Source organism: Magnolia sinica, chromosome 1 (genome assembly GCF_029962835.1).
Source record: "Magnolia sinica isolate HGM2019 chromosome 1, MsV1, whole genome shotgun sequence".
NCBI lineage: Eukaryota > Viridiplantae > Streptophyta > Magnoliopsida > Magnoliales > Magnoliaceae > Magnolia > Magnolia sinica.
Genome location: NC_080573.1, coordinates 54986996 through 55059084, shown reverse-complemented (window position 1 = coordinate 55059084; position 72089 = coordinate 54986996).

Sequence of the window (72089 nt, the reverse complement as noted above, 5' to 3'; positions counted from 1 at the left end):
TAGCTCAGTGAACCGGTTCTCATACTCCGTCACCGACAGCCCTCCCTGGCGGAGGCGAAGGAACTCACTCTCCTTCTCATGTCGGTACGTAACTGAAAAATACTTCTCGTGGAAGCGTGCCTCAAACGCCTGCCACGACCACTCAAATCCTTCCTCGACAGTGCGAAGAACACTGTCCCACCATAGACTGGCCTTCTTCTCAAACATGAAGGAGGCAAGCTTGACCCGCTCAACCTCTGAACAATGCAGCGGTCTCAGCATCTTAGAGATGCGATCAATCCAATACTCAGCCTCATCGGGTCTATGAGAACCCATAAATGTGGGAGGTCGTAAGCGCTGGAATGGCTCAAAAGTGTCGCTCGCACTGGCACTCCCAGATGGGAGCATAGGTGAAGCAGGAGGAGTCGCCCCCACTGACTGAGTAAAGATGCTAGCCATGGAAGATAGAAATGCTGCTGCTGCTGCTGCTGCTGAATCTACTGCTGTTGCATCAACAGCATCATCTGCTCAAACCTATCAGACGGTGGAGTAGATGAAGATGCACGGCTCGGCTCAGGAACCGAAGGCGTGACTGGAGGAGCCATAGGTGTCGGCCCAACACCGGCATGAGACGGGCCCGTCTGTGGATCCGTCTGGCTATTGCTTAGGGGAGGAACCCCAGCAAGCGACTCGACCAAGGAGAGACAGGCCGAAGTCTTCGAACCCTTAGGAGTTATACCCTACATTCAACAGAGGATGCAACCTCTAAGATTCTACGTCCACATAATCCATCCACACAGCAATCACAGTACAACTTCAAAGATAATCAACATGCATTCCATTAAATAAAATTATCACAATACAAGTAGTGCAGCATTACATGAATCACGACAGGAAAAACATGTGAACTACAACATCTAAAACTTCAAACAATAACAAACAACTTCAAACAACTCCAACTACAAAAGCCAACAACGGCTACACACAAGAGCAAACAACCAAACAAAGCAAAGGACGACTACAACGAAAACTACTCGTCGGAATCAGGAGATGGAGGCGTGACACCCTTATCCTTCGAGCAACACAGGATAGGCTTTAGAGTTCGAGTCACCTTCTTAAACTTATGCTTCACAAGACCTCGAAGATCCATGATATCCTGGCGTAGAACAGCCTGCCCTTCCTCAAGCCGAGCAATACGGGCATCCCTGGCAGCCTGATCTGTGCTCTGCTCTGGTGCTACAGGAGGAGGGCTCTCGCTCGTATCCTTTGCCTCAACCTCTTCCTCATCCTGCTCTGTTTCTTCTTCAATCTCAGCACCACCTTCAGCATAACTCTCATCCTCATCACTCTCTGACTCATCCTCACTCTTTGAGGCCTGTCGACGAGGACCAATCTCCATCTGCTTAAGGGTCGTCAGATTAATATGACGAATAGGAACCGGCTTCTCTGCTCCAAGCCTATAGCCAAACTCATGTGCAAGCTTATAAATGAGTCGGCCAAAAGGAAGCGATTCGGTCCTCCTAGTTGAACGAGCGATAAGGATAATCTGACGCAAGATGTACGTCGGCACACATAACTTCACTTCTTGCCCCACCTGATACAGAAAATCTACCATCAGGCGCATACACTCGCTGCGACTGCTCCACCTTGGATATACATTGAACGTACACATGTGGTGAAGCAAGCGGAAGTCGTCTGTCATGTAGGTAGCCAAAAGACTTCTATTCGGCTGCCATTCGACCAGACGACCACACAAGAATCAGGTGCAATGATCCCTCTTGCGCATACTATTCAAATTCTTCTCACTGGCATGCACCTCACCAAGTGGCACATTCAGGAGTCGGGATATCAAAGCGACGTTGACCATGGCCTCCCGACCGCTACCACAAGGAATCTTGAACTACAGAGGCTCCAGCAAAGTATCACTAATGTTGGCATAAAAGGCTCGAACAGTACTTGTATTCGCGCGATACTCGCCCTCAAACAAGAGACACCAACCAGCCCCTTCTAGGCGCTCCAACAACAGAAACTCACCAAATAGTTGCGGATCAACATGAGCCTCAAAAAGGACCCTACGACCTTCATAGACTCCATGCGATAGCTCCGCTAACAAGGTTCTACCAATGGGAGCTCGAGGATCAAGGTCCCTCTTGGTTGGAATTCACGGGCGGCGGTCGTGCTCACGGCGACACCTCTCGGCCTCCGTGCATGGGTTGGGTGGCTAGGCCAGACTTTATCCACGGGCGCTCTCTTCTTCCCCACCAAAGAAAGAAGGGTGGAGGTGGAAAAGATGGCCGTGATAAACTCAAAGAGGGCCATGAGAAATGAGAGAAAGAGAGAAATAGGAAGGATGGTGAAGCTTCCACACACTTGAGATCCTAAAGATGGATTTGGGAACCCAAATGAGAAGAAAAGGAAGTGTAGACAGCAATGGGGGTGAGGATTTTGAGATGGGTTGGTAGGGTGTGCACGAAAATGGAAGAAGAAGAAGATTTCGGGAGGATTTGGAGGAGTTTGGAGAAGAACTTAAAGGAAAAGAGAGCTTGGGAGGGAGGATTATGAAGGAAGTAGGGTTTAGAAGAGGTTTAAATCAGCAAACTGTGAAAGGGTGGGCCACACTAGGCCATAAACTCATCAGCCCAAGCCGGCCCGCCCGACCTGGCCCGCTGATCGGCGTTCGGTGAGGACATTGCCGGTCTTTGGACCGTCCGGTGATGGCTCGCCATTCAGGCGAGGTCCTCCTGGTCTCTTAGCTCTAAAATGATGTGGGTCCCCCCTGGGCCCCACTAGAAATGCCCCGATCGGCCCCTTTGCATGATTCGACGCCTATCGGGCCATTCGGGCAGAAATCTGATACAAACAGAGATTTCTTGAAGATTAAAGGGTTGAAATGGGATGATAAACCACCTAAACTCATTAATAGATGGTCTAGGAGAGATTTCGAGTCACTGTGTGTAATCAGGAGAGAGCATAGACTCGATCTCGGTGATCGTTTTTAGTAAACTTTCACCGATAGAAGCAACGGAACACAAACACACAATCTACAATAAACTCGCACCCAAATACACTAAAGTGGCGACAGCGTGCGGTGTGTGACCATAACCCAGGTCCAGTTTAATCCAATTCATGCTCTGATACCAACTTGTAACGCCCTAAAATTTGGGGGTCGAGCATAACTCAGTTCCCGAGTTTCAAAACATCACTTATGCAACATATTTAATGATGGATATATGTTGTCTATATTAGTGCATAAAACATGGAATAGATTAAGCCAAATAGCAAATATAATTCAGGGATAAGTGAAGAACGCAAGCGGAAGACTTAAAGAAATATATGTGTACATGTGCAAATCCCTGAACTACATATACATACTAGGTCGTATTTCAAGTGTTACTATCAAAATTACAAGTATCAAATTACATCATTTAATTCCCAAAAGAAATCCCAGCATCCCGCGCATCAGAACAAGGCTCACTAGAACCCGTCTGAAAACTGCATAAAAGAGAAAGCAGCCTCATCATCCTCAATCTCCGGCTCTGCCTCAAAGGTTGCATCGACATCTGCAACATCAGCAACTAAGACAGAGTCTGGTGGGTGTTTAACACTGCCCCAGAACGTGGGAATGAGTGATTAACTCAGTGGAACAATAAAGCAAAGGTTAACATGTTATCAGTTTAATCAAGCAGTAATGATAAAGCAGAACAATCAAACATGTCCTAAGTACTCTTGTTAATGCAAGGATGTATGCAGAATGATGCGTGCCCTCGCGCGTACACCCTCAGCGTCTTCATCTTATGTTACGCATGACATCACCTCAAAGGGCGCCACATCTACAAAGCACATGCAAATGCGGTGCATGAACATGATTACCAAGTTGTTATTAGTCCTTTTCATACAGTAGGATTGGGAAGCTAAGGTACCTTCCTCATATCACCATCCAAACAGTAATCCATTCTAGGGTCGTCAGTCCTAAATTATCTCATACGATCATATGGTTTTAGGTCGTTGCAAAGGGCTCGTCACCAATCAATGCACGCCTATCATACCTTCATTACCACAATAAGGCTCGTCACCTCAATGCGGTATCCAGGCATTCTCGAGGTCACTACAAAGGGCTCGTCACCAATCAATGTAAGCCGACAGCATGAATATAGTGTCCCATACCACCATAATCGGCTCACGAGTTTAGTTGCTCACTGGTCACTACGGGGAGGCTTGTTACCCCAGCGTAGGCCGACAGCTCGACCACGGTGTCCCATACCACCATGTCCGGCTCATGAGTCTTAGCGGATTAAGGTACTATGGTTAATAGGATTTCATTGGTAATCTTGGTACCCTAGATTCAAATAATAGTGTCCATACATGGTGAACATACATCGGACAATTGGCATGTGAAATCTCATCCATAGCAAGAATAAACCATTCACTGGCATTGAAAGCCTTGAAAACCATAACCTATACGGTTAAAGTCCGCACCTTAGACCAGAAATAGAACACCGAACTGATTCAAACGATGTCTTTGTCAACGGCGACAGGATAACCTAAGGCAAGAATAGAAATGAGCTACAACGCATAAAAACTATTTTAAGCTCTAAAACAGATTAGGGTTAGGTTAACTTACCCAAAGATGAACTCAGAATCGCCAAAATAACGATTCTAAAGTGAAGGTTTAAGGATGAAGAAGAACAGGAAAGAATCTAAGATGATTAACCAACTTCTCTCTCACTTTCTCTCTCTTTTCCTTTCTCTTTCTTAGCTAGGGTTGGGAAATTCGTATGGAAAAGAGAGTTAGGGTTTTAAGGTCTATATATAGGCCTAACATTGATGAAAATAACCCCAGGGCCAAGGTATACTTAGGGTATAACCAAAACAAGCCTCTCTCGATCCAACGGAGCACTTCCGGTGGGCCTATTACCACAAAAGGTCAGACTTAATCTCACTGACCATGGATCTAGGTCAAGTTGAGTTTTCGTACCGATCGGATCTTCAGATCAGCCTGGCGGACCACACTCAATACAATGGTCACCGAATCTCGATCAGGTCCACAAGCACAAGGACATGCCTGGGCCACCTTCCCTGATCAGAGGGTGAAATTGGGTCAGAATCCAATGGTCAGATTGCTTAAAATTGTCACGCAAGCGACACGACTCAGATTTCATAAAATCTCATTAATTTCTCACCGTTCTCACACTCTTCACTCCAGACTCAATTAAATTGACCCAGAACATCATCTGGACTTGATTTTTGAGGTAATGGCCAAGTCCAACATGGTGACCGCAACAGCCTAAGATCATCGCTATCGGACTTTCGACGCTGGGCCCAGGTCCAATCCAGAACTTCTAAAAATTCCCAAGAGCAACTGGCTTTAGCGATGAATCCCAGATTTCAGAGTAACCTAGTTCCAACTATTCTACAGATTTTGAGTCATGCAGATCTAATTTAAAGTGATTGATGTAAATTTCACAAGCAATCGAGTTAAGCGCTAATTACCCCAAAAAGCTTCTAAGGAAAATAGAGGTAGTACTCGGGTCTTGGCACAAAATTTTAAGGGTCATTACAGAGTTTCATCTTGCATATGTCATGCAGCCATTTAGGCCTAGCATCGCATAGCCTTGGTACAGCTGATAACATTCATGGACTTACCAGCATCTTTCTGCATTACTCTGATATTGCATACTTGGCACTTACCTTATACACACACTTACATCACCCTTTAAGCTTTCTATAAGCTTATGCACGATTGTTGCATGCTGGTGATGCTAGGATACCGCAGTAGGACTGAGCCAGGAGCGTGCCGCTGAGTTTCTCAAGCCTTTGATATCGTCATTGTATTTCTCTTTATGCATTGTACTCAAAGTATTTTATTATAGCGGATATGTGGTAATGTTGTTAGTTGTTGTTTGTGGGTGATGCTTCTTATGAAACAAATTTATGCTGAAAATCCTCTTTGTAGGATCCCAGGATCAGAACCTGGTATATGGGCACCAGGAACCGAGAATGGGGTACTAAGGAGGCTGTCGGCGCCGGATTCAACGATTAGAAATTTTGTGAGTTCGGTTTCCGAGTCCAGGGCATGACATGTTATATTCTGTATATCCATTATAGCCTTTATGATTGGAACCGCTAACTAGCTTGAAAGCCATTAGAGTTATTTCGCTTAACTTGGTTTAAATTGAATGATTATTTAAGTTAGGCAATCAGGACTTTAAATAGGTAAAAATAATTTAAAAGTCCTATTCACCCCCACTCTAGGACCATTGCCTCATATTCATTCTTCAGTATCAGTGGTATAAACCACAATTTCACAAGGGAATTGACCCTTTGATTTGTACTCACCGCATCCATCTTGAGGATAATGCAAAAACCTCCCGATAACTACAGCGTCGACTCAATCCAAATATGAAAGAAGTGGTTAAGGCCGAGGTAATTAAGTTGTTGGATATGGGTATTATGTACCCTATAATCGACAGTCAATGGGTGAGTCCAACTCAGGTAGTTCCTAATAAGTCCAGAATCACTATCATAACCATTGTCGACAATTAACACGTGCCAACTAGAGTTACTACTGGTTGAAGAATGTGTATTAACAATAGGAAGTTGAATACTATCACAAGGAAGGACCACTTTCCTGCCCTTCATTGTTCAAAATTTAGCAAGGCTAGCCGGTGTAACGCCCCAAATTTTCAGGACCCGAGTACACGACCCATTTCCCAAAAACCCGAGTGTTAACCTTAAAGGATGGTCAAATTCGAGTATATATATTTTTTTCTTTCATCAGAGTAAACAAATGAGCGTAATGTGGACAAATAGACATAAAGGAAAATTTCATTATCATTTAAATATGCCCATAATGACTTATACAAACCAATGTCTCCAAAATTTACAAATACAAGAATTACATGATCTAATACATGAGAAATAATAGAAAGCATATAAATATAAGCCGCAAGATCACATAACTCCTCCAAGCATACAGTCATGCATTCCTAGTGATCGTACCTTGCTCCTTATCAAGTCTGAATATGCAAATCACTTAAGCCACCTATACTACCTGTACGGTTTTATATTAATGGATGAGTGGCCAACTCAGTGTGAATCCCCTCAAGATTACACACCGTTGCATTGGGTAAGAAATAGTATAAAACATACAGACAACTAAAATAGAGTAAATGCAGTCTTGTTAGATGCATGGATGTATGAATGTAATGATCGACCCGGGTAAAACATCCAGATGGTCTGTGCCCTGGGTAAAACATCCGGACGGGCAATGTCTCGGGAAAAACATCCGAACGGACATTGGGGTCATCATCCAGGGATAAGATTGGTCATTACCGCAACATTCAGTGTAATCACAGGGCATGATAATCTGAGTCAATATCATCATCGAATGACTGGTCATAAGCGTAACATTCAGCGTAATCGCAGGGCAGAGTGATCTAAGTCATCGAAATATGCCATGTATGCATGATTAGCCAAGTCATTATTAGTCCATTTACAACCAGCCAATTTAGGTATGCTCAAAGGTCACTACGGGGAGCATATGGCCCAGCGTAGGCCGATAGCTCGGGCATAGTGTCTCATTACCACTATCCCCAGCTCATGAGGCTACCATCTTAAAATGTTTAATGGAATCCGTCGACTAGTGGCCAATCATATTACAGTATATGGGGCTTACCATCGCATGGTTGCACAAAATAAAACATCGAACTCATATAGGAAAAATACTAGAACAAAGCCACATAAGGCAATATCAAAGTAGGCCACATAAGGCGAGTATTAGAACCATGCGATAAAAGACCATCCTTGAAAGCCATTGGACACAACAACCCTGGATGGTAGGCCCACATCAATGATCCATCTAGACCATCACTCAATAACCACTAAGTCGAAGGTCTATTATGATCACAACTAGTCAAGTTACATCCCAAGTATGGGTGTACATTCATATGTAGAAATTTTTTCACTAATGTACCAGTTTAAGTTCCATAAGCAATCCACAAAAAGAAATCCACAAGCATGAACAATTATACAGGATAATCATAAAGCATATAATACAATAATTCAATTTCCACCAGCTAACACATGTGATTATGAAAGGGAGATATCATTTATGAATTTAAATAACAACTATAACTTAAGCTAATGAGAAGATGGAAAGCTCAAGGGGAAGAATCATCACCTTATGCGTTGAATCGCCTCCTAGTGTCACTAAGAGCTTGCGCCTTTAGAATTGTATCCTACCACAAATCATGAACTTGTACAATGAGGTCTCTGTTCTAATTACTACCTAGGATTGAAGATCATAGCCTAGGGTCATCTTTTAGGATTTTAATGTGGAATTAGGGTTTTATCATAGATTTTAGTTCTAGGAGTTGGACTAGGACATGTGTGTAGCTCAAACACCATGTCATGATATGGTTGGTTATAATTTTTAGTTATGTAACCAATATTTGTGACCATGGTAATCTTAAGCATTATAATGTAATAGTGTAATCTATTTTGTTGTTATGATAATATCTTTAGGTGATGGATACTACACTAATATCGTTAACAATAATTTGTTTATAATAGCTAATGTTAGCGCACAATGCATTTGATGTAGATCTAGGTTTTCACCCTAGTGTTCAGTCCTAGACTTGGATCATAGGATTGGGCACTAATTATTGTATGGTTAACCGCGATGTTAGTAATATAGAGAATTGAAAAACCACTATCAATGTTAGGTATGATAATAATGACCGTTATGATGATAGTAAATATTTTAACCTACCATTAATGATAATATTTTAATAGCGATAATTAGAACACTATTATACGATAGTTGAAATCTTGTTTATACTAACTAGTTCTAACATGAATATCCTACTAACTGGCTAATATTATTAATTTTAATAATCCTAATAGTAACAATGACAATAATACATTAAAATGGGTCAAGTGAAGGATCTCATGAGCAAGATTATTTGGGCCCACATTAGAGTGACCAGGCCAACCAAATTTTTGGTCCAACAGGTGGCCCGATTTAAGTTAGGAATCCACCTATAGACAAGGCCCTAACTGGGCCTGGTTTGGCCCATCCTGAGTTGTGTTATCAAGGCCCAAAAACTGCTAGACTAGGCCCAGTTCGGCCTAGCTGCTGCCATCCAATGGTGGCCCAAAGGCTGGGCCCGAGTTTGCTCCTCAACAAGGCCCGAACTGGGGCTAGATCGGACCTGATTTCGGCCCACCCAATGCGGCCCAACTGAAAGCCCATTTTCAGCTCAGTTCACAGGCCAGCTGAAGGCCTGATTGAGTTCATATCTCAGTCCAATAGCATGGCCTGATCTTGACCTAGCTGCGGGGTTTCATAAGGTTTAGGCCCACAACATTTGGCGTGAGTGATGGTATGGCCCACTGAGTTGGGAGATGTATCAAGGAGGTCTGGACGGGTCTTGGCCCAACATTACAAGTGGAATCTAGCTCGAATCTGGTTCCGATTCTTGCTGTCAATAGCTCCAACAGCTGTGTGCTGTTGGATGGAAAGAAATGAAGGGAGGGAATGGAGTGTTACTTAGCCAGCAACTCGCACATGAGTCACTGTGTCCATGACTCGAACCGCAGCCCACTCGCTGTAGGGTGCAGCCCACCTACTTGTATGGTGTGATAACGGTAGCAACAATAGCAGCAACGTCACCACCACCACCATTTTCCTTCTCCTCTCTCTCTATCTAGTTCTCTCTGTCTTTCTTCTTTCCTTCTAACATTTCATATGGTTTGGAGCTGACCGAACTCAGCTCGGCTTCAAACGAGGAAGATGACCCATCCTTTCATGGCGGATTCTCCCCCGCAGCTCCTTCCTCCAATCTGAGAGCGTGAGAGGGTTCGTATGGATGTCATAGAGCTTGTAGAGGAGAGATTTCGAAGCTCCATGGGCATTTGGGTGGTGGTTCAGAGATAGAAGGAAACGGCTACTCTCTCTCTCTCTCTCTCTCTGTCTTTCCTCCTACTGCGTGAGATGGAAGGAGTAGGCGTTTCCTCTCCATTTTTTTTATAGCACTCAGACTCCCTCGTGACCCTTGGATGGAAGATGAGCGGCTAGGATCTGGTCCAGTTAAAACTGCCACTCAAAACGGTGGGTAGGGTGAGACCGGTTGTTTTCTATTCTCTGGTATAGAGGGAAACCTAAACCACGTAGCTAGGGGTGAACAGTTGAGATTTTCCCACAGCTGGACGGCTAAGATCAAAGGAAGCATGCGCATACAGACTCCAGCTGGGTAGCAGTAGAGATATTTCTCCTTTTGGAAACATGGTCTTACACAACCCGCTTGCACCCATGAATGTGCATCTTTACGTGTGATACCACAAGTGAAACTCCCTTGGTTTTCGTCAGGCCCATGTTGCTCGCATGATGGACGGTTTGGATCACCTAGAAGGACAATGGAGGTGGGCCACATCTCAACTGATGGACGGTAGCTGGCTCGTTCAAACGCGCTGGGCGCGGGAGTGAAAGGAAGGAGATTTTCCTTCATTGGAAATATCGGGTCAGCGGTTGCTAACCGAGTTGGAACGCCCGATGCATGGCGAGTACGGGTGCACCAGGTGCACTCTCACCTTGTGTGGGGCCCACCGTGCTGTTTGGGAGAAATCCACATCATCTATTCATCTTGAAAGGCCTTGTCATAGTCCTTTACCGGAGACGGGGTAGATCTAAGGTCCAAGCGGGGGCGACAACTTGATTTTCATCCTTTAGGTGCCGACCACCTCGATTCGATGGTCGGATCAATTCCAGTTCGAGCGCCGACAGTCCAAAGGTCCTAATGGATCATTTTTAAGACTCTCATAACGTATTACTAAATCACTTATTAATATTAATTTCATTATTACTTCTATTATTGTTTACTTCACTTTATCATCACTTTCACACTTATGTGCATTCTATCATGTTGTGGGTCCTAGCCTGAAGATTATTAAGATTATCCATCTCATGCTTTTATGTTATTTAAATATTAAATCATTATTACATATACATTGTTATTTATTTATTTATCTTTATTATTATTATTATTATTATATCTATGTGTAGGATTATTTATTTATTTATTCATTTAAGCACAAGGTTAGTTTAATCATGTTGAGGGGGTTAAGCGGATGGATCGATCTTAATCTTACGATTGTGTTGATCATAGTCCAAGATCAGATGATTAAGATGGATGGATTTACGACGCCCGTTCAAGTAAGCTAGGTTTGCATTCATACTATATTAGGTTAGACGGTGACACCCGAGTACTAAAAGTACGGGGTGTTACAGCCGGTCACCCTACTATTGCTTCATTGATGGATATTTGGGCTACAATCAGATAGTGATAGCCCTTGAAAATCAAGAGAAGACAACATTCACATGTCTTTTTGGAACCTTTGCTTATCGAAGGATGCCATTTAGACTATGTAATTCCCCCGCCACTTTTCAGCGATGTATGTTGAGCATTTTTTATGACATGGTGGGGTAATATTTAGAGATATTTGTAAATGCTATCTTATTTAGCTCCTAAGTTTGTCAAATTTTGTTATGCCAAAACTTCTTGAAATCTATATCTTGTTTAGTCATTATTGAAAGATCAACTTCATGTCATCTTTGCCAATCTTATCTTCAATTAATTACAAGATCAAGACATTCAAGTACAAGATCAAGTCATGCAAGTACAAGATCAAGAAGTTCAAGTACAACATCAAGAAGTTCACTTTCAAGAACAAGAAGTTCAAGTACAAGATCAAGAGGTTCAAGAACAAGAATTTCAAGTACTAGATTAAGTCTTTAAGCTTCAACTACTTTAAGAGAATGATATATGATGAATCAATCTCACTAGTAAGGTTTGTTTGACCTTAAAACGACCTTAGGATAGGTCATACAATATCATAAGTCATTTGATAATTTTATAGGTCATTTTTTTGACCAGTCCTAGTCATGGCTCGACTTGTTTAGACATTGGCTCAACTAGTCCAAGAATTTCCTTGACCAGTCCAAGGTTTGTTGTGAATTTTTGAGACTTTCCGTTGAAGCCTCGACCAGTCCTGGAGACTGCTCGACCAGTCGAGTAGGCTTGACTCAAAGTCCAGCAACATTTTTGGGTCCCACTCGACCAGTAGAGTGCAGGGCTCGACCAGTCGAGCAGGCCACTTGAACAGTCGAGTGGTGATCTCTTCTTATCATGCCAGAAATTTTGAAAAGTTGTTGGTCCTTCGACCAGTTGAGCAGACCTCTAGGCCAGTCGAGTGAACAGTATTTTTGCCTATAAATTGAAGATGATTTTCAGAGTTTTTCAATTTATTGTAAGCTATTCAAGTCACTACTCTGAGAAACTTGTCCCCACATTCTAGAAGCTAATTTGTTAGTATTTAAGATTCTTTTAAAGCTTTTTTGCATTTGATTTTGTGATCTCTATTCAATTTTATTTCTTTTGAAAAGGGAATATTGATTTTACCCTTTGTGAGATCAAAATCAAATCAAGTTAGACCAGGATTGTTTTAATTTAAAAATCATTTAGACTTAAGAACCCTTTCATTTATGAGATTGGACATTGAACATCTACATCGAATTGGTTCTACCGGGCTTCGTCAGAAGGAGAATCTTTAGATAAGTACATTTCAATTTTTTATATTTGGTTTGTAAGATTGTCAGAAAATCTTTCCTTTAAGTTTTGACTGAGATAGTAATAAAATCTCAGTGAGTAGGGTTTTAATTGTGCTAGCCCATTGAAAATACAATTGTGAAGGTTTTAGGTGAACCTTGGAAAACCTATTTCATAGTGAAAGCCGATATCCTATGGGTGAGGATATTGGGAGTGGAGTAGTTGTGTGGCTGTTTTCTAATAGTTGATGTACACACAAGCCAACCACTATAATTTTTGGAGTTGTGGTGAATGTTTATTTTTGTGCATTTGTAGTGAATGATTGTAATTTACTTTCTGCCCATGTGGTGAATGTTGTAATAGCAGTAGAAATTAATTTCTGTTTTATTCTTTATTCCTCTGTATTGGTTTGAGATTTTGATACATATATCATTCTAGGAATCAGGTTGTCCTACAATAAACCATTGGTTTTTGGTGTAAGGTTGTCCTTAGAACAACATTTGTATTAACCTCTCAATACTTGTGCATTTGAGGTTGCTATTTATTTCTGCCGTTTGAGATTGATTAGTGCTATCTTTTTCTAGTTATTTAAATAATTCCACTTCTAATTTTTAATTTGGCATAGTCCTATTCCCCCCCCCCCCCCCTAAGGACTTTTAGCTCGCCCTTTTTAAGTGGTATCAAAGCCTAATATAGCTCATTTATTTGGATTTATTTCCTGAGCTAACCGATCTGAGCTTATATCATGTCAAATTTTGATAGCCTTTCAATTACTAGGCCACCACCATTTGATGGCTCCAATTATGCCTATTGGAAAGCCAGAATAAGAATTTTCTTTACATCTATTGATGAAAATGTGTGGTAATCCACAGTAATCGAATGGAATCCACCTACCATTGAAGTTCTAGGCATTGATGGTATTGAAACTCTTAAGGTTGCACCTTATAATACTTAGACCACTCTTCATAAAAATGAGGGCAGTGCCAATGCTAAGGCTTTAAATGCAATTACTTGTGCACTATTACTAGATGAATTTAAAAGGATTATATCTTGTGATATTGCAAAACAAGCCTAGGTTATCTTAGAAATGACACACGAGGGTACGACCACTGTCAAGAAATCTAAACTGTAAATCCTCATAACTAGATTTGAGGAAATACGTATGAAAGAAAGTGAAACTTTCATAGACTTCTATACTAAGTTAAATGACATAGTCAACTCAATTTGGGGTCCTAGAGATAGCATCCTAGAAAGTAAAGTCTGTGTAAAAATACTGCACTCATTGCCTGAAAGGTTCAATTTAAAATTCACTGCCATTCAGGAACTTCTTGATACGGATAACATGCAGGTTGAAGAACTTGTTGGTTCTTTACAAACCCACGAGTTAAATTTTAAGGCTCCTAAAGGTAAATCCATAGTCCTAAAATCTTCTAAAAGTATTTCTCATGATTCTAATAATTCTGATTGCAAAAACTCAGAGGATGAATTGGTGCTTTTAGCAAAGAAGTTTTATAAAATTTTCAAAAGCAAAAAGAGAGTTAATTTTCAAAAACCCTCTAAGAAGAAAAAGGGTCGATCTAAAACCAGGAAATCACTTAAAGACAGTCAATGCTTCAACTGCCATGAATATGGGCATCTAGCAAACAAATGTCCTAAGAAGGACAAGTCTAAAAAGAAAGGTATGTTGGCTACATGGGATGAATCCTCTTGTTCTGAAGTCTCTTCTGAGTCAGAAGATTCTGAAACTGAGTTGGCTAATGATGTGAAGACCCTAATGACTTTAGCCAAGTTCACTTTCTCAGATAATGATGATTCAACCAGTGAAGAAAATCTGAGTAGTGACTATGAAGAAGATCTTCAAGATGCTTATGATGCCCTATACAGGAAAAGTTGTAAAATTGCTGTAAAGTTAAAACTTCAGAAAGAAAAGTTTTCTAAACTAAAAGAGAATTTTGATAATCTAGTCCCCTAGAAAAAATCACACTTTTCAGATTGCTTTGAAAAAAATAAGTGCGACTTAAATTTTAAAACATCCCAAGTTGAAAACTTAAAATCTAAAAATGAAAAGCTAAAACTAGAAGTCTCTTCACTTTTGAGTTTGAAGGAGACATGGAGGTATGCTCAAGGTGATCCTAAATTAGAAAAACTTTTATCTGGACCCAGAAAATGTGGCGATCGATCTGAATTGGGCTATGATAAAAGTACTCCTCCCAAACATAAGAATACTCCACCTAAATTTGTTAGAGGGAAGTCTTCAAACTTAAAAGAAAAAAGTCTGAATCAAAATAATTCTAAAAATGCAAAAACTTTTCAGAATGTTAAACCTAAAAGCAATCATATCAACTATAGAAATCAGAATCACAACCCTTTGGCTGAAAAAATTATGGATCTGCTTAAGGAGCTTTTAAAATTTAACTCAGTGGGTAGGACTTATAACAACTGGAAACATAAGAAGACCAACTATGCTCCTAAACCCAAAACTATAATGAAATGGGTCCCAAAGGTTACTTGTTTGGTTGCTCACACTGCTTTCAAGGCTTCAAGTCAATCAAAGTAGTACCTACACAGTGGATGCTCTAGACATATGACAGGTGATAAAGATTTTTTTCACCAATCTCAAAGACATGACTGATGGTTCAGTCACATTCGGTGACGGTAGCAACTATAAAATTGTTAGCCAAGGTACAATTCAACTCTTTAACCTCCCTCTATTTGAGAATGTTTTATATGTAAAAGGTTTAAAACATAATCTATTAAGCATCTCTCAAATATGCAATAATAATCATAGTGTAAAATTTACCAACCAAGGATGTGAAATTTTGAATAAAAATGGTTTGATAATATTAACTGGTCACAAAACTTTTGAAAAATACTACATAGTCAGTGATTCAAGCTCATCTAAGTTATCGTGTTACATGGTCCAAACTGATGAGATTGAATTATGACATAAGCGCCTAGGACATGTACACTACCGCAACTTATATAGATTGAGCAAAAATAAATTGGTAAGAGGTCTACCGAAAGTAAAGAAAGTGGATAAAATATAAGGCAAGTGCCAGCTTGGTAAACAAACCAGGAGTGCTCACAAAAAGGTGAACTCCAATGCCACATCTAAACCACTCGAACTTCTCCACATGGATCTCATTGGACCAACTAAAATGGATAGTCGAGGTGGCAAGAAGTATCTTCTGGTCATTGTAGATGACTTTACCAGGTATACTTGGGTAGTCTTCTTAAGAGAGAAATCAGAAACTTTTGATGAAGTAAAAAAGGTACTTAAACATTGAAATTACGGTAAAGACTGCTTTAGTTGAAGTAGGAATATGTCAATATGTCCTAGAGGAAGGGTGAATAGGACTTTTAAAGTTTTTATGATTTATTTAAAATCCTATTGCACTAATCCTAATAACAAGCTCATATTAGGATTACTCAAAAGTAACTCTACTAACTTTCAAGCTCGGTAGAGGATCCAATCATAAACTATTTAATAAGTGACCAATAGGCAAACTAGTTTATAATGGATATTACTGTGTATGTGTGTGAGGTGTGATCTCAGATATTCAGATATGAAAATATTAAAACAAATCACACAAACCAAATAATAGCAATCTTAAACACAATCATTTTTATAGTGGTTCGATTACTTGTCTACTCCACTCCTAGTAACCGCACTCAACCCTTGAGTGTACCAGATTTCACTAAGGAGGTTTCACAATGGTTCACCTTCTCAAACTTAAGGTTTTAAATCAGGTTCACCTTCAACCTTTACAACTTACATTGAGGCTGACTGTTTATGCTCTCACGAGCAAGGGTCAATACAACGCACCCACTTTTAGGCACATTGGCCAAGGATCTTCCATAAGACCCTAACTGAGGTTTCACACAATTCACCTCTAACCTAAGGTTTTAGATAGGTTCACCTTTAACCAGATGTTTATGCTCTCCACAGAGCAAGGGCCCACACAATGCACCCACCTTGTACACTCCCGTCGGAGGCCTCCTACGAGGGCTTGAAAGGGTGAGAAACACCTTAAACTCAATCATATAGAGGAATGATCAAAGGGTCCTCTGGACTCTAGTTACTTACAAATAAGTGGATGAGTCCCATTCAGCTCGTTGATGAAGATCTCCTCCTTTGTTGATAAAGAGTCTTATGCTTCCTTGATCTGCAACTTAAATGATGTATCAATATATGGCGATAGGTTGAGTCAAGGTTATGATGGAATCCTACTCTCTAAATGTTTTTCTATTAGGAAGATAGAGTGATTCCAATCATTTATGCATTCAAGGCATCTTAGCTTAATATTTTGCCATTAGGTAGTAGCTGGAGGATCCTTAAATGCGGAAGTTCATTCCCCAATCCACTCTATTGAATATCAATGATGAGGGTGGATTGGAGGATGAACTCCCTTGAAAGAAAGGGCTTTGGGTATATGATCTAAGGTAAAACACTCAAAAGCACTCTCTTCTTTCTTTACCAGCAACAATAAATAAGCTCTCTTTATATAGGCAAAAGGTTTCAACGGATATAAAATGGTCACATTTATGACAGAGTTCGATATCATCGAGCGAGGTCGATATCATCGAGCATATACTCTCGATTGCATCGACTAGTCGCTCGATGACACAAACTTAAATGTCATATGCTTTTGAAACCTTTTGTCAGCTGGTCAAGGGAATCGAAACACGTATCGATGTCATCAGATTCCAAACTCCGATATCATCGATGAGAGGATCGATTCATCGACACTTGAAAATGAGAGAGACTTGCTATGTAATATTTCAGGTTTTACAAGAATGATCGAGGGACCTTTGAGATCGTCGGAATTTGAATGTCAATGATATCGATAGAGTGTCGAGGCATCGATAAATTCAAAGGATTTTCATTTAAGCTTGCTGGACAGTTTCTATCCCTGTTCGATGCCATCGAAACCATACTGATATCATTGATGTTTGAATATTGATTCTATCGAGTGCCCCTCGATCGCAGATAAACAAACTTAAAATAATTGCTGGAGAACTTAGGCACCCATGACCGATAACATCAAGAGTCTTCCGATGTCATTGAGATTTGAACTTCGATGGTATTGAGAACGACTTCGATATATCGATGCACATGTGATTTTCTTAAGTAAAAATAGGTGCGCCGGAGATCTGTCTGTCGATATTATCGAGTCACCATTGATGGACTCGAGATTCAGATATCGATGATATCGATATGTATATCGATACATCAATAAATCTGTCCAGATGAGTATGTGGTTGCTGGACATATTTTGTCCTCATTTCGATGATATCGTTTAAGCATCGAGGACATCGACAGCACAAGTCGATTCGATCGAGAAATGTATCGATAAAATCGACAAAGCAAGAAAACGTAGAGAATTTTCTGATTTTGAAAAAGTTTTCTTAACTTTAAACCCTATGAGGGTTTATATACTTGGTGTTTTGGGACATGGGATGTGAGGCTTAGATTTACCTGAGGCGAGCTTGCACACATCCTGGTTGAGGCAGACGCTTGAATTGATCTTCCTATGAGGCTCTGCAGTTTGTCCGACTCAACACTCATGCTAATTGAGAAACCAGAGCACTTTCAAACATATCCAAACTGAAAAGAATCACAAGTCACTAAGATCCATAGTGATCATGGTTCTAAGTTTGAAAATAACGGTTTTGAGAAATTTTGCAGTGACCAGTGAATATCACATGAATATTCTGCACCCAAAACACTACAACAAAATGGTGTAGTAGAAAGAAAAATAGAGTGCTTCAAAAAATGGCTAATGTAATGCTAAATAGTATGAAGCTTCCTAAAAATCTTTGGACTGAAGCCACAAATACTGCTTGTTATATAATTAACTGGATTTATACCAGAAGATCAAATAGTAAAACTACTTATGAATGTGGTTTGATCAGAAGCCTACTGTCAAATACTTTCGAGTTTTCAGCAGCAAGTGATACATCTTGCGTGACCGAGAAAATCTAGGTAAATTTCACACCTAAAGTGATGAAGGGATATTTTTAGGGTATGCTCTAAATATTCGAGCATATCGGGTCCTTAACAAGAGGACTGGTGTTATTCAGGAATCCATTAATATTGTCATAGATGATCATCTGAATACATCTTCCACTAGTTCAGGAGATGATAAAGTCTCATTAATTGATAAACCAGACACTTCATCTAGTCGAAATAATGACACTGAACTACGATCTGTTAAAAATCATCAAACTAATCTAATCCTTGGAAACCCTCTCACTGGTGTGCGCACTGGTAAGCAATTAGAAGATATGTGCAACGACGTGTGCTTTACATCTCAAATAGAACTGGGTAATGTAAACGAAGCCCTTACTGATGAAAATTGGATTGTAACTATGCAAGAAGAGCTCAATCAGTTTGTTCGAAATGATGTATGGCATTTGGTTCCTAGACCTAATGATAAACATATAATTGGAACCAAGTGGATCTTTAAAAGTAAGTCTGATGAATTAGGTAACATTATAAGAAATAAGGCGAGACTGGTTGTACAAGGGTACACTCAGATAGAAGGCATTGATTATGATGAAACCTTTGCCCCAGTAGCTCATGTTGAATCTATCAGACTATTCATATTCATTACTTGTAACAAATATTTTAAAATCTATCAAATGGATGTCAATAGTGCTTTCTTGAACGATAATTTACATGAGGAGGTATATGTAGAACAGCCTAAAGGTTTTGAAGACCCTAAACATTCTAACCATGTTTATCATCTGAAAAAAGCACTCTATGGTTTAAAACAAGCTCCCAAGGCATGGTACGAGAAATTGACTAAGTTTCTACTAAGTCATAACTTTGTAATGGGAAGTGTTGATAAGACACTATTCATAAAGAAATACAATGATCACATTCTAATAGTATAAATTTATGTTGATGACATTATCTATGGATCTACTTGTGCTAACATGTCGATTGAGTTTGTAGAATTAATGAAGTCCCAAGTTTGTAATGAGCATGGTAGGAGAATTGAACTAGATTCTAGGTCTGCAAGTGAAACAACTTGATGATGGGATATTATACCTCAAACCAAGTATGCTCTAAACATGGTGAAAAAATTTAGATTTGAGAGTGGTAAGCACTTCGATACTCCTATGAGTACGACACTTAAACTCTCTAAGGACTCAACAGGTGAAAGTGTAGATCTTAAGTTGTATCACAGTATGATAGGTAGTTTATTATATTTGATTGCGAGCCAACCTATATTGCTTTTAGCGTAGGTATTTGTGCCAGATATCAATTGGACCCTAAAGAGTCACACCTGATTGCTGTTAAGCACATTTTGTGATATGTCGCTAGTTCTGCTAATCTTGGTCTCTGGTATCCACATGATAGTAGTGCGCAATTAGCTGGTTATATAGATGTTGATTGGGTAGGTAACATTGATGATCGTAAATCGACCAGTGGTGGTTGTTTCTATGTCGGGAATTGTTTGGTTTCTTGGCTAAGTAAGAAACAAAGTTCCTTATCGCTCTCACAGCTAAGGCTGAATATATTGCTGCTAGTAATGCATGCACTCAACTAGTGTGGATGAAGAGAATGCTAAGCGATTATGGATTTGCGCAAGAATCTATGGTTTTGTATTGTGATAATTCAAGCGCAATTAATATTTCTAAAAATCTAGCTAATTCAACATTCATGAACTAAACATATTGACATCAGATATTATTATATTCGTGAATTGGGGGAAGACAAGATAATTTCATAAGAATACATTCAGACTGAGAATCAACTTGCAGATATATTCACAAAACTACTCGACAAAATCAGGTTTGCAAAATTGAAATTTGATCTTGGTATGTGCAATATGAACTGATGATGTGTGCCTATTTGTATCATAATGTATATATTTATTATTTTGAAAATTTTAAAATTCAAAAAAGATACAAATTTGCATATTTTCAGACCGGTCGAGTATGTACTCAACCACTCGTGAATCTCGGGTTTAGCCTTTTATTTGGGGAAAAATACATTTTCTTCATTTGGTTCTTCTCTGTTGAGGCATAAAAATATTCCATTGCATTGGTTAGAGAATTTCGTGGTGTAGATCTTTCCCGGGGTCACTCACTATGTATTTTGGTAAAAATCAGCATCCGGGGGTATTTTAGTTAAAATTAGTGAGTTTGGGTATTTTGGTAAAAAAAGGATGCACAGATGTCATTTTATGGAAAAGGGATGTACACCACCATTTAAAGGAGAGGTTGGTGAACACCACTATGTAAGGAAACAGATGGAAGTTATATGAGGAAAGAAGTGGTGGTGAACACCATTGTGTAAGGGAGGAATGCTTATAAATACTCTCTCCCATGCCTCATTTGGACAAGAGAAGAAGGAGACAGGGGAGATAAGAGACAAGAGGGAGAGAAGCAAGGAGAAGGAAGTGGAGAAGTTGGTTGTGCGCTGGAGGGGTTGTGCGTCACATAACCCATGAAGCGCACAATAAAGGGGAGCGCACAATGGTTGTTGGCGCACAACAACACCTCTTTTATCTCCCATGTCTTGACACCAGTGCACAATACCTCTTTTCTCTCTCTTGTTTTATTTCAAAGGTTGTGCACCACTTTGTAAGATGCCTTGTCCTAAAGCCATCCATTGTGCACAATCTTCTCCAATGCCACCTTCAAGAGGATTTCCACACTCCACCTTCAAAAGGATGAGCGCACAACATGGAGTGCACAACATATGGCACACAACATATGGCGCACAACATGAGTGCACAACATGTAGCGCACAACATATGGCACACAATATATGGTGCACAACCCTCATTTTAGGGAGTTATCTCCGCATAACGCCACTTGTGGTGGGAGTTTTGTCTGCAAAACAACCTTTTTTTTGCAAAAGAAGTCATTTGCACCACTTTTGTAAGGGAAACCCCATGCGACACTTGTTATGGAAATTGTCCAGACACCAGGCTTATGTTGTCCTAGTAGAAGAAGTCTTTTGCACCACAAAGGAAACCCCATGTGCCACTTGTTTTGGAAATTGTCCAGACGCCAGGCTTATGTTGTCCTAACGGATATGGTTTGCAGAAGAAGTCTTTTGCACCACTTTTGCAAAGGAAACCCCATGCGCCACTTGTTATGGAAATTATCCAGAAGCTAGGTTTATGTTGTCTTAACAGATAGCCCATGCGCCACCTCTCTCTCCTTTTGTCTTAAGGAGAGGCTTATGTTGTCTTAACAGATAGCCCGTGCACCACTTATAAGGAAACTTATCCTGATGCATAGCTTTTGTCCTAAAGTAAGCTCCATGCACTCCATATTCTCCGAAGTAAGTTCCATGCACTCTACATTCCCTGCCTAGGCCTGTATACTCCTACCCTCAGACAGATGACCTCCACATTTCAAGGGATCACCGCTCAACATTTCAAGGGATCGTCGCTCCACATTCTAAGGGATCGCCACTCCACATTTCAAGGAATCATCACTCCATATTTCAAGGCGTCGTTACTCCACATTTTAAGGGATGATCGCCGCTCAACATTTCAAGGGATGAACATCGTTCCACATTTCAAGGTATGTTCGCTCTATATTTCAAGGGTTTCAAGGAAGATTAATGGAAGGATGATCAGAACTAATCTCAATGGTCAAATCAAGGAAGCTGAATGGAAGGATGATCAAAATTGATCTCAATGGTCAGATTAAGGAAGAATGAATGGAAGGATGATTAGAACCGATCTCAACAGTCAGATTAAGGAAGAATGAATTGAAGGATGATCAGAACTGATCTCAACAGTCAGATCAAGGGTTTTAAGCTTGCACAACCTTTTCGCTTGGTAAGGAACATCAAAAGCGTCGAAATGCTGCCGAAATTGCCATCAGACTGTCTTATCTTTCATTCATTGCATTGCATTGATTGTACTTTATATTTAGAATCAAAGAAATCTAAGGATGTAAATAAACTCAGAAATAAGATATCTTGTGATCATTGTTCTCTCATTCTTTCTTTATTATCATTGAATAAATCCCTTAAACAAAACACTTTCATTTCTTGTTTGAAACAAAATGGTGACTCTACTGGGGATCTATTATCTGATGGTAACATAGAAAATATTCAGAGAACATTTATCACTTTTTGGCATCTGTATAGATGCCAAAATGGTAACTCTCAATGGGAATATCCTCCCCTTCATCTCTAAAACCAAAGTATAATTTCATTTATGTGTAATGACCCGGAAAATTTTGTGCTTATCTTTCCTTAGTAGTTGCTTTTGGGGTAATTAGCGCTATACTCGATTGCTTGTGAAATCTGCATTAATCAGTTTAAATTGTATCTGCATGACTCAAAACTTGTAGATTAGTTAGCTCTATGTTACTCTGAAATCTAGAATCCATCACTTAATCCAGTTGTTCTGGGGAATTTTTGAAAGTTCTGGATCGGACCTGAACCGTGCGTCGAAAGTCCGATGGCGATGATCTTAGGCTGTTGCGGTCACCACGTTGGGCTTAACCATCACCTCGAAAATCAAGTCCATGTGATGTTCTAGGTCGATTTGATTGAGTCTGGAGTGAAGAGTGTGAGAATGGTTGGAAATTTATTAAGCTTTTATGAAATCTGAGTCATGTCGCTTGCGCGATGATTTTAAGCAATCTGACCATTGGATTTTGACCCAATTTCCCCTCTAATCAGGGAAGGTGGCCCAGGCATGTCTTTGTGCTTGTGGACCTGATCGAGATTCAGTGACCGTTGATTTGAGTGTGGTCCGCCACGGCTGATCTGAAGATCCAGTTGGTACGAAAACTCAGCTTGACCTAGATCCATGGTCAAAGAGCTTAAGTCTGACCTTTCATGGTAATAGGCCCACCAGAAGTGCTTCGTTGGATCGTGAGAGGCTGGTTTTGGTTATACCCTAAGTATACCTTGGCCCTGGGGTTATTTTCATCAATATTAGGCCTATTTATAGTCCTTAAAACCCTAGCTTTCTTTTCCATACGAATTTCCTAACCCTACCTTAGAAAGAGAAAGGAAAAGAGAGAGAAAGTGAGAGAGAAGTTGGTGAATCATCTTGGATTCTTTCCTGTTCTTCTACACCCTTTAACCTTCACTTTGAATCGTTATTCTGACGATTCTGAGTTCATCTTTGGGTAAGTTAACCTAACCCTAATCTGTGTTAGAGCTTAGAATAGTCTTGGTGTTGTTGTATCTCATTTCTATCCTTGCTTTAGGTTATCTTGTCGCTGTTGACAAAGACAACTCGTCTGAAATTAGTTCGGTGTTCTTTTCTGGCTTAAGGTGCGGACTTTAAATGTATAGGTTATGGTTTTCAAGGCTTTCAATGCCAGTGAATAATTTATTCTTGCTATGGATGAGATTTTACATGCCAAATGTTATGTTTGCTTTGCGTTCCTGATATGCATGTGTTCTATTGAGATTTGTGTATTCTATGTGTATGTATAAAGTACCGTATACATATAAAATATGCATTTATGTTTGCCATGATTATTTTTCATGTATGTATGCTAGATGTATGTGCGACAACTCCTTGGTAAAAGGAATTGTCCAAATGTGTGTATTTCAACATACGTCATGTATGTTGTATTATGTATTCTAAGTGTTTGTAGAAATGTCTGAATGATCTATAGTGTGATATATCAACCTAGTATGGGTGTTGAGAAGCGATTCTCAACTCTCCCATTAGTGTGTATAATTTCCTTCATGTAAGTTACATTCCTTGTTGTTTAATTTTAAGCATTACTTATGCTTACATTGATGTTAAGTGATATTCTTCAAATGCTTGCGTACTACATGATTTGAGTTATTGTTCCATTACAATTCTAAATTGTAATTATGAATATCTGTTGTAGTGTAATGTGTGTGGGACTATGCATTATTCCAGGAAATCAGTAATCGGCCTTAAGATTGTGGCTGAGGTTACTTTTGCCACGTAGGACGTATTAGACGAACCTGAGTCGTATTAGAGTTGTCGGCAGTGGTTTGGCCACGCAGAGTGTTTGCGCACTCTATGTCGTTCAACCCAACGTGCGCTCGTGCTAGTCGAGTTTGTTAAGTAACCCGATTGTCCGATGTATGTTCACCATGTATGGACGCTACTGCTTAAATCTAGGGTACCGAACTTACCAATGAAATCCTATTAACCATGGTACCTTGATCTGCTAAGACTCATGAGCCGGACATAGTGGTATGGGACACTGTGGTCGAGCTGTCGGCTTATGCTAGGGTGACGATCCTCCCTATAGTGACCAGTGAGCAACTAAACTCGTGAGCTGATTATGGTGGTATGGGACGCTATATTCGTGCTGTCTGCCTACATTGATTGGTGACGAGCCCTCTATAGTGACCTCGAGCATACCTGGATACCGCATTGAGATGACGAGCCTTAGTGTAGTAAAGAAGGTGTGATAAGCGTGCATTGATTGGTGACGAGCCCTTTATAACGACCTCAAACCATATGATCGTATGAGATTGTCTAGGACTGACGACCCTAGAATGGATCACTATTTGGATGGTGATATGAGGAAGGTATCTTAGCTTCCCAATCCTTCTGTATGAAAAGGACTAATAACAACTTGGTAATCATGTTCATGCACCGCATTTGCATGTACTTTGTAGACGTGGAGCACTTTGAGGTGGTGTCATGCGTAACGTAAGATGAAGACGCTGAGGGTGTACGCTTGAGGGCACGCATCATTCTGCATGCATCTTTGCATTAACAAGAGTACTTAGGACTTGTTTAATTGTTCTGCTTTATCATTACTGCTTGATTGAACTGATAATATGTTAACCTGTGCTTTATTGTTCCACTGAGTTGATCACTCACTCCCATGTTCTGGGGCGGTGTTAAATACCCACCAGACTCTGTCTTAGGTTCTGATGTTGCAAATGTGGATGCGACTTCTGAGGAGAGCGGGAGATAGATGATAATGAGGCTGCTTTCTCTTTTATGCAGTTTTCAGACGGGTTCTAGTGAGCCTTGTTCTGATGCGTGGGATGCTGGGATTTCTTTTGGGAAATTAAATGATGTAATCTAATACTTATAATTTTGATAGTAACACTTTCATTACGACCTGGTATGTATTTGTACTTCAGGGATTCACACTTGTACACATATATTTCTATAAGCCTTCCGCTTGCTTTCTTCACTCATCCCTGAATTATATTTACTATTTGGCTTAATCTATTCCATGTTTTATGCACTAATACAGACAACATACATCCATCATTAAATATGTTGCATAAGTGATGTTTTGGAACTCGGGAGCTGAGTTATGCTCGACCCCCGAATTTCAGCGCGTTACAAGTTGGTATCAGAGCATGATCTGGATTAAACTGGACCTGGGTTATGGTCACACACCGCACGCTGTTGCCACTTTAGTGTATTTAGGTGCGGGTCTATCGTCGCTTGTATGTTTGTTTTCCTTAGCTTCTATCGGTGAAAGTTTCCTGAAAACGTTCACCAAGATCGAGTCTGTGCTCTCTCCTGATCACACACAGCGACCCGAAACCTTTCCTAGACTATCTATTAATGAGTCTAGATGGTCTATCATCCCATCTTAACCCTTAAACCTTCAAGAAATCGTTATTTGAATCAGATTTCTGCCCGAATGGCCCGTAGGCATCAAATCATGTAAGGGGCCGATCGGGGCATTTTCAGTGGGGCCCAGGGGGGACCTATATCATTTTAAGCATGGGGGACCAGGAGGACCTCGCCCAAATGGTGAGGCATTGCCGGACAGTCCAGAGACCGGCAATGCCATCGCCGGTTCGGCGAGGGCTCGCTGATCAACGGGCCAGGCCGGGCGGGCCGGCGTGGGTCGACGCATGTTTGGCCTTGTGTGGCCCACCCCTCCATGGTTCAGTAGTTTAAACACCTTCTAAGCCCTACTTCCTTCATAACTCACCCTCCCTAGCTCTCTTTTCTTTCAAGTTCTTCTCCAAACTCTTTCAAATCCCTTCTAAATCTTCTTCTTTCTCCAATTTCGTGCAAACCCTTCCTACCCTTCTCAAAACCCTCACCCCCATTGCTGTCTACACTTCCTTTTCTTCTCATTTGGGCTCTCAAATCCTCTTTTGGGATCTCAAGTGTGTGAAAACTTTCCATCTTCCTATTTCTCTCTTTCTCTCATTTCTCATGGCCCTCTTTGAGTTTATCACGACCATCTTTTCCGTTTCTACCCTTCTTTCTTTGATGGGGAAGAAGAGAACGCCCGTGAATGAAGCCGGGCCTAGCCGCCCAACCCGTGCACGGAGGCCGAGAGGTGCTGCCGCGAGCATGTCTGCGACTCGTGAATTCCAGACCAAGTGGGACCTCGATCCTCGAGCTCCCATTGGTAGAACCTTGTTGGTAGAGCTATCGCATGAGTCTATGAAGGCCGTAGAGTCCTTTTTGAGGCTCATGTTGACCCGCGGCTGTATAGCGAGTTTCTGTTGTTAGAGCACCTGAAAGTGGGTGGTTGGTGTCCCTTGTTTGAGGGTGAGTATCGCGTGAATGCAAGTACTGTTTGAGCTTTTTATGCCAATATTCGTGATCCTTTGCTAAAGCCTCTGTAGTTCAAGATTCCTTGTGGTAGTGGTCGGGAAGCTACGGTCAACGTCGCTTTGATATCCCGACTCCTAAATGTGCCACTTAGTGAGGTGCATGCCAGCGAGAAGAATGTGAACAGTATGCGCGAGAGGGATCGTCTCACCCGATCCTTGTGTGGTCGTCTGGTCGAATGGCAGCCTAATAGAAGTCTTCTGGCTACCTACATGATGGACGACTTTCGTTTGCTTCACCACATGTGTACGTTCAATGTATATCCAACGTGGAGTAGCTGCAGCGAGTGTACGTGCCTAATGGTGGATTTCCTTTATCAGGTGGGGCAAGAAGCGAAGTTATGTGTGCCGACATACATCCTGCGCCAGATTATTCTCATCGCTCGTTTGATTAGAAGGACCGAATCGCTTCCTTTTGGCCGCCTCATTTGTAAGCTTGCACATGAGTTGGCTATAGGCTTGGGGCAGAGAAGCCGGTTCCTGTTCGTCATATTGGCTTGACGACCCTTAAGTAGATGGAGATCGGTTCTGGTTAACATGCCTCAGAGAGTGAGGATGAGTCAGAGAGCGATGATAAAGAGAGTTATGCTGAAGGTGGTGCTAAGATTGAGGAAGAAACAGAGCAGGACGAGGAAGAGGATGAGGCACAGGATACGAGTGATAGCTCTCCTCCTGTGGCACCAGAGCAGAGCGCAGAGCAGACTACCAGAGATGCCCGTATTATTCGACTTGAAGAAGGGCAGACTGTTTTACGCCAGGATATTATGGATCTTTGAGGCCTTGTGAAGCATAAGTTTAAGAAGGTGACTCGAACTCTGAAGTTTATCCTATGTTGCTTGCAGGATAAGAGTGCCTCGCCTCCATCTCCTGATTTCGATGAGTAGTATCATTGTGGTCGTCCTTTACTTTGTTTGTTGTTTCTTTCTGTGTATAGCCGTTGTTGGCTTTGTAGTTGGAGTTGTTTGTGGTTGTTTGTGGTTGTTTGTTGTTGCTTGAAGTGTTAGATGTTGTAGTTTACATGCTTTCCTAGTCGTGATTCATGTAATGCTGCACTACTTGTATTGCGACAATTTTGTTTAATGGAATGCATGTTGTTTATCTTTGGAGTTGTACTGTGAATGCTGTGTGGATGGATTATGTGGACGTAGAATCTGACAGGTTGCATCCTCTGTTGAATATAGGGATGCCTCCTAAGGGTTCGAAGACTTCTACCCGTCTCTCCTTGGTTGAGTCACTTGCTGGGGTTCCTCCCTTAAGCGATAGCCAGATGGATCCATAGGCGGGCCCATCTCATGCCGGTGTTGGGCTGACACCTATGGCTCCTCCAGTCACGCCCTCGGTTCTTGAGCCAAGTCGTACACCTTCGTCTGCTCTGCCTACTGATAGGTTTGAGCAGATGATGTTGTTGATGCAGCAGCAGCAGATCCAATAGCAGCAGCAGCAGCAGGAGTTCCACCCTTCCATGGCTGGCATCTTTGCTCAGTCAGTGGGGGCGACTCCACCTGCTTCACCTATGCCTCCATCTGGGAGCGCCAGTGCGAGCGGCACTTTTGAGTGATTTCAACGCTTGCGACCTCCTACATTTGTGGGTTCTCATAGACCCGAGGAGGCCGAGTATTGGATCGACAGCATCTCTAAGATGTAGAGACCGCTGCATTGTTCAGAGGTTGAGCTGGTTGAGCTTGCCTCCTTCATGTTTGAGAAGGAGGCCAGTCTGTGGTGAGACAGTGTTCTTCGCACTGTCGAGGAAGGTTTTGTGTGGTCGTGGCTGGCGTTTGAGGCACACTTCCATGAGAAGTATTTCCCGGTTACGTACTGACATGAGAAGGAGAGTGAGTTCCTTCACATCTGCCAGGGAGGGTTGTCGATGACGGAGTATGAGAACCGGTTCACTGACCTGGGTCTGTATGTGCCCTTGATTCTGGGCAATCAGCTGATGAGGATGCGGCATTTCTTTGAAGGATTGAGACCTGAGATCTGATCGAAGATTTGTTGTGCCAGCATTTCTTCCTATGCGGAGTTGGTGAGCATGTCCTTGTGAGTAGAGCAGGACGGGGATAGGTCGTCCCGCATGCGAGCACCGATGGCTCCTAGGCCGCGACCGGACTTTCAGGGTGCACCTTTTCTCGGCAAGAGGCTGCGAGCAGATTCTCCTCCTAGGCGTTCAGCGCCGCTCGCTCAGCAGATGAGAGCCGATCTTTGCTGTTTGTATTGTGGGAAGACGGGGCATTTGGACTGTTTTTGCTTCTCTCGTATGCGGGCCAGTGGTTTTACTCCACCGCAGAGGATTAGCCGTCCGATGCCTCAGGTTATTTCTCCTCCACCTCTTCGTTCAGCGCCAGCTCATCCATCCTTCAGACCTGTAGTTCCTAGCTTCAGGCCACCTCAGCGGCCCATGGTTCCTCCGTCGAATCATCAGCAGAAGGCTCGAGTTCATGCGCTCTCAGCTGAAGCGCCTATTTCTGACTTGGTGTCGAGATCCTTCAAGGTGACAGCGCATATTGAAGGTATTCCCGTTTCTATGTTGGTGGGTACAGGGTCCACTACTTCTCTTATATCATATGCGGCAGTTAGGAGTTTGGGTTTGAGATCTGTTCCTATGTAAGGAGTGACGCTTACTACTACTACGGGGATTTCCTCTGCTTTGGGCAAGCGTTGTATGGATTATTTGGTCGATCTAGGGAGTAGATCGATCTGTGCTGATTTCTTTTTCACACCTCTTTATCATTACGATGTTATTATGGGTATAGATTGGCTCACGAGGATGCGAGCTGAGATTGATTATGAAGCAAGGTCGGTGACAATCCATGGACCTGAGGGCGAGACAGTTACTTTCCCAGTTCAGGTTAGTTACCTTTTTCATATTAATTATTATTCATCTTTGTTGGAGAGTATGGCTGAATCGGTGTTAGTTAGCACGCCGGTAGTTTGGGAGTTTGAAGATGTGTTTGAGTCGATTCCTGGATTACCTCCTAGCGTGAGATTGATTTTGCTATCGACCTCATGCCTGGTGCAGTGCCCATTTTATTACCCACATATCGTATGCCTCTAAGTGAAATGGAGGAGTTGAGGAAGCAGATAGATGGTTTGCTGAATTTAGGTTTTATTCGACCTAGTGTGTCTCCTTGGGGAGCACCTGTTTTGTTTGTGAAGAAGAAGGATGGTTCCTTGCGATTGTGTATTGATTATCGCAGGTTGAATTTGGTAACTATGAAGAATAAGTACCCTTTGCCCAGGATTGATGATCTGTTTGATCAATTGAAGGGGGCACGGTACTTTTCGAAGGTTGATCTGTAGTCAGGGTATCATCAGTTGCGCGTCAAGGATGGGGACGTGCAGAAGACCGCTTTCAGGACTAGCTTCGGTCATTATGAGTTCCTTGTGATGTCGTTCGATCTTACGAACACACCGGCCGTGTTCATGGATCTGATGAACAGGGTGTTTCGGCCATTCTTGTACCGATTCGTCATTGTCTTTATCGATGACATCTTGATTTATTCGGCGAGCCGGGAAGAACACGAGGAGCACTTAAGAGCGGTTTTAGATACTCTCAGGAAGAATCAGCTCTTTGCGCAGTTCAAGAAGTGTGATTTCTGGAAAGAGGAAGTCAAGTTCCTGGGACATGTGGTGTCCAAGGAAGGGATAGTTGTCGATCTTGCCAAGGTAGCTGCAGTGCAGGACTGGAAGCAGCCTGGTTCAGTTACTGAGGTAAGGAGCTTTCTGGGTCTTGCAGGCTATTATCGACGCTTCATTCAAGACTTCTTGAAGATTGCCAGACCGTTGTCACAGTTGACACAGAAGGATTTGAAGTTTGCTTGGAATGAGAAGGCGGAGTTAGCTTTTCAGGAGCTAAAGGACAAGTTGACGTCCGCCCCTGTTCTAGTATTGCCAGAGCAAGGGGTTAAGTATATTATATATACTGAAGCCTCTCACATTGGTCTGAGTTGTGTCCTTATGCGGAAGGACAGGGTGATTGCTTATGCTTCGCGTCAGTTGAGAAAACACAAAGAGAATTACCCTACGCATGACCTGGAGTTAGCAACTGTCATTTTCGCATTAAAGCTCTAGAGACATTACCTCTATGGTGAGGAGTTCGAGCTCTTTTGTGACCACAAGAGCCTTAAGTATATTTTCACGCAGCGTGACTTGAATATGAGGCAGCGCCAATGGATGGAAACATTGAAGGACTTTAAGTTCGATGTTTCTTACCATCTGGGTAAGGCGAACCTTGTGGCAGATGCGTTGAGTCCCAAGAAGGCTATTGAGTTTGCGGCTCCACTGATGATAGCAGAGTGGGATATGTTGGAGTTCGTGCGAGATTTTGAGCAGAAGCTTACGGTGGTTGAGCCGTATGAGGTTATCGCACACATTCGTGTATAACCCCTTATCGACGAGAGGATCGTTGCAGCTCAGGCAGATGATGAGCTTTTGGTGAAGATGAGGAAGCAGGTTGGTACAGATGAGAACTCTAACTGGAGTGTTAGTTCTGATGGGGGCCTACGATTCCGTGGCCGGTTATGTGTTCCTAACATCCCTGACTTGAGACGGGAGGTTCTCGAGTTAGCCCATAGTTCTAAACTTGAGATGCATCCAGGTAGCACGAAGATGTATTAGGATATGAGAAGATCATATTGGTGAGACAATATGAAGGTCCAGATTGCTAAGTTTGTTTCTCGTTGTCTCACTGTCAGTAGGTCAAGGCAGAGCATCGCCGACCTCCTGGGTTGCTGCAGCCCATACTCATAGCAGAATGGAAGTGGGACTTCATCTCTATGGATTTTATTTCTGGGTTGCCGAGAACGAGGAAGGGATATGATTCTATTTGGGTGATCGTTGACCAATTAACAAAGTTGGTGCATTTCTTACTGATCAGAGTCACTAACTCTGCAGACGAGTTGGCTAGGCTGTATATCAAGGAGATAGTACGTCTGCATGGAGTTCCCCTGGAGATTGTGTCTGATAGAGACACGCGTTTCACATCTATCTTCTGGACTCGTATTTAGGAAGCGATGGGTGTGAAACTGAAGTTCAGCACCTCGTTTCATCCATAAACAGATGGGCAGACGGAACGCGTGAATCAGGTCCTGGAAGACATGTTGCGAGCTTGTGTTTTGGATTTCAAGGACAGTTGGGATGATTGTCTTCAGCATGCAGAGTTCGTGTATAATAACAGTTTCCAGGCGAGTATCGGCATGGCTCCCTATGAGGCGTTGTATGGTCGCCCGTGCAGAGCACCACATTGTTGGGCAGAAGTTGGTGAGCGTAGTTTGCTTGACCCGGAATTAGTGCAGGTGACTTCAGAGAAAGTTGACATCATTCGACGTCGACTTCTGACAGCCTAGAGTAGGCAGAAGAGTTATGCTGATATGAGGCGTCGACCGCTTGAGTTTGAGGTTGGAGACCATGTTTTTCTGAAGGTCTCTCTTATGAAGGGAGTTCTGCGGTTCGGTAAGAAGGGGAAGCTGACGCCAAGATTTATTGGTCCATTTCAAGTTCTGGATCGAGTGGGAGCAGTAGCATACCGCCTTGCTTTGCCCACACCTCTTGCGGGCGTGCATAACGTATTTCATGTTTATATGCTGAAGAAGTGCGTTCCTGATCCTTCGCATATTATCAGTTGGGAGCAAGTGCAGTTGAGTGAGGATGCCACTTATGTACTGCGACCGATGCGTATTCTTGACAGGAAGGAGCATGTATTACGTAGCAAGGTTATCCCTCTTGTGAAGGTGCTATGGACGCATCATAGTGAGGAAGAGGCTACTTGGGAATCGGAAGCTGAGCTCAGAAAGAGCTACCCTCAGATCCTTGAGGAATATGAGAAGGTATGAATTTCGAGGGTGAAATTTTCTTTAAGGGGGGTAGATTGTAATGACCCGAAAAATTTTGTGCTTATCTTTCCTTAGTAGTTGCTTTTGGGGTAATTAGCGCTATACTCGATTGCTTGTGAAATCTGCAGCAATCACTTTAAATTGTATCTGCGTGACTCAAAACTTGTAGATTAGTTAGCGCTATGTTACTCTGAAATCTGGGATCCATCACTTAATCCAGTTGTACTGGAGAATTTTTGGAAGTTCTGGATCGGACCTGGACCGCGCGTCGAAAGTTCGATGGCGATGATCTTAGGCTATTGCGGTCACCACGTTGGGCTTGACCATCACCTCGAAAATCAAGTCCATGTGATGTTCTGGGTCGATTTGATTGAGTCTGGAGTGAAGAGTGTGAGAACGGTTAGAAATTTATTGAGCTTTTATGAAATCTGAGTCGTGTAGCTTGCGCGATGATTTTAAGCAATCTGACCGTTGGATTCTGACCCAATTTCACCCTCTGATCAGGGAAGGTGGCTCAGGCATGTCCTTGTACTTGTGGACCCGATCGAGATTCAGTGACCATTGATTTGAGTGTGGTCCGCCACGGCTGATCTGAAGATCCGGTTGGTACGAAAACTCAGCTTGACCTAGATCCATGGTCAAAGAGCTTAAGTCCGACCTTTCGTGGTAATAGGCCCACCAGAAGTGCTTCGTTGGATCGTGAGAGGCTGGTTTTGGTTATACCCTAAGTATACCTTGGCCCTGGGGTTATTTTCATCAATATTAAGCCTATTTATAGTCCTTAAAACCCTAGCTCTCTTTTCCATACGAATTTCCTAACCCTACCTTAGAAAGAGAAAGGAAAAGAGAGAGAAAGTGAGAGAGAAGTTGGTGAATCATCTTGGATTCTTTCCTGTTTTTCTACATCCTTTAACCTTCACTTTGAATTGTTATTCTGAAGATTCTGAGTTCATCTTTGGATAAGTTAACCTAACCCTAATCTGTGTTAAAGCTTAGAATAGTCTTGGTGTTGTTGTATCTCATTTTTATCCTTGCTTTAGGTTATCTTGTCGTCGTTGACAAAGACAACTTGTCTGAAATCAGTTCGATGTTCTTTTCTGGCTTAAGGTGCGGACTTTAAGTGTATAGGTTATGGTCTTCAAGGCTTTCAATGCCAATGAATGATTTATTCTTGCTATGGATGAGATTTTACATGCCAAATGTTATGTTTGCTTTGCGTTCCTGATATGCATGTGTTCTATTGAGATTTGTGTATTCTATGTCTATGTATAAAGTACCGTATACGTATAAAATATGCATTTATGTCTGCCATGATTATTTGTCATGTATGTATGCTAGATGTATGTACGACAACTCCTTGGTAAAAGGAATTATCCAAATGTGTGTATTTCAACATACGTCATGTAAGTTGTATTATGTATTCTAAGTGTTTGTAGAAATGTCTGAATGATCTATAGTGTGATATATCAACCTGGTATGGGCGTTGAGAAGCGATTCTCAACTCTCTCACTAGTGTGTATGATTTCCTTCATGTAAGTTACATTCCTTGTTGTTTAATTTTAAGCATTACTTATGCTTACATTGATGTTAAGTGATATTCTTCAAATGCTTGCGTACTACATGATTTGAGTTATTGTTCCATTACTATTCTAAATTGTAGTTATGAATATCTGTTGTAGTGTAATGTGTGTGGGACTATGCATTAGTCCAGGAAATCGATAATCGGCCTTAAGATCATGGCTGAGGTTGCTTTCGCTATGTAGGACGTATTAGACGAACCTGAGTCGTATTAGAGTTATCGGCAGTGGTTTGGCCACGCGGAGTGTTTGCGCACTCTATGTCGTTCAACCCAACGTGCGCTCGTGCTAGTCGAGTTTGTCAAGTAACCCGATTGTCCGATGTATGTTCACCATGTATGGACGCTACTACTTGAATCTAGGGTACCGAACTTACCAATGAAATCCTATTAACCATGGTACCTTGATCCGCTAAGACTCATGAGCCAGACATGGTGGTATGGGACACCGTGGTCAATATGTCGGCCTATGTTGGGGTAATGAGCCTCCCCGTAGTGACCAGTGAGCAACTAAACTCGTGAGCCGATTATGGTGGTATGGGATACTATATTCGTGCTGTCGGCCTACATTAATTGGTGACGAGCCCTCTGTAGTGACCTCAAGCATACCTGGATACCGCATTGAGATGACGAGCCTTAATGTAGTAAAGAAGGTGTGATAGGCGTGCATTGATTGGTGACGAGCCCTTTGTAACGACCTCAAACTATATGATCGTATGAGATTGTCTAGGACTGACGACCCTAGAATGGATCACTGTTTGGATGGTGATATGAGGAAGGTATCTTAGCTTCCCAATCCTGCTGTATGAAAAGGACTAATAACAACTTGGTAATCATGTTCATGCACCGCATTTGCATGTGCTTTGTAGACGTGGCGCACTTTAAGGTGGTGTCATGCGTAACGTAAGATGAAGACGCTGAGGGTGTACGTGTGAGGGCACGCATCATTCTGTATGCATCTTTGCATTAACAAGAGTACTTAGGACTTGTTTAATTGTTCTGCTTTATCATTACTGCTTGATTGAACTGATAATATGTTAACTTGTGCTTTATTGTTCCACTGAGTTGATCACTCACTCCCACATTCTGGGGCGGTGTTAAACACCCACCAGACTCTGTCTCAGGTTCTGATGTTGCAGATGTGGATGCGACTTCTGAGGCAGAGCGGGAGATGGATGATGATGAGGCTGCTTTCTCTTTTATGCAGTTTTCAGACGGGTTCTAGTGAGCCTTGTTCTAATGCGCGGGATGCTGGGATTTCTTTTGAAAAATTAAATGATGTAATCTAATACTTGTAATTTTGATAGTAACACTTTTATTACGACCTGGTATGTATTTGTACTTCAGGGATTCACACTTGTACACATATATTTCTATAAGTCTTCCGCTTGCTTTCTTCACTCATCACTGAATTATATTTGCTATTTGGCTTAATCTATTCCATGTTTTATGCACTAATACAGACAACATACATCCATCATTAAATATGTTGCATAAGTGATGTTTTGGAACTTGGGAGCTGAGTTATTCTCGACCCCCGAATTTCAGGGCGTTACATTATGTAAAATAACTAACACTTTATCCCAAATGACAGGTATACCGCAATGGCCTTTCTCCCAACTAATGTGGTTGTCTACTTCACATCCAACAGATTTCCACCAGAAAGTATTAGAAAAGATCATATCAGTTGCGAACAAGGACAGACAATGCCAGGTAATGTCTGAAGTAGTTTATACTTCACCAGTAATGCATCAAGACGATGAAAGACAGATGATAGTGTGTTGGCACAAAAAAATGGCTGCACAAATGGTTTGGGAAGTTGTGCGCACCTATGCAACAGTAGACTGGTTAAGTATAACGAGACCCTTGGGCAGACTTACACAAAGGGTATAGGGTGTTATACGCACAGGAAAAATGGTGATTCAAATAGGCTGACAGGGATGGTTGAGATTTGATGAAAGGTAGGCCCACGGCATGCATACCAAGGATTCATATGTATGGAGGTCTGAAAAATGGAATACAGTGATATCTGGAAATTGAAAGGTTTGATCTTCTTTTCCTGCAGAGTATGGTTAATGTAACGTCTCGGAAAAATCCGTAGAAAGTCCTGAGTACCACATCAGGCAGAAATCACTAAAGACCGAATCCTTTAGAAATTAGATGAAAATTAATTAGGCATTAAACTGAATTAATCGGTGCAGTAGTTCGAATCGCTTTTTATACGAACTGTCAGACCCAAAACTAGTAGAATCGGTACTCTACATTACCTAAAAATGTAAGATCAATCTCAAAACCCAGTTGCTCTTGAGAGCATCTTGAAACTCTGTATCGGACCTAGATCGCACGTCGAAAGTTACCGTGAAACTTTACGGTTATGACCGCCTTACTGGGCTTGACAACCATCTTGGGAATCACATCCAAATAGTATCCAAAAACACACAACTTGAGCGCAGATCAAAGTGTGTGAGAAACACGAATATCTTTAGAAAATAGACTCAAACTTAAGTGAATTGGGTCATTCGCTTGCAAGCCAAATATAAGATTTCAGACCGTCCGATTCTGACCTAACTACACCCTTGGATAAGGGAAATTTTCCAACATAGGTTAGTGTACTTATGGCCCCGATCGAGTGATGATAGCCATTGAACTAAAACTAGTCCTCTACGGTTGATCCATAAATTCGATTGGACCGAAACTTTAGCTTGGCATAGATCCATTGCTAGGGAACTTTCTCTGGATCGTATGTAGAAAATGAACCTCCGGATGGGCTCCGTTGGCCCGAAACGGATGACTTTTGGCTATAACCTAAGTATACCATGGCTCTAGGGCCATTGACTTCACTTCTGGGCCTATATAAGGGCCTTAACCCACCCCTCTCTCATTCCATACGAATTTCCTAAACCCTAGGAGAGAGGAGAGAAAAGAGAAGGAGAAAGTGAGGAGAAGTGAGAGAGAGTTGTGGTTTGTCGCTGAGATTCATTCCCGCCACTCCTCGTGCTAAATCCTTTCTTCCGTGTCGCTACACCGTCGAATCCGAATCAATTTTTTGGTAAGAAATCCTAACCCAAATATGTTTTAGGGATCCAAATGGAGGAATCGATGAAATACTTAACCTATTCCGTGATTCAGGTAGCCGTTGTGCCGTAGATAAAGACGTAGTGTTCGAACTGAGTTCGATATGAGTTTACCGATGGAAGGTGTAGACTATAAACATTTAGGTTATGGTTTTTAAGGCTTTCAATCTTAGTTAATGATTTATGACTGACTTGATTACTGACACGTGTATTTAGATGCAATGTTTCTCGTATATGACACATATATATGAACTATGTTGAATATAATGCATTTCATGTGTTTGTGGAATGTTTGAGTGAATATGGAATCATGATTTATGCTTGTCATGATTATTGATTGAAAATACATGATTTTTGCATGGGTGGAAATGCCTTCTGAAAGGATTTGTTATAATATATGTTATAATAAATTTATTACATGTATGTTGATATTTGTAGTCTAAGTGTTTGATAAAATGCCTGAATGAGAAAATGCTTGTTGAAATGTATTTAATGAGGGTGTTAAGATATGATTCTCAATTACCTTAACCATAGTTACAGTTTCCTTCATGTAACCTATCGTACTACTACGTGATTTATGGATGAAATGCCTATGTATGACAACATGTGTACTATGTGTTTATTAAAACGCTCAAATGAGATTTATATTTGAATTGGTTGTGACATGCTACTTGACTATCACATATGAATGCCTATTATGTTTGAGTATGATTGGGACTAATACGTAGTCTAGGCAATTGGTAACGGTTTATGATCAACGGCCAAACTAGTTCACCACAATGGATATGTTTGATAAATTTGAGTCATACGGTGATTATCAATAGTAGTTAGGCCACGAGGAGTGCGTATGCGCTCCATGTCAACTAATTCAACATGCACTCATACTAGTCAAACTTGTTAAGTAAGTCAATTAGCTTAATGTATATTCACCTTGTATGGACACTACTGCTTGAATTTAAGGTACCACTTACTAGTGAAAATTCTGTTTAACCTTGTTACTACGATCTACTAAGACTCATGAGCTGGGCATGGTGGTATGTGACACCGTGGTCGAGCTGTTGGCCTATGCTGGGGTGAATGACCATTCACTGCATTGCATGTGCCTTTGGCTTGGGAGTTGAGCACAGTGGGAGTTTAACATGCACGACCGTGAGATGATGTCGTAGAGGGAGTGCAAGCGAGGGCATGCATCATTATCGCATATCATCCTTGCATTAACCAGAGTAGTTAGGACATGATTGTTGTACCGCTTTATCATTACTGCTTGACTGAATTGATAACATGTTAACCTTTGCCTTATAGCTCCACTAAGTTGATCACTCACTCCCACTCTAGGATGGTGTTTTAAAACACCAACCAGACTTTGTTGTATTTTTAGATGGTGGCGAGGCTTACGAGTTGGAGCCGGCCTTTTATGACGATGAGGAGTTCTCCTACTTGCAACTCTCTGGCGGGTCTATGTAGACCTGGAGTTGCGTCACTGAGGCTACAAGGATATGGATTAGATGACCTTACACTTTATCATTTGTAAATTTTAGAATTATACATGTAATTATTTAACCCGGTGACATGTTCTTACTCTAGGGACTTACAACCACTTATATGCCTTATATATCTATCGCAGTCTTCCGCTTGCTAAATTTAATCATATCTAGAGTATGATATGCTGATTTGGTATAATCTCATTCATGTTTAATGCACTAATATGGACAACATTTAATCATCATTATCTATGTTGCATAAGTGATGCATATGCGTTGGAAGTCGGGAGTTGAGCTTCTGCTCGACCTCCAATTTTTGGGGCGTTACAAGTTGGTATCAGAGCATGATTTGGATTAAACTGGACCTGAGTTATGGATACACAATGCATTCTAACGTACTTTAATTTAAGAGGGGGGGTTAAAACGTAGAAACGAACGTATGATTCCAAGTTTCACCGATGGGCGAAACTGACCATAGAAACGGGACTCGTATGCATCTATAATCAAGTGAGGTAACCCCTGTTCTTTTCTAGACCATCAAATGATAGGTTTAGATGATGATTTAACATATTCCACACTTAAAAAACCCAAAAAGCATGAATGTGTGCAAGATGGAACCTGAAACGACTCAAACGGACTCGGGGGCCCAAACGACGCAAATCGGGGGGACCAAAGTGAACCCCACACATTTCTGGTACCTTGGGGGGATGCCATCGCCCCTAAGACAATGTCATTGCCCTAGGCCCAGTGGACCGGGATGGCATCGCCCCAACCATGAGGCTTCGAGGTCCATGGACAGCGGGCCGGTCGAGCCAGTCGGGCCGGCCATTGTACACATGTGTGGGGCCCCCCTATACCTCCCCATTTGCCTCATTTCCTTCATTTCCACCCCTCCAAGCTTTCCAAATCTCCCAAAATCTCTTTTTTCTCTCTCAAACGTCCACTACATACACACCTCCCACCATTCGTTTCAAACCCATCTCCTATCTCCCTTATTTTCCTCACATTTGGGCACACAAACCCTCCTGGTGTCTCAAAAATCTCAAGGTCCAACAACTTATCATATCCCTCCATTTTGTTCCACTCTCATGACTCTTTTTTAACTAGTGGCGACTATATTTTCGCTTTCCACCCTTTTTTCTCTCATGGGAAAGAAGAGAGCTTCCACGGATGAAGCTAGGCCTAGCCGCCCTACTTGTTCAAGGAGGCAGAAAGGCACTGAGGCTAGCACAAGCATCGATCGGGAGCTAAGGACAAAGTGGGATCTCGATCCCTAGATTCCTCTCGAAAGAGCTCTACTTGTGGATATGGTACATGGAATGTTTCGAGGCCGTAGAGTTCTCTTTGAAGCACACGTGGACAAGAAACTATTTGGACTTTATCCGGTGATGAATCTCCTATTGGACGCTGGGTGGGCTCCCATATTTGAGGGCAAGTCTTATGCGAATGAGAGCACTGTCTGGGCCTTCTACACCCATATACGAGAGCCACTGTTGGAGCCCCTACAGTTCTATATCCCCGTGGGAAGGCGAGAAGCCATTGTCAATGTGGACTTGATAGCTCGAATCATGAGGATGCAGCTTGGTGAGGTTTATGCTAGTGAGAAGAGTCTCAGGAGTGTGCGTGAAAGAGATACTCGTACACTATTTATTTACAGCCGACTGGTCCACTGGAGTCGAGGCAACTACCTCCTAGTGACCAAGATGACTCACGACTTCTGCTTACTCCACCACATATTCACGCACAATGTGTATTCTAGATGGAGCAATCATAGCGAATGCACGCGTTTGATGGTGGACTTCCTGTACCGAGCTGGGTAAGGAGATAAGTTATGCCTGCCTATATATGTACTACTACAAATAGTTTAGACCGCACGCTTTCCTATGACAGACATTTCACTCCCATTCGACCAACTTATATGCAAGCTTACTCGTGAATTCGGCTACAGGCTTGGCTCAAAAAGGCTTGTGCCGATCCATTTCATTAACGACACTACTCTCAACAACATGAGTATTGGGCCACGACAATGTCAAGCCCGACTCGATGAGAGTGAGGATGAGATGGGAAGTGAAGAGAAAGAAAGTGATGAAGAAGGCGGGGATGAAATAGAGGAAGGAAGTGAGGAATAGGAAGAGCAGGAAGAGGAAGAAGAGGAGGCCCAAGACTCCGATGAGGGTACTCCTCCTGCCACACATGAGCACCACCATGATCGGGCTGCTTTAGAAACCCGCTTGGCTCATATTGAGGAGGGCCAAGTCACCCTGTGATAGGAGGTCAGTGAGACCCAGGCCAAGCTTAAAGAGAGTCAAACAGAAATTCAAGAAGGTGTCTTGCACCTTGAAGGCTCTCCTGTACTATCTGCAGGACAAGGGTGCTCCTCCTCCATCACTAGATTCAGATGGCTAGTCCTATGTTGTAGTCATCTTTGGGTTTTCTTTGCTTTCTTATTTCTTATGTTATAGCCTTGATAGGCTTGGTAGTAGGGTAGATTTGATGGTGTGTTTGGTATTTAAAGCTTTGTTAGATTTAGCTCACATGCATCTTCGGTCATGGTTCATGTAAACCTACCTCCCATGTATTATGACAATTTTGGTTTAATGAAATGCACGCAGCACCTTTTGTTATGAAATGTGTAGAATGCTTGAGAAATTGAGTGTTGTTATGTTAAATCTTACACGTGTTGCACCCTATGTTGTATATAAGGAATGCCACCTAAGGCCACTCGGAGTACGACACGTCTTACACTTAGCGAATCGATTGACGCAGCACCTCCCCTAAGCGATAGCCATACGGACTCCAGTTTGGGCCTAGATCGTGAGACTATGCCTGATTCTCAGCTGGCCACTGGCCCCATAAATGGGCCGACACCTTTTGCACCAACTGTTCCGGAGCAGAACCGTGCACCCACGTCCACGCCTCACATGCCTCAGGTGGCTTCTCCTCCTAATAGGTTGGAGCAGATGATGCTCCTTATGCAGCAGCAGCAGCAGATTTGGACCACCATAGCAGGGGCCCTTGCCCAGAATATGAGTGTGGTTCCGCTTGCATAACCTGTGCACCCTGCTGGGAATATGAGTACCAGCGGCTTATTTGAGCGATTTCAGTGCTTCCAACCTCCCACGTTTGTGGGTACTCACAGACCTAAGGAGGCTGAGTATTGGCTTGACCACATCTTTAAGATGCTGAAGCCACAACACTGCACTGAGGTAGAGCAGGTTGAGTCGGTCACTTACATGTTCGAGAAGGAGGCCAGTCTCTGGTGGGACAACGTTCTTCGGACCGTTGCTCCTGGTTATATATGGACATGAGAGGCCTTTGAGACACGCTTTCACGGAAAGTATTTCCCCCGCACCTACCATAATAAGAAGGAGAGTGAATTCCTTCACCTCTGTTAGAGAGGGATGTCTGTGGCCGAGTATGAGAATAGGTTCACGGAGCTCGCCAGGTACGCTCCTTTAATCCTAGTAAACGATCCGATGTGAATGCGGCAATTCTCTGAGGGTCTGTGACCCGAGGTACACTTGAAGATGTGTTGCACTATCATACCTGACTATGCTGAGCTAATGAACATGTCTCTGCGAGCTGAACAGGACGGGTACAGATTATCCCGTACGCGCATGCCCATGGTTCCTAGGCCTCGACCAGATTTTCTGACCAGACAGTTCATCGGCAAGGGGCCACGTGCAGATTCTCCTCCTTAGCTTATGGCTCCATTGACACAGCCGAGGTGACCTGATGTATGGTACACCTACTACAGGAGGTCAGGCCATTCTGACACTTACTACTTCACTAGGATGAGGGACAATGGCTTCATGCCCCCTCAGAAGATTAATCGTCAGATACCACCATCTATCTCGGCTCCACCTCTACGATCTGCATCGCTTGCACAGACTTCTTACAGGCCACCTGCACCTCGATTTAGGCCACCTCAACGGCCTATGGTACCGTAACTGAATTGACCTCAACAAGCTTGTGTGCACTCACTTGTAGCTGAGGCATCCGAGACAACAGTTACAGCACCGATGGCTTTCAAAATCACAACACATATTCAAGGCACACCAGTCTTGTTATTGGTGGACACTGGGTCCACTATCTCTATAATATCATGCGTAGCAGTCAAGCGACTAGTGTTGGGAATAGCTCCTACAAAGGGGGTGAGAATCCTAACCGCCACAGGGACCTTTTAAGACGTTACCAAGATTTGTAAGGATTGCTTGATAGACTTAGGAAGCAAGATAGTACTCGTTGACCTGATCGTTGCCCCATTACATCATTACGATGTTATCCTTAGTATGGATTGGTTCACCGAGATGAAGGCTGACATCGATTGCAATACCAGAGTAGTGACAGCCCGTGCACCTGAGGGCATAACCTTTACTTTTCCAGTTCAGGTCAGTTGGCCCTACCGAGTTGGTTGTTATGCCACTTTACTAGAGAGTGTTGATGGTCTGACACTTGGGAGAACGCCTGAAGTTCGAGATTTCACGGATGTGTTTAGGACAATACGTAGACTACCTCCTTAGTGCGAGATGGATTTTACCATTGATCTAGTGCCCAGTACGACACCCATATCATTGCCAACTTACGCATGCGTCCATGTGAAATGGAGGAGTTGAGGAGACAGATTAACGGCCTGTTGGATTCGGGCTTCATACGATCGAGTGTATCTCCCTGGGGAGCACTTATGTTGTTTGTGAAGAAGAAGGATGGGTCACTACGATTGTGTTTTGGAACCAAGTGACAGTAAAGAACAAGTATCCTTTGCCCAGGATTGATGATCTGTTCGACCAGTTGAAGGGGGCACAGTATTTCTCGAAGATCAACTTGTAGTCAGGGTATCACTAGTTGCGCGTCAGGGATGAGGACGTGCAGAAGACATCCAAGATAGCTAGGTCGTTGTCTCAACTCACTCGAAAGGATGTTAAGTTTGCATGGAATGAGAAGGCAGAAGCAACTTTTCAGGAACTGAAGGACAAGTTGATGTCCACCCCTGTGCTAGTATTGCCAGAGTAAGGGGTCAAGTATACCATCTACACTGATGCTTCTCATGTTAGTTTGGGTTGTATCCTTATGCAGAAGGACAGAGTGATTGTTTATGCCTCGCGATAGTTGAGGAAGCACGAGGAAAACTACCCTATGCACGACCTAGAGTTAGCGGCCGTCATCTTTGCATTAAAGCTGTGAAGACATTACCTCTATGGAGAGGAGTTCGAACTCTTTTACGACCATAAGATCCTTAGGTATATATTTACATAGAGGGATCTGAATATGAGGCAGCAACGATGGATGGAAACCTCGAAAGACTTCAAGTTTGAGGTCTCCTACCATCCTGGCAAGGCTAACCTTGTGGCAGATGCGTTGAGCCACAAAAAGATGATAGCATTCACGGCTCCACTAATGATAGATGAGTAGAACTTGGTAGAATTTGTGTGAGACTTCAAGCAGAAGCTTACGGTAGAAGATTCGTTCGAGAGCGTCACACACATTCGTGTGCAACCACTCATTAATGACAGGATTATTGTGGATCAGAAAGACGATGAACTATTGGCAAAGATGAGAGAGCAAGTGAGTGACAGTGAAAACTTGGAATGGAGAGTTGGTACGGATGGGGGTTTACGTTATCGTGGCTGCCTATGCGTCCCAAACCTTCATGACTTAAGAAGGGAATTTCTCGAAGCTGCTCATAATTCAAAGATGGCGATGCATCCTTGTAGTATGAAGATGTATCGAGATATAAAGCGCTCATACCGGTGGGATAACATGAAAGCCCACATAGTAGATTTTGTGTCCCATTGTCTTACGTGCCAGCAAGTCAAGGACGAACACCATCGACCTCCTGGTTTACTTCAGCCCATGCCCATAGCTGAATGGAAATAGGATTCCATTTCTATGGATTTCATCTCAGGGTTACTGAAGACGAGGAAGGGACACGACTCTATTTGGGTGATTGTAGACCGGTTAACAAAATTGGCTCATTTTCTCCCGATTAGAGTCTCAAACTTAGTAGACGATTTAGCCAGGCTGTACATCAAGGAGATAATACATCTGCATGGAGTTCCTATGGAGATCATGTCAGATCGGGACATGCGATTCATATCTATCTTCTGGACTCGTATCCAAGAAGCAATAGGTGTGAAACTGAAGTTCAGTATCACGTTCCACCCCTAGATGGATGGGTTGGAAGATATGCTATGGGCTTGTGTGCTTGATTTCAAGGTGACTATCTTCCTTATATTGAGTTCGCTTATAAAAACAGCTTTCAAGCGAGTATTGGCATGACCCCCTACGAAGCATTGTATGGGCGTCCCTGTAGAGCACCGCATTGCTGGACAGAGGTTGGCGAGAAGAGTTTGATTGGCCTAGAGTTAGTACAGGCGACCTCAAAGAAAATTGACATTATCAAGCATCAACTTCTAGCAGCATGGAGTAAACAGAAGAGTTACGCCGATACGAGGTGTCAACCGCTAGAGTTTGAGGTTGGGGACCATATATTCCTGAAGGTCTCCCCCATGAAGGGAGTCCTTCAGTTTAACAAGAAGGGGATGCTTACGCCACGATTCATTAACCCATTCTAGATAATAGACCGAGTGGTTGTGGTTGTGTACCGCCTTGCTTTGCCCACACCACTCGCCGGCATGCACAACGTATTTCATGTATCGATGCTGAAGAAATACATTCCTGATCCTTCCCACATTATCAAATGGGATCAGGTACAGTTGAGTGAAGATGCTACTTATGTATTGTAACCAACGCAGATTCTAAATAGGAAGGAGCAGGTGCTATGCAGTAAGGTTATCCCGCTCATGAAGGTACTGTGGACACACCACACTGAAGAAGAGGCTACTTGGGAAACAAAAGCTGAAGTCCGTAAGAACTACCCTTAGATTCTCGAGGAGTATGAAAAGGTACTAATTTCAAGGATGAAATTTTTCTTTAACGGGGGTAGATTGTAACGTCTCAGAAAAATCCATACAAAGACCAGAGTACCACCTCAGGCAGAAATCACTAAGGACTGAATCCTTTAGAAATTAGACAAAAATTAATTAAGTACTAAACTGAATTAATCGCTGAATTAGTTCAAATCACTTTCTATATGAACTACGAGACCTAAAACTAGCAAAATTGCTAACTCTACATTACATAAAAACCTAGGATCAATCTCAAAACCTAGTTGCTCTCGGGAGCATCTTGAAACTCTGTATCGGACCTGGACCATGCATCAAAAGTTCGATTACTGCGAAACTATACGGTTATGACCGCCTTAATGGGCTTGACAACCATCTTGGGAATCACGTCCAAATAGTATCTAGAAATACACAACTTAAGCCTAGAGCAAAGTGTGTGAGAAACGTGAATATCTTTAGAAAATAGATTCAAACTTAAGTGAATTGGGCCGTTCGCTTACAGGCCAAATATAAGGTTTCAGACCGTCAGATTCTGACCCAACTACACCCTTAGATCAGGGAAATTTCCCAACACAAGTCAATGTACTTGTGGCCCCGATCGAGTGACGATAGCCACTGAACTAAAACTGGTCCTCCACGGTCGATCCACAGATTTGATCAGACTGAAACTTTAGCTTGGTATAGATCCATTTCCAAGGAACTTTCTCTGGACCATATGTAGAAAATGGACCTTCAGATGGGCTCCGTTAGCCCGAAACGGATGACTTTTAGCTATAACCTAAGTATACCATGGCCCTAGGGCCATTGACTTCACTTCTAGGCCTGTCTAAGGGCCCTAACCTACCCCTCTCTCATTCCATACGAATTTCCTAAACCATAGGAGAGAGAAGAGAGAAAAGAGAAGGAGAAAGTGAGGAGAAGTGAGAGAGAGAGTTGTGGTTTGTCGCTGGGATTCATTCCCGCTACTCCACATGCTGAATCCCCTCTTCCATGTCGCTACACCGTCGAATCCGAATCCATTTTTGGGTAAGAAATCCTAACCCTAGTATATTTTAGGGATCCAAATGGAAGAATCGATGAAATAGTTAACCTATTCCGTGATTTAGGTAGCCGTTGTGCTGTAGACAAAGACGTAGTGTTCAAACTGAGTTCGATATGAGTTTACTGATGGAAGGTGCAGACTATAAACGTTTAGGTTATGGTTTTCAAGACTTTCAATGTCAGTTAATGATTTATGACTGACTTGATTGCTGTCACATGTATTTAGATGTAATGTTTCCCGTATATTACACATATATATGAACTATGTTGAATATAATGCATTTCATGTGTTTGTGGAAATGTTTGAGTGAATATGGAATCAAGATTTGTGCTTGCCATGATTATTGATTGAGAAGACATGATTATTGCATGGGTGGCAACTCCTTGTGAAAGGATTTTTTATAATATATGTTATAACAAATTTATTACATGTATGTTGATATGTGTAGTCTAAGTGTTTGATAAAATGATTGAATGAGAAAATGCTTATTGAAATGTATTTAATGAGGGTATTGAGATTGGATTCTAAATTATATTATATATAGTTACAATTTCCTTCATGTAACCTATCGTTCTACTGCGTGATTTATGGATGAAATACCTATGCATGACAACATGTGTAGTATGTGTTTGTTAAAATGCTAAAATGAGATTTATATTTGAATTGGTTGTCACATGCTACTTGACTATCACATATGAATGCCTATTGTGTTTAAGTATGATTGGGACTAATACGTAGTCCAGGCAATCGGTAACGGTTTACGATCAGTGGCCAAATTAGTTCACCACAATGGATACGTTCGATAAATCCAAGTCGTATGATGATTATCGACAATGGTTAGGCCATAAGGAGTGCATATGCGCTCCATGTCGACTAATTTTACATGCGCTTGTACCAGTCAAACTTGTCAAGTAACTCGATTGGCCTAATGTATGTTCACCATGTATGGACGTTACTGCTTGGATCTAAAGTACCACTTACTAGTGAAAAGCCCATTTAACCTTAGTACCATGATCCACTAAGACTCATGAGCCAGGCATGGTGGTATGGGACACCGTGGTCGAGCTGTCAGCCAACGATGGAGTGACAAGCCTCCCCGTAGTGACCAGTGAGCAACCCAAACTTGTGAGCCGAATGCGATGATATGAGACACTGTATTCGAGCTGTCGGCCTACGCTAAGGTGACGAGCCTTTCCGGTAGCGACCTCGAGTATAAACTAGGCCTACACCGAGGTGACGAGCCTCCCGTAGCGACCTGAATGTGCCTGTCCACTGCTCTTAAATCAGGGGTGGCGTTGTCTTATAACTTGCCTATCATATGTGATTAACTAGGATTGACGATCCTATATGGATCATAGTTTGGATAAATGATATAAAGGGATGTAGCTTAGCTTCCCGAATCTACTGTATGAATGGGTCTAATTAAGAACTTGGCTAACACGACCATGCACCGCATTGCATGTGCCTTTGGCTTGGGAGTTGAGCACACTAGGAGTTTAGCATGCGTGACCATGAGATGATGTCGCAGAGGGAGTGCAGGCGAGGGCATGCATCATTATCGCATATCATCCTAGCATTAACCAGAGTAGTTAGGACATGATTGTGGTACTACTTTATCATTACTGCTTGATTGAACTAATAACATGTTAACCTTTGCCTTATAGCTCAACTGAGTTGATCACTCACTCCCACTCTGGGACGGTGTTTTAAAACATCAACTAGACTCTGTTGTAGTTTCAGATGGTGGCGAGGCTTATGAGTTGGAGCCGGCCTTTTATGACGATGAGGAGTTCTCCTACCTGCAACTCTCTGGCGGGTCTATGCAGACCTGGAGTTGCGTCACCGGTGCTACAGGGATATGGATTAGATGACCTTACACTTTATCATTTGTAAATTTTGGAATTATACATGTAATTATTTAACCTGATGACACGTTCATACTTTGGGGACTTACAACCACTTTGTAATATCTCGGAAAAATCCGTACAAGGTCCCGAGTATCACCTCAGGCAGAAATCACCCAGGACCAAAACCTTTAGAAATTAGGTTAATATTAGCAAGTGCTAAACTAGAGTGCTTATGAAATTAGCACTAATCACTTTAAATATGATCTGCAAGATCCAAAACGTGTAGTATCATTGATGCTACGTTACCCTGAAATCTAGAATCCGTCCTTAAACTCAGTTGCTCTCGGGAGCATCTTGAAACTCCGTATTGGACCTAGACTACACATCGAAATTTTGATAACCGCAAAACTATACAGTTATAACCGCAGGACTGGACTTGACAACCCCCTTGAAAATCAAGTCTTAATTATGTCTAAAACTACACAACTTGAGCCCGGAGCGAAGAGTGTGAGAAACATGAAAATATTTAGAAATAAAATCCGAATTAAAGTAATCTGAGTCGTGTCACTTGCGAGTCAAATATAAGGATACAGACCGTTAGAATCTGACCCAAATACACCCTCAGATCAGGAGAAATGTCTCACATATGTCGGTGTACTTGTGACCCTGATCGAGTGACCGTGACCGTTGAACTGAAACTGGTCCACCACGGCTGATCTGTAAATTCGATCAGAACAAAAACTCAGCCTGACCTATATCCAGAGTCAGGGAGCTTAAGTCCGACCGCATGTGGAAAAGAGGCCACCAGAAGTGCTCCGTTGGACTGGAACGACCCATATTTGGATATAACCTAAGTATACCTCGGTTTTGGGGCCATTCCCATCAAACCTGGGCGTATATAAGGACCTTAAACCCTCTCTCATTCACTCCATACGAATTTGAGAAAAACCCTAAGAGAGAGAAGAGAGTAAAGAGAGAGAAAGTGAGAGAGAACTTGGAGAAGATTCCTGGTATTCTACCCTGCCTCTTCCCGTGCTTATTCATTTCTACTAGATCGCTATTCCAGCGAATTCCATTCCACTATTGGGTAAGAAAACCTAACCCTAATCTTTTTTAGGGTTTCATATAGTGTAAGTTATGAAATATCTAACCTAGTTTATGCTATAGGTTGTCAATCTATTGTAGACAAAGATTTAGCTTTAAAACTGAGTTCGTTACAAGTCTACCGGCGAAAGGTGTGGACTATAAATGTATAGGTTATGGTTTTCAAGGCTTTCAATGTCGGTTAATGGTTTATTACTGATGTGGTTGCAATTTCACATGTCAAATGCCATGTTTGTATCGCGTTTCTGATATATATGAACTATATTAAGTTTAGTGTATTCCATGTATATGTCGAAGGTATCGTATACGTATGAAATTTGAACATGTGTTTGCCATGATTAATTGTTGTATATTTATACTAGTTGTATGTGTAACAACTCCTTGGCGAAAGGATTTGCCCTAATGCGTGCTATCACCAACATACATCATGTATGTTGGAATATGTAGTCTAAGTGTTTGTAGAAATGTCTGAATGAACAAGCGTGTAATATATTGTACTTTATATGGGCGTCGAGAAGAGATTCACAACTACCTTAACGATGTGTATGATTTCCTCCATGTAACTTACATTCTTTGACTGTTTTACTTAGACACTGCTTATGTGTGAATTCATGTTTAAGTTGAAATCCATCAAATGCTCACATGCTTGTATGAATGAAATTGTTGATTCATTACTGTTCTGATTTGCTTATATGATTATCTTTTATAATTGAATGTGTTTGGGACTACAGAATAGTCCAGGCAATCGGTAACAGGCTTTGAATAGGTAGCTGAGGTTATTTTGCCATATATGACGTGATCGATGAATCCGAGCCATACTTGGGATGTCGGCAGTGGTTAGGCCACACGGAGTGCTTACGCACTTCGTGTCGATTAACTCAACGTGCGCTCGTACTAATCGAGCTTGTCAAGTAACCTTATTGACCTGATGTATGTTCACCATGTATGGACACTACTGCTTGATCTAAGGTACCAAACTCACCAGTGAAAATCCTTTTAAACCTTAGTACCTTGACCCGCTAAGACTCATGAGCCGGGCATGGTGGTATGGGACACTGTAGTCATGTTATCGACCTACGCTGGGGTGATGAGCCTCCCCGTAGTGACCAGTGAGCAACCTAGACTCGTGAGCCAAATACGGTGGTATGGGACACTATATTTGAGCTGTCGGCCTACACTGATAAGGTGACGAGCCCTTTGTAGTGACCTCGGGCGTACACTAAGACTGTGTAAAGGCGACGAACCCTTACGTAGCAACAAGAGTACACTAAGCCTACACTGATAAGGTGACGAGCCCTTTGTAGTGCCTAGAACCGTAACATCGTATAAGATTTACTAGGATTGACGACCCTAGAATGGATCATTGTTTGGGAATTGATATAAGGGAGGTACCTTAGCTTCCCAATCCTGCTGTATGAAAAGGACTAATAATAACTCGGTAATCACGCTCATGTCATCGCACTGCATGTGCCCCGGGTTAAAGAGCACAGAGGAAAGAAAGCATGCCGCGACCGTAAGATGGTGTCGCACGAGGGAGTGTAGGCGAGGGCATGCATCATGCTTACATTCCATCCTTGCATTAATCAAAGTACTTAGAGATGTTTGATTGTATTGCTTTATCATTACTACTTGACTGAATTGAGAACATGTTAAGCTTTGCTTTATTGTTCCACCGAGTTGATCACTCACTCCCACGTTTTGGGACAGTGTTCCGAACAACTACCAGACTCTATCTTAATTACAGATGACGATGCGACTCAGGAGGTGTAGCCCGATTACTATGATGATCAGGATGAGTTCTCATATATGCAATTCTCCGGTGGTTTCGTTTAGGCCACCTGGATCGACAGGGCTATAGGGTTTATTTTATAGTTAAACTATTTTGAACTATTACATGTATATGATGACCCAGTGATGTATTCATACTCTGGAGACCAATCGTGATCTTTTTGGTTCATACACGTCTATATACATTTTTCAGTCTTCCGCTTGCGTTATATGAATTGATCTGGAGTATGAATTACTGTTTTGGTATAATCCCACTCATGATTAATGCACTAATACAAACAACATTTAATCATCATCAAATATGTTGCATAAGTGATGCGTTGGAACTCGGGAGTTGGACTTTTACTCGACACTCGATTTTCAGGGCGTTACAAGTTGGTATCAGACCATGATTTAGATTAAACTAGACCTGGGTTATGGTCACACAACGTACGTTGATACGTTTAGACTTAGGTTGGTGCGAGAAAAATCTAAAAACAAGCTTAGGATTCCCCGATTTCGCCAATTGGCAAAGTTCACCGAAATCGATCATTTTGCTCGGGTCTATACCCGTCCGTGATTGCTTGAGGTGACCCCAGATCATCCCTAGACCATCAATCAACGAGTTTAGACCATGATTTACCCAATCTTAGCCTTCAACAGTCGGAAAATGCGCAGTTACACCAGAAATTACATAAAATGTCCCGAAACGAGTCGAAACGGAGTCGGGGGCCAAACGACACACTTTTAGGGGGACCCACACTTTTTTGGGACGCAGGGGGTAGGAGGACCTCATCCAAAGGGCGAGCCCTCACCAAAAAATCCAGTGGCCGGCGAGGACCTAGCCGGTTTGGCGAGGCCTCGCCGCTAAACGGGCCTGGCCGGGCGGGCCGGCTCGGGCTGATCGGTCCTAGGTGCTGTGGGGCCCACGCACACAGGTGGGGTTGATTAAAAACCCTCCTACACCACCTCCCCTTCATAAACCACTACCCCAAGCTTCCCTTTTCTCCAAAAAGATTTTAGATTTTTCACTCAAACCCCCCTTCAAGCAGTCCTTTTCTCATTTTCGTGTAACCCTTGCACTACCCCCTCAAAAACCTCTACCACAGCTGCCAACCCTTTTTGCATTCTCTCATTTGAGCTCTTAAACCCTCCATTTAAGTCTCAAATTCATGTAAGCTCACTAACCTACTTGATTCCATCATTTTCCCTCTTTATTTCCCTTTCATTTGGGCCTACACATCCCCCTTTTATAGCCCAAGATTTCAAAACCCAACAATCCCTCTTCTAATCTTCCCTATGTCCTTCAACTTTCTTCATTCATTCTCTTTTTGGAACACACAAATACAATTATGTGCTTCAACGATCTTGTGATCCTGTAACCCATCCTATTCCCACTTTTCCTTCCATTTCAATGGTTCTTTTTGAGCTTGTGGTGACTATTTTCTCTCTTCCTTCCCTTCTTTCTCTCATGGAAAAGAAAAGAGCTTATGTGGAAGAAGCTGGGCTTAGTCGCCCTACTCGTTCGAGGAGACCGAGAGGTGCCGTCGCAAGTTTGAGCATCAATCGGGAGTTTCAGACTAAACGGGATCTTGATCCCCAAGCTCTCGTCAGAAGGACGCTGTTGGCAGAGCTGTTGCATGGAGTCTATGAGGGCCGTAGAGTCCTTTTTAAAGCTCATGTGGATGTAAGGCTATTTGGGAAATACCTCTTGCTCGAGCTCCTGGAAGAGGCCGGGTGGGGTCCGCTATTTGAGGGAGAGTACCGTATAAATGTGGGCACTGTCCAAGCTTTCTATGCCCACATTCGAGAGCCTACACTAGAGCCCTGGCAGTTTAAGATCCCTTGTGGAAGAGATCGGGAAGCCACCATCGACGTTGGTTTAGTATCTCGGATTATGAATGTGCCTCTTGGCGAGGTACATGCAATTGAGAAGAATCTGAGGAGTGTACGTGAAAGAGATCACCGCACACGGGCCCTTTGTGGCCAACTGGTTCAGAGGCAATCCAACAATAGCCTTCTGGTGACCCATATGTCTGGCGACTTCCGTCTGCTTCACCACATCTTCACGTTCAACGTCTACCCCAGGTGGAGCAATTGCAGCCAGTGCATGCACCTGATGGTAGATTTCCTATATCAAGTGGGGCAGGGAGAGAAGCTGTGTGTGCCTACATATGTTCTGGAACAGATAGTTCTCACCGCACGCTCTAACAAAAGGTCAGATTCGCTCCCATTCGGCCGACTCATATGTAAGATTGCACATGAGTTTGGCTACAGACTTGGGACGGAAAAGCCGGTGCTGATCCATTACATCAATGAAGCGACTCTCGATCAGATGGGTATCGGGCCATAGCAATGACAAGCTCGACTTGAAGAGAGTGAGGATGAGACAGAGCGAAGAGGAAGAGAGTGAGGAAGAAGAGGGAGCTGAAATAGAAGAAGAACAGAGTGAGGAAGAAGAGGAGGCCCAAGATACGATGAGGCTCCCCTCCTGCGGTACCGGAGTATGGCACTGTTCAAACTCGCTTAGCTCGACTTGAGGAAGGTTAGGCTATCCTACGACAGGATATAATGGATCTTCAAGGCCTCATAAAACATAAGTTTAAGAAGGTGACTCGCACTTTGAAGTCCATCCTGTGCTGCCTGCAGGATAAGGGTGCACTTCTTTTGTCGCCAGACTCAGATGCCTAGTCATCCAAGTCGTCGCCCCGTAGCTTATTTTTTCACTATGTTAGGATGTTTGCATTTGTATGCATTTTCTATCATGATTCATGTAACACTGTATTTCATGTGCTGTGACAAATTTTGGTAAATGAAATGCATGCGGTCTCTTTTGCTATGAAGTTGTGTGAAATGCTTAAAGGATTGTGTATTGCTATGCTACATCATACCTAAGTTGCACCCTATTTCATATAGGGAATGCCACCTCAGGTCATGCCGAGCATGGCACGCCTCACACTTATTGATTCGATGAACTAGTCACCTCCCCAAGGTGAAGGTCGTACGGACCCTGGTTTGGGCCCGATTCGTGAGACTATGCCTGAGCCTCAGCCTTCTACTGGCCCTACAGTTAGGCCGCCACCTTACACACCACCGATTCATGAGAAAAATCGTGCGTCTTCTTCGATGCAGCATGAGCCTCAGTCGGCCCCACCTACTGATAGGTTGGAGAAGTTGATGATGATGATGCACCAGCAACACCAGCAGCTCTTGGCCACTATTGCAGGGGCCCTAACTCAGGGTGGAAGTGCGACTCCACCTTCACCATCTGTATGCCCTGCTGGGACTGTAGGGCCTTCCGCTTAGGATGAGGGTGTGCCTTCACCTGCACCTGCTATATACCCTATGGGGAACTTGGGTATAGTGGCCTCCTCGACCTATTCTAACGCTTGCAGCCTCCTACATTTGCGGGTTCTTACAGACCCGAGGAGGCCGAATATTGGCTAGACCGCATCTCTAAGATGCTGAGGATGCTACACTATACAGAGCTGGAGCAGGTTCAGTTGGCCACCTTTATGTTTGAAAAGGAGGCCAGCTTGTTGTGGGATAGTGTCCTGCGAACCGTTGTAGTTGACTATGTATGGACGTGGGCAGCTTTTGAGTTCTGCTTCCATGAGAAGTACTATCCCCAGACGTACCAACACGAGAAGGAGAATGAGTTCTTGTGCCTCATATAAGGAGGCATGTCAGTGACAGAGTACGAGCACCAGTTTACGGAGTTAGGCAGGTATGTCCCTACAGTGCTTGCTGACACGCAGATGCGGATACGGCATTTTTCAGAGGGCCTACGACCCGATATTCGCTTGAAGATGTGTTGTGCTAAATTACCCTCCTATGTTGAGTTAGTACACATGTCTATGCGGGCGGAGCAGGATGGGGATCGATTGTCACGTTCTCGTAGGCCTATGATCCCTAGGCCACGACCAAATATGTCGAGCATGCCATTCCTCGGCAAGAGATCTTGTACCGACTCCCCTCCCAGGATCGCGGTGCCACCAGTTTTGATGAGGTGACCTGGTGTGACATGTACATATTGTGGGAGACTAGGTCATGCTACGGAGAGCTGTTTTGCACGCATGAGAGATAGTGGGTTTTCACCGCCGCAGAGAATCGATTGTCCTCGCCCTCAGGCTCTATCGGCTCCACCACTACAGACAGCACCTACACATCCTTCCTTCAGGCCCCCTGCACCTCGATATAGGCCACCTCAATGGCCTATGACACCTCAGCCCAATTGATTTCAGCAGGCTCGGGTGCATTCACTATAGCAGTGGCATCAGAGGCAGCACCTATGCCACCTATGGCTTTTGATGTTACAGCACATATCCAAGGTACTCTAGTCTTTTTATTAGTGGACACCGGGTCCATTGTCTCTATCATATCGTCTGCAGCAGTCAAGCGGCTAGGATTGGAAACTTGTCCTATGGTTGGGGTGAGAATCCTTACTGCCACGGGGACTTTCTCGGACGCTACCAAGATCTGTAAGGGGTATTCGATAGATGTAGGGAGCAGGATAGCGCTCCTCGACCTGATTGTCACCCTATTACATCACTATGATGTCATTCTCGGTATGGATTGACTCACAGAGATGAAGGCAGAGATCGACTGTGATTGTAGACCCTTTACTTTTCTGATGCAGGTCAGTTGGCTCTATCCCATTGATTGTTATGCTTCCATGCTAGAGGACGCTCATGGTCCAGGGCTTGAGGACACTCCTGTGGTCCAAGAGTTCTCAGACGTGTTCAGGAAGATACCTGGACTACCCCCTCAGTGCGAAATTGATTTCACCATTGATTTAGCGCCTGGTGCGACGCCCATTTCACTTTCGACCTATCGCATGGCTCCGTGCGAGATGGAGGAGCTGAGGAAATAGATCGATGATCTGTTAGATGCTGGCTTTATACGACCCAGCATGTCTCTATGGGGAGCGCCCGTATTGTTTGTAAAGAAGAAGGATGGTTTACTGCGATTGTGTATTGATTATCGCAGCTTGAACCAAGTGACGGTGAAGAACAAGTATCCTTTGCTCAGGATAGATGATCTGTTCGATCAGTTGAAAGGGGCAAGGTATTTCTCGAAGATTGACTTGCAGTCGAGGTATCACCAGTTGCGCGTTAGGGATGAAGACATGTAGAAAATAGCCTTCAGGACCAATTTTGGACATTATGAGTTTCTCATAATATCGTTCGGCCTTACGAACGCACCAGCTGTGTTCATGGACTTGATGAACAGGGTATTTCGACCATTTCTGTTCCGATTCATCATCGTGTTTCTTGATGATATCCTAATATACTTTAAGAGTCAAGAAGAGCATGAGGAACACCTACGAATAGTCTTGGATACTCTGAGGAAGAACCAGTTGTATGCACAGTACAAGAAATGCGACTTCTGGAAAGAAGAAGTTAAGTTCCTGGGACATGTGGTGTCCAAGGAAGGGATGGCTAAGGACCTTACCAAGGTAGCCGCAGTTCAGGACTGGAAGCAGCCCAGTTCGGTTACTGAGGTGAGGAGTTTCCTTGGTTTGGCAGGTTATTATCGCCGATTCATTCAGGATTTCTCGAAGATAGCTAGACCTTTGTCTCAGTTGACACAAAAAGATCTGAAGTTTGCCTGAAATGAAAAGGTAGAAGCAGCCTTGGAATAGTTGAAAGACAAGTTGACGTCCGCCCCTTACTAGTATTGCCAGAGCAGGGGGTCAAGTATACGATCTATACGGACGTGTCTCACATCGGTTTGGTCGGTGTTTTGATGTAGAAGGACAGGGTTGTTGCTTATCTGTGGCGACATTTGAGAAAACACGAGGATAACTACCCTACGCATGACCTGGAGTTAGCTGCCGTCATCTTTGCCTTGAAGTTCTAGAGGCATTACCTCTACGGAGAGGAGTTTGAGCTCTTTTGCGACCACAAGAGCCTTAGATACATATTCACTCAGCGGGACCTAAATATGAGGCAGCGGCGATGGATGGAGACCTTGACGGACTTCAAGTTCGAGGTTTCTTACCATCCTGGTAAGGCCAACCTTATAGCAGACGCACTGAGCCGCAAGAAGGCATTGGCATTTGCGGCTCCGTTGATGATAGCAGAGTGGGATATAATAAAGTTTATGTGAGACTTTAAGCAGAAACTCAAGGTGGAGGAGCTGTATGAGGGCATCGCACATATTCAAGTACAACCCCTCATTGATGACAGGATCATCGCGGCTCAGACAGACGATGAGCTCTTGGCGAAGATGAGAGAACAGGCTAACAGCGATGAGGACGCTGAATGGAGAGTTGGAAAGGATGGAGTCTTACGTTACCGTGGCCGCCTATGTGTCCCGAACCTCCCTGACTTGAGGAAAGAAGTTCTTGAGGCCGCTTACGATTCTCGGATGACTATGCATCTAGGCAGTACGAAGATGTATTGTGACATGAAGAGGTTGTACTGGTGGGACAATATGAAGTCTCACATAGCAGATTACTTGTCCCGTTGTCTCACGTACCAGCAGGTTAAGGCAGAGCATCGCCGACCTCCTAGTTTGCTTCAGCCCATGCCCATAGCTGAATGGAAGTGAGATTTCATCTCTATGGACTTTATCTCTGGGCTACTGAAGACGAGGAAGGGGTATGATTCTATTTGGGTGATCATGGACCGGTTGACAAAATCAGCTCACTTCCTCCCTATCAGAGTTTTAAACTCTGCAGACAAGTTAGCCAGGTTGTAAATCAAAGAGATTGTACATCTGTATGGAGTTCCTTTGGAGATCGTGTTGGACCGAGACACGATTTACATCCATTTTCTGGACTCGCATCTAGGAAGCGATGGGTGTAAAGTTGAAGTTCAGTACCGCATTCCACCCACAGATGGACTGGCAGACGGAACGGGTGAATCAGATTCTGGAAGATATGGTGCGGGCCTGTGTACTGGATTTCAAGGACAGTTGGGATGATTGTCTTCCATATGCAGAGTTCGCCTATAATAACAGCTTCCAAGCGAGTATTGACATGACTCCTTACGAGGCAATATATGGGCGTCCGTGCAGGGCACCGCATTGCTGGGTAGAGGTTGGCGAGAAGAGCTCAATTGGCCCGGAATTAGTTTAGGCGACTTCAGAGAAAGTCGACATCATCAGGCACTGACTTCTGACAGCACAGAGTAGGCAAAAGAGTTACGCCGATACGAGGCGGCGACCACTAGAGTTCGAGGTCGGAGACCATGTGTTCCTCAGAGTTTTCCCTATGAAGGGAGTCCTTCGGTTTAGCAAGAAGAGGAAGCTTACGCCTCGATTCATTGGCCCATTCCAGATACTTAATCGAGTGGGGGCGGTAGCGTACCATCTTGCTTTGCCCACACCACTTATGGGCGTGCATAACGTATTTCATGTATCTATGCTGAAGAAGTACATTCCCGATCCTTCCCACATTATTGGATGGGAGGAGGTACAGTTGAGCGACGACGCCACATATGTACTGCGACCGACGCGTATCCTAAACAAGAAGGAGCAGGTATTACGTAGGAAGGTCATTCCACTTGTGAAAGTGTTGTGGACGCATCACACGGAAGAAGAGCCTACTTGGGAGACAGAAGCCGAGGTTCGAAAGAACTACCCTCAGATTCTCGAGGAGTACGAAAAGGTACTAATTTCGAGGATGAAATTTTTCTTTAAGGTGGGTAGATTGTAACGTCTCGAAAAAATCTGTACAAGGACCCGAGTACCACCTCAGGCAGAAATCACCCAGGACCAAAACCTTTAGAAATTAGGTTAATATTAGCAAGTGCTAAACTAGAGTGCTTATGAAATTAGCACTAATCACTTTAAATATAATCTACAAGATCCAAAACGTGCAGTATCATTGACACTACGTTACCCTGAAATCTAGAATCCGTCCTTAAACCTAGTTGCTCTCGGGAGCATCTTGAAACTCTGTATCGGACCTGAACCGCACATCGAAAGTCTGATAACCGCAAAACTATACAGTTATGACCGCATGACTGGACTTGACAACCCCCTCGAAAATCAAGTCTTAATTGTGTCTAAAACTACACAACTTGAGCCCGGAGTGAAGAGTGTGAGAAACGTGAAAATATTTAGAAATAAAATCTGAATTTAAGTAATCTGAGTCGTGTCGCTTGTGGGTCAAATATAAGGATTCAGACCATCAGAATCTGACCCAAATATACCCTCGGATCAGGAGAAATGTCCCACACATGTCGGTGTACTTGTGACCCTGATTGAGTGACCGTGACCGTTGAACTGAAACTGGTCCGCCATAGCTGATCTGTAAATCCGATCGGAACGAAAACTTGGCCTGATCTAGATCCATATTCAGGGAGCTTAAGCCCGACCGCACGTGGAAAAGGGACCACCAGAAGTGCTCCGTTGGACCGGAATGACCCATATTTGGATATAACCTAAGTATACCTTGGTCCTGGGGCCATTTCCATCAAACCTGGGCCTATATAAGGACCTTAAATCCTCTCTCATTCACTCCATACGAATTTGAGAAAAACCTTAGGAGAGAGAAGAGAGTAAAGAGAGAGAAAGTGAGAGAGAACTTAGAGAAGATTCCTGGTATTCTACCCTGCCTCTTCCTGTGCTTATTCATCGCTACCGGATCGCTATTTCGACGAATTCCATTCCACTATTGGGTAAGAAAACCTAACCCTAATCTGTTTTAGGGTTTCATATAGTGTAAGTTATGAAATATTTAACCTAGTTTATGCTATAAGTTGTCAATCTTCCATAGACAAAGACTTAGCTTTAAAACTGAGGTCGTTATAAGTCTACCTGTTAAAGGTGAAGACTATAAACGTATAGGTTATGGTTTTCAAGGCTTTCAATGTCGGGTAATGGTTTATTACTGATGTGGTTGCAATTTCACATGCCAAATGCCATGTTTGTATCGCGTTTCTAATATATATGAACTATATTGAGTTTAGTGTATTCCATGTATATGTCGAAGGTATCGTATACGTATGAAATTTGAACATGTGTTTACCATGATTAATTGTTGTATGTTTATACTAGTTATATGTGTAACAACTCCTTGGCGAAAGGATTTGCCCTAATGCGTGCTATCACCAACATACATCATGTATGTTGGAATATGTAGTCTAAGTGTTTGTAGAAATGTCTGAATGAACAAGCGTGTAATATATTGTACTTTATATGGGCGTCGAGAAGAGATTCACAACTACCTTAACGATGTGTATGATTTCCTCCATGTAACTTACATTCTTTGACTGTTTTACTTAGACACTGCTTATGTGTGAATTCATGTTTAAGTTGAAATCCATCAAATGCTCACATGCTTGTATGAATGAAATTGTTGATTCATTACTGTTCTGATTTGCTTGTATGATTATCTTTTATAATTGAATGTGTTTGGGACTACAGAATAGTCCAGGCAATCGGTAACAGGCTTTGAATAGGTAGCTGAGGTTGTTTCGCCACATAGGACGTGATCGATGAATCCGAGCCGTACTTGGGATGTCAGTAGTGGTTAGGCCACACGAAGTTCTTACGCACTTTATGTCGATTAACTCAACATGCGCTCGTACTAATAGAGCTCGTCAAGTAACCCGATTGACCCGATGTATGTTCACCATGTATGGACGCTACTGCTTGAATTTAAGGTACCAAACTCACCAATGAAAACTCTTTTAAACCTTAGTACCTCGATCCGCTAAGACTCATGAGCTGGGCATGGTGGTATGGGACACCGTGGTCATGCTGTCGGTTTACGCTGGGGTGACGAGCCTCCCCGTAGTGACCAGTGAGCAACCCAGACTCGTGAACCGAATACGGTGGTATGAGACACTGTATTCAAGCTGTTAGCCTACACTGATAAGGTGACGAGCCCTTTGTAGTGACCTTGAGCATACACTAAGACTGCGTAGAGGCGACGAGCCCTTACGTAGCAACAAGAGTACACTAGGCCTGCACTGATAAGGTGACGAGCCCTTTGCAGTGACCTAGAACCGTAACATCGTATAAAATTTACTAGGATTGATGACCCTAGAATGGATCATTGTTTAGGAATTGATATAAGGGAGGTACCTTAGCTTCCCAATCCTGCTGTATGAAAAGGACTAATAATAACTCGGTAATCATGCTTATGTCATCGCACTACATGTGCCCCGAGTTGAAGAGCACAGAGGGAAGAAAGCATGTCATGACCGTAAGATGGTGTCGCAGGAGGGAGTGTAGGCGCGGGCATGCATCATGCTTACATTCCATCCTTGCATTAATCAGAGTACTTAGAGATGTTTGATTGTATCATTTTATCATTACTGCTTGACTGAATTGAGAACATGTTAACCTTTGCTTTATTGTTCCACTGAGTTGATCACTCACTCTCACGTTCTAGGACGGTGTTCCGAACACCCACCAGACTCTGTCTTAGTTACAGATGATGATGCGACTTAGGAGGCAGAGCCCGATTACTATGATGATCAAGATGAGTTCTCATATATGCAATTCTCAGGTGGTTTCGCTCAGGCCACCTGAATCGACGGGGCTACAGGTTTATTTTGTAGTTGAACTATTTTGAACTATTACATATATATGATGATTCAGTGATGTATTCATACTCTGGAGACCGATCGTGATCTTTTTGGTTCATACACGTCTTTATACATTTTCCAGTCTTCCGCTTGCATTATATGAATTGATGTGGAGTATGAATTACTGTTTTGGTATAATCCTACTCATGATTAATGCACTAACACAGACAATATTTAATCATCATCAAATATGCTGCATAAGTGATGCGTTGGAACTCGAGAGTTGAACTTTTACTCAACACCCGATTTTTAGGGCGTTACACACTTATATGCCTTATATATCTATCACAGTCTTCTGCTTGCTAAATGTAATCATCTTTGGAGTATGATATGCTGATTTGGTATAATCCCATTCATTTTTAATGCACTAATACGGACAACATTTAATCATCATTATCTATGTTGCATAAGTGATGCGTTGGAACTCGGGAGTTAAGCTTTTACTCGACCCCCGATTTTTGAGGCGTTACAGTTAAAGGTTTGGTTATGTGCAATACCACGAAGCATAGCCTTACCTCACTCACTCAGTTCATCCTCCTTGACAGCATCAACAATGCAGTTTTCATTTTCTCCTTTGATATCAGGATGCTCGAAGTACACAAACATAGAAAATTTGCCAGCAAATATTAAGTGGCCTTCATCAGATGAGCATGTTGTTGAAGAAGTCTTAACCTTCCAACAATGACTACCATGAACAATAGTAAGCCCTAAGGAAAGCCTTTAGATTAGAAATTAGTTCGATTGAATTAGACGTTGCCCACTAATGAGAAGACGAATCAATTAGTGCATTCATTAGTCAATAGAGAACCCCGGGGGAATTGTCACAATTTGCTAAAATAGAAAAGCAAGTCAATATGTAATTTAAAAAGAGTCAAAGTGAAGTTGTTCAACCCTTATATGAATTAATTATTTCAAAGTCTTAAGAGAACGACAACAGATATTGCCAAAGAAAGGAAGTAAAATGAAGGATCGTCAAAAGTAAAGAGTTGAAATTCTGATAAAGAGAATGTCAATGATTTTACAGATAAGAAAGTAAAGAAAGAGTTGGGACAATTCAAGGACAACAAGAAACATGCAGATGATACACTTCTTATAAAGAATCGATGGTTAGTTGCAAAGAAAATTGAATTCTTACAACTAAAGTATGCAAAGGAAGTGAAGCAAAGAAGAAAAATGTTTTCTAACGAAAATGACCAGCGATAGTAAAATTGTCATAAAGAAGATATGAAATAAGAGAGAAAGTAATGATATATGGTCCCAATTAGAGATATTCACTCTATAGAAGAACAGGCAAAAAAGAAGAACGCAAGACAAGTATGTCCATCATGTGGGCAAGTTTTCATACCTATCAGTTCAGTAAAATATGTCATCCCCGAATACCATGAGGATTCACGGCGTGCTGACTCAGAAGATTCATGACGTAATTATTCAGGGGGCTGACAAAAGCATACAAAATAAGTTGTCCTTGAAGATAATTATAGTTTTGATTTTGAAGATTATTAGCATAATACTTCAAAATCAAAAGGGGGCAAGATAAGAAGAATATCAAGGATGTCAAAGCCTGAAACTATCAAGAAGGCTAACGTTTCATAATGTAAAGTTTTAGAATGTAAAGTCTCAGAAAGTCAAAGTCTCAGAAGTCTGATGCCATACATAAAGAAAAGACAGACTTTCAAGCGCTGACGGTTATCGCTAAATTAATAGTAGTTACCATTGCCATCACCATATCGCTGACGTGAATATTATTTTATTATAATATCATCAACAATAATGGGGTGATATATCAATCATCGATCTGTCATCTTCAATTATTGATCTATTATCTTCAGCAAAGCCTATACGATCAACTATCACGTTAGTGACAATAGTTTATCATTTAAGGTAGCCTATTCAATCCTTATACGACCAACTACGCATAATTCCTATATTATTTGGGATAGCAGTGTGGAGCCAGCGGCCCTAAAAAGCTCGTATAGACCACATCACATGCATACCCATGCGGGTAGCGGATGGAGCCAACGACTATAAGCCCTAAAAGGTTGAAAAGTCATAAAACGGCTAGTCACGCGTAAGGCCAATGCCGTCTATGAGCTCTCCGACAGCGTCATGGATGAGGATGAAAATACCCTCCCAAGAATGGGTCCGAACTCACAGACGAAGAAAACCCACATCCTTGGTTTGATTTCGGTATTAACTCATGAGAAAAGGCTTAAACCTACTCATTGATGGACCGACAACTTTGGATTTGGTACCAAAGTTAGCCTGGTAAAGCCTTGCACACTCTAGAGAGATACTATGGCCATCCCTGTGCGTAAATCCCATTCACAGCCGTGATTGCTCTAACTACTCAAGAGCTTAAACTGTGTGTTGCTCCACTGATAAAAGAGCCTAAACGATGTGTAGTGTTAGGTCAAGTTTAGTTTAGTAAAGTCAAGTTCAGTCAAGTTCAGTTCAATCAAGTCATGTCCAGTCAAAGTATGGTCAGTCAAAAGTATGCTAGCTCCACTGCTTAAAGAGCTTAAACTATGTGTAGCATCAAAATGCTGTAAATATATATTTCACTTAATATATGCTCAAATATATAATTGCCTAATGAAAATATCAAACATTGATTAAGCAACATGCAAAACTGCATTTCTTTTGAATTAGGTTCAAATTACAGCCACAACAAATGCCTTTAAAATATTGGCAATTATCTACTCAAAAGTTCAAATCTTTAAGATCAATTAATATATTGACAAGAGCCGTGAGGTATTTTTGTCTCTCGCCTTCTTGATGTAGAGAAATACTATCTCACAAGATTCTCAAAGGCGGCAGAGAATAAACTAACAAAGAATCATCATTCTATCCCGAACAATTTGAAGATTCAGATAATCTTTTTTCGATTCGTTGAAGAAGCAGCAAAAATTATCCATCCTTCTAGGGTATTAATAGGCTTCAATTTGGAAGTATTATCTTCTGAAGAAAGGGGGCATCTTCAAAGTAATCCATCCTTTGTCTTTTAATAATCTCTTATGCGCGACAGAGGAATTCATATGTCAAGAATTATGAAGTATGATCTAGCATGAACATTCAAGAGTTGTTTTTATATCAAAGCTCGGTTATATGGTCCGATGCCATAACTTTTTTCTATTCTAGTAATGATATCGCAAGTCTCCAAGTACCAGATCTGATGGAGACAAGGAACAAACGAAATCATCATCAATAACTTCTATGAGCTTCAGAAAGTTATTAAATGAAAATTGAAAAAAAGTCATATCTATTTTTCAGAATCAGCAAAGATATAAGGAAAAGTCTATGCCAAGGAGCACAAGCTAGAAAAGACTCAGCAAAAAGATTCACCATTTGAACCTTTGGAGCTAGAGATGACATCTCTAAGAGCGCGATATAATGAGCAAAGAATGCAATGCGAAAAATGATGACAAGCACAAAGATGAAATGATTAAATCATTATCATATTGCGAATATCACAATCAGCCTAAAAAGATGAGAAATTTTTAATATATTTCAAAAATTTATCAATGCACCATGAAGCTAAATTGAAAAAAGTATAATGTCTTGAGATACTAATTCCGATTAATTTGGCAGGAAAGACTATCATTTGAAAGCTTAGGTTATGCAGATCGGCTGGAGTAGCATTAAAGAACATCCCCCTAGATATAGAGTTGAAGGAAAAAGTCACCGAAGTTGATCAAAGAGACTGTTGCAGCAGCAGCAGTGTTGAAAGATAGTTCTCTGGTCAAGTTACTCAAAGATGGAGTCGCCACAACTATTACAGTGGCAAGTTTCGATAAAAAGATAATTTTATTGTCTCTAGTAAAACATCCGGTCGAAACTGCTAGCTGGGGGCATTTAAGTATTACGTTCGAGCGTGATCATCTAGTCTTCTGTTCGAGTGCAATCATCCATTCTTTCGATCGAACGTGATCATTTTAAGTCTTCCATACAAGCGCGATCATTCAGTCTTCCGATTGAACGCGATCATTCAAAACTTTCGTTCGAATGTGATCATTTCAAGCTTCCATTCGAGTACGATCATTCGATCTTCTAGGCAAGAATAATTGTAAGTGTTATGGTTTCCTGCTCGTTTGGTTGTCAGATTTTGTGGTGCCAAAAACACCATATTGATTTATATGATCAAGACACTGTATCACAATGCTTCAAGTTAAGAAAGAACGGTGATCTACTTTAAGAAATGCAAGGTCAAGTACTTTGTCTACTTCTGTAAGCTTTAATGTTCAGAATTTTTAAAGCTACATCAAAAAGATGAGTGCTTGTTCAAGACACAAGGGAATGTTCAACTTAAGATGAAATACAACTTAAGAACGACAAATCCAAGCTTTAGAAGATCTCAAGTTCAAGCTATATCTTATAGAGATCTCAAAGCTCCATAATCTTCAAAGGTCAACCATCATCTAAAGAAATGAAGACTCAATGTTTATACTTCACATTTAAGGTATGAATGACCTTAGATTGACCTTAGGGTAGGTCATTTTGTATACATAATTCAAATTGAATCATTTTATAGATAGTTGGTCTGTTCTAACACTAGTCTTGGACCTCGTTCGACTAGTCCTAGAACTAGCTCAACTAGTCTAAGAAATTCCAAGATCAGTCCTAAGTTTGTTATAATTTTTTAATATTTTTTGTTCGTCCACGACCAGTCCTGGACTCTGCTCGACTGGTCATGTGAACAGTGTACGACTTGTCCTAAAATTAGTCCATGATCTACAACTCAAACTACAGCGACCAAACCTAGTACCTTACGACCAGTCGTATGATGGTCATAACCAGTCGTGGAGGTATCATGACCAGTTGTGAACAGCCTACGACCAGTCGTGAAATGATTTTATCCGATCGTGCTCGATATTCAAAAATCTATTCGACCTATGACTAGTCGTAGTGTCCCCAGGACCAGTTAAAGGTGCGATTTCTGAATCTATAAATAGAGCACGATTTTAAGAGTTTGATATTGAATTAAAAGCAAAATCAAGGCATCACACTGAGATAAGTTTGTGTTCTTTTTTAAGCTACATTGTGCATATTTAATATTCTCTTTTGTTAGCTTTGTGATTTGATTTTGTTTATATATTCCAATCTAATTTGAAAGGGGAATTGTTGTATTCCTTCTTCTTAGAATCAAAATCGAATAGAGCTAGCCCAATTGGTTTAATTTAAAATCAATTAGAACCTAGAACCATTTCTTAAGTAAGTATTGGACATTAAACGTCTACTTTTGAACTTCTACTCTGACTTGGTTCTTCCATGCTACAACAAAAGGAGAAATCCAGTATTTTACATTATTGTAAATTTCCTTCTTTTGGTTTTATTTGAGATTAAGCTGGAAAAATCTCAATCTGTTGGTTATCTGAGGAGAGCTAAAAAAACTCAGAAGTAGAGGTTTTTGAATTGTGTAAGCCCATTTGAAAGACACAATTGTGAAGGTTTTGGGTGAACCTGAGAAAAACCTAATTTTCATAGTGAACACTAATATCCCCTGTGTGAGGATATTATGAGTGGAGTAGCAAGCTATGTGGCTGTTGTTTAATAGTTGGTGTACAAACAGGTGAACCACTATAATTCTTTGTGCCTTGTGATTTAAATGTTTGTTTAATTTCTATATCTTTTATCATTCAAGTTTGTGGGATGTATGTATGGATGTGAATGTTGTAATATTTACATTTCAAGCATTATGGGGAATGTTGTAATAGTTTAGAATTTTTTTCTTACTATTTCCTTTATTTCCTTTCAGTTTTAGTTTTTGATATTCAAATTGTTCTAGTAAGGTTGTTCTGTCATAAACCCTTGGTTTTTATGGTGCAAGGTTGTCCTTAGAACAACATTGGTATCAATCTCTCTATTCTAGTATTTGAAGGTTGCTTTACATTTTCATACAGTGATTGGTTTATAGTGCTATCTTTACTTTATTCATTTAAATTTCGCTATTAAAATTTTAATTTGGCATAGTCCTATTCACCCCCCCCCCCCCCCCTCTTGGACATATAGCTAGGACTTTTCAATTGGTATCAGAGCCTAATAACTCATTCTAATTGCTATATTTTTTGGATTTAATTCCTGAACTAATCAATCTAAGTTATCTTTAAGATGTCAAATTTTGATAGCCTTTCAGTCACTAGGCCTCCACCATTTGATGGCTCCAACTATGCCTATTGAAAAACCAAGATGAAGATTTTTCTTAAGTCCATGGATGAGAGTGTCTGTCAAGCCAGAATGACTGAATGGATCCCTCCTACTACTGAAGTGACTGGTATTGATGGTTCAAAATCAATGAGAATAACACCTTATTTCTCTTGGACCACTCTTCAGAAAAATGAGAGTAGTGCCAATGCATAAGCACTAAATGTAATCACATGCACACTATCACCGGATGAATTCAAAAGAATTATATCCTGTGATACTATAAAGCAAGCTTGAGATATTTTAGAAATGACACACGAGGGTACATCAATTGTCAAGAAATTTAAAGTCCAACTCCTCAACCAAATTTGAGAAAACACATATGGAGGAAAATGAAATATTCATAGACTTTTATAGAAGATTAAATGTCATTGTAAACTCTACGTGGGGTCTTGGCAATAAAATCGCAGAAAGTAAAGTATGTGCAAAGATACTACGCTTACTTCCTGAACTGTTCAATTCTAAGGTAACCGCGATCCAGGAACTTCGTGATACGGACAATAAGAGGGTAGAAGAATTAGTTGGATATTTACAAACCTATGAGTTAAATTTTAAAGCTCCTAAAGGTAAATCTATTGCCCTTAAATCTTCTAAATGTATTTCTTAAGAAAATTCCAATTTAGAAAATTCTGAAGACGATATGGCTCTTTTAGCAAAAAAGTTTTACAAGATTTTCAAAATTAAAAAGTGGGTTGATTTTCAAAATTCATATGATAAGAATAGATCTAAATCTAAATCTAAAACTTGGAAATCTTTAAAAGATAATCAATATTACAACTGCTAAGAATACGAGCATTTAGTAAACAAGTGTCCTAAAAAGGACAAACCTAAAAAGAAAGGAATGTTGGCTACTTGGGATGAATCTTCTGGCATTGAAGCCTCTTCTGAATTAGAAGATTTTGAATTTAAGTCGGGGAATGAAGTCAAAGCCCTTATGACTCTAGACAAGTTCACTTTTTTAGATCATGATGATTCAACTAGTGAAGAAAATCTAAATAGTGATCACGAAAATGAAGAAGATCTTCAAGATGCTTATAATGCCCTATACAAGAAAAGTTGTAAATTTGACATAAAACTAAAACTTCAAAAAGAAAAGTTTTTAAAACTTAAAGAAAATTTTGATTCTCTTATTTTAGAAAAATCCCACATCTTAGATTGTTTTGAAAAATCAAAATGCAATTTAGATTTCAAAACTTCCTTGATTGAAAATCTAAAATCTGAAAATGAAAAACTTAAACTTGAAGTCTCTTCTCTTTTGAGTTTAAAGGATACATGGAGATATGCCCAAGGTGATCCAAAGTTAGAAAAACTTTTATCTGGATCAAGAAAATGTGGCGACTAATCTAGTTTGGGCTATGATAAAAATGTTCCTCCTAAACAGAAGAATACTTCTCCTAAGTTTGTGAAAGGAGAATCTTTAAACTCAAAAGGAAATATTTCAAATCAAAAGTTTTCTAAAAATGATAAAACTTTTCAATCATTAAAACCTAAAAGTAATTATATCAACTATAAAAATTAGAATCGGAACCCTTTAGCTGAAAAGATAGTTGATTTGCTTAAGGAGCTCTTAAAATCTAACTCAGTGGATCATTCTTACAACAATTAAAAATACCAAAAGACCAGCTATATTTCTAAACCCAAAACAGTTATGAAATGGGTTCCTAAGGTTACGTACTTGGTTGCCCACATGACTTTCAAAGCTTTAAGCCATTTAAATTGGTACTTAGACAGTGGATGCTCAAGGCATATGATTTGTGATAAAGGTCTATTCACCGATCTTAAAGACATGGTTGATGGTTCAGTCACTTTTGGTGATGGTAGCAACTGTAAGATTATTGGCCAAGGTACGGTTCAACTTTCTAACCTCCCTTTATTTGCGAATGTTTTATATATTGAAGGGTTAAAAAACAATCTATTAAGAATATCTTAAATAAGCAATAAAAAACATAGTGTAAAATTTTCTAACTTAGGGTGTGAAATTTTAAACAAAATGGTTCAGTAATATTAACTGGTCGTAGAACATCTGAAAACTGCTATATTGTTAGTGATTTTAGCTTATCTATTCAATCATGTTACATGGTCCATACCGATGAGACTGAATTATGATATAATGCCTTGGACATGTACACTACCATAATCTATATAGATTGAGCAAAAGAGAACTGATAAGAGGTCTCCATAAATTATTGAACGTAGACAAAATATGTGGCGAATACCGGATTGGCAAACAAACAAGGATTACTCACAAAAAGGTAGACTCCAATGCCACATCTAAACCTTTAGAATATCTCCAAATGGATCTTATAGGACCAATCAGGACAGAGAGTCGAGGTGGTAAAAAATACATACTAGTGATCGTAGATGATTATACCAGATTCACTTGGGTAGCCTTTTTAAGGGATAAATCAGAAACCCTTGATGAAGTGAAAAGAGTTCTCAAACGAATCCAAACGAAAAAATGTTCTCATGTCTGTAAGATCCATAGTGATCATGGATCAGAATTTGAGAATAACACTTTTGAGAAATTTTGTTGCGAGCAGGGAATATCACATGAATTCTCTGCTCCTAAAACACCACAACGAAATGGAATTGTTGAAAGAAAAACTAGAGTGCTTCAAGAAATGATAAATGTAATGTTGAATAGTATGAAGCTCCCTAAAAATCTTTGGGCCGAAGCCGTTAATACTGTGTAACGCCCTGAAATTCGGGGGTCGAGCATAACTCAGCTCCCGAGTTCCAAAACATCACTTATGCAACATATTTCATGATGGATGTATGTTGATTGTGTTAGTGCATAAAAGATGGAATAGATTAAGCCAAAACACAGATATGATTCAGGGATAAGTGAATAAAGCAAGCGGAAGACTTATAAAAAAATATGTGTATAAGTGTAAATCCCTGAAGTACATATACAAGCCAGATCGTATGAAAGTGTTATTTAACAAAATTATAAGTATCAAATTACATCATTTAAGTTTTCAAAAATAATCCCATAATCCCGCACATCAGACCGAGGCTCGCGGAACCCGTCTGAAAACTGCATATAAGAGAAGGCAGCCTCATCATCATCCATCTCCCGCTCTGCCTCAGAAGTCGCATCCACATCTGTAACATCAGAACCTAAGATAGAGTCTGGTGGGTGTTTAACACCGCCCCAGAAATGTGGGAGTGAGTGATCAACTCAGTGGAACAATAAGGCACTGGTTAACATGTTATCAGTTCAATCAAACAGTAATGATAAAGCAGAACAATTAAATAAATCCTAAGTACTCTTATTAATGCAGGGATGTATACAAAATGATGCGTGCCCTCACACGTACACCCTCAGCGTCTTCATCTTACGTTACGCATGACATCGCCTCAAAGTGCGCCACATCTACAAAGCACATGCAAATGCGGTGCATGGATATGATTACCAAGTTGTTATTAGTACATTTCACACAGCAGGATTGGGAAGCTAAGATACCTTCCTTATATCACCATCCAAACAGTGATCCATACTAGGGTCGTCAATCCTAGTCGTCTCATACGATCATATATTTGAGGTCGTAGCAAAGGGCTCGTCACCAATCAATGCACGTCTTTCATGCCCTTACTACCACAGTT